Source organism: Convolutriloba macropyga, chromosome 5 (assembly GCF_964194025.1).
Source record: "Convolutriloba macropyga chromosome 5, txConMacr16.3, whole genome shotgun sequence".
Taxonomy (NCBI): domain Eukaryota; kingdom Metazoa; phylum Xenacoelomorpha; order Acoela; family Convolutidae; genus Convolutriloba; species Convolutriloba macropyga.
In genome coordinates, this window is record NC_134472.1 from 59,399,236 (window position 1) to 59,467,152 (window position 67,917).

The 67,917-nt window shown below is 36.0% G+C and overlaps 1 protein-coding gene across 2 annotated transcripts; it reads left to right on the top strand.

Annotated features, from left to right (window-relative positions):
- Window positions 1–22,354: 22,354 nt before the first annotated feature.
- On the top strand, window positions 22,355–58,620 carry LOC142340132 (trypsin-1-like). 2 transcript variants are annotated; one of them, XM_075390597.1, is made up of 6 exons: window positions 22,355–22,764; window positions 22,837–22,926; window positions 39,717–39,807; window positions 43,149–43,309; window positions 47,177–47,289; window positions 58,351–58,620. In XM_075390597.1, the coding sequence occupies exons 1-6, from the start codon at window positions 22,641–22,643 to the stop codon at window positions 58,576–58,578; spliced, it is 807 nt and encodes a 268-aa protein (XP_075246712.1). In that variant the 5' UTR covers window positions 22,355–22,640; the 3' UTR covers window positions 58,579–58,620. The 2 variants fall into 2 exon arrangements, with proteins under 2 accessions (XP_075246712.1, XP_075246711.1); XM_075390596.1 differs by having other exon boundaries at window positions 22,355–22,926.
- The last annotated feature ends 9,297 nt before the right edge of the window (window positions 58,621–67,917 follow it).

Here is a 67,917-nt window from a genome sequence, read left to right on the forward strand (position 1 = left end):
CTCTCTTTAAGAAGTGTGAATAATACAATTTTGTTGTAATCAATAGTATTAGAAGTAAAGGAGGACAAAATTGCAAAAACAAATGGCAAAAAACAATAATTATGAAAAACAGTTACAAAAATCTACAGAGAACCTGATAGCTAGGAACTAAAATCTTTAACAACAACTTCAGATTTAGTAATCGTAAAAATCCGTTAGCATTTTTATTTGCTAAAAAAGAGACAACAAAACTAAAAAGAGGATGATATTCAAACATTGACTCAAACGCTTTAAGACGAGGAAAAAAACCTGAACTAAAAACTTTGGAAACTATTTTGAACGCTGGAAAGTTTTTTTTTGGCAACCAATTTTGCGTGCTTTTTTTGAGTAGCTGGAGGAAAAACCGAATTTAGATTTGCACTGCGTAAGTTTGACCCGTTTTCTTTCTTGTTTTAATTTAGTCTGTATTTTCTCGTGAGTGAGCTTTCCCGATATTTTTGAGCCACGTCAAACTGCGTATAAGCTTAAAAGTTTTGTCTTCTTCCTCTTGAGTTCAATTATTGAAAGGTCATTGATTCGCACCGTGACTACTGCTCATCCGGGCTCCTGATTCTTAGATGTCATGCGCATGCTCCGGAATCCAGTGAAACATGCATCTGACATTTTTGAAAGCATCAAATTTTTTGTTTTTGTAAATTCGATTGTTTTTGGTCCAGCCGGATTTCTAATGAAATTAGATTGACAGTTCTCCTCTATAAACAAACCTTGCCGCCACCGAAGCTGCTCTTCAGGAAAAATACTGCCAAAATTATAAATGTCATCCACTGAAGAATTTTACTTCTCTAAGTGTATACAACTACTGAAGACAAAATGCAACTGATGAATAAGGCAAATCAGGTTTAAGGCATTCCAATTATAGCTCATTCCCCCGAATATTGGTCATATCTCCTATATTCCCCAAATTTACCCAATTTTCATAATAGCAGTAGTTAGCTGTCGTTTCTTTGGGGGGTTGGTGGGCAATAATAAGAGAGATCCAAAATTCGGTTTAAAATTGAAAACAAATTGTTTTAATTCAATATTTGCCGTTTTTCCAAATACTAAACACTGCCACTGAACCGCATGTAAAACTTAGAGCAAGCGACAATCCCCTTATTTGAGATTAAAAAGTTTGAAATTATTAATTTCTGTCTTTAAGAAGTGTGCATAATACAATTTTGTTGTAATCAATATCATTAGAAGAAAAAGAGGACAAAATTGCAAAAACAAATGGCAAAAAACAATAATTATGAAAACCAGTTACAAAAATCTACAGAGAACCTGATAGCTAGGAACTTAAATCTTTAACAACAACTTCAGATTTAGTAATCGTAAAAATCCGTTAGCATTTTTATTTGCTAAAAAAGAGACAACAAAACTAAAAAGAGGATGATATTCAAACATTGACTCAAACGCTTTAAGACGAGGAAAAAAACCTGAACTAAAAACTTTGGAAACTATTTTGAACGCTGGAAAGTTTTTTTTTGGCAACCAATTTTGCGTGCTTTTTTTGAGTAGCTGGAGGAAAAACCGAATTTAGATTTGCACTGCGTAAGTTTGACCCGTTTTCGTTCTTGTTTTAATTTAGTCTGTATTTTCTCGTGAGTGAGCTCTCCCGATATTTTTGGGCCACGTCAAACTGCGTATAAGCTTAAAATTTTTTTCTCTTTTTCCTCTTGAGTCCCAACTATTGAAAGGTCATTGATTTGCACTGTAACTACTGCCCTTCTGGGCTCCTGAATATAGATGTCGTGGGCATGCTCTTGAATGCAGTAGAAATTGCAGCAGATACTTCTGAAAACCATTAATTTTTTTTGTATTTGTAAATGTGATTGTTTTCGGTCCAGCCGGAATTTTTTGAACTTAGATTAACAGTACTCCATTATAAATACTCCTTGCCGCCCTAAAAGCTGCTCCTCAGCAAAATCCTGCCGAAATTATAAAAGTCAATAACTGAACAGTTCTAGTTCTCTAAGAGCATACATCTACTGAAGACAAAATGCAACTTATGGATAAGGCATTTCAGGTTTAAGGCATTCCAATTATCGATAACCCCCAGAAAGTTGATTATATATCCTATATTCACTGACTTTACCCAAAATTCACAATAGCCTTTGGTAGCTGTCATTTTGAGGGAGGAGGCTATGATGAGAGAGATCCAAAAAACTTATTTGAGAGCAAACTATTTTAAATCACATTTTTTTTTACTTTTTTTGAAATATCTTATACAGCTACTGAACCGCATGCAAAACAGATAGCCAGCGACAAACCCTTTAGACAAAAAAAAACTTTTAAAGCAATAATTTCTGTCTTTAAGAACAGTTCATAATACAATTTCGCTATAATCAATAGTAGAAAAAGTAAAAAGGAGGCTAAAAATGAAAAAACTGGCAAAAAGATCAAAAACTATGACAACCAGTCACGACACTCCACAGAGAACCTGATAGCTACGGAACAAAACCTTTGAGGACAACTTCATCCCTTGTTGTAAAAAAAATTCTTTAGCCTTTTTAATTGGTGAAAGGGGACATCAGAATTAAAAAATTGGGCAAAATTCGAATAATTACTCAAATGTTTTAAGATGAAGAAAAGGAAAGAACACGTCAGCTAAAAATTGAACAAAATATTTCGCAACGCCGGAAAGTTTGTGTTCTTTGCAATCAAAATCACGTGCTATATCTTAGTTGCTGTAGGAAAAAACCAATTTTGATTCGCACTGCCTAAGTTTGATCTGTTTTCGTCCTTCTTAGCGACTAAATGTTTTGATATGGGTGTGTATTTTCCCCTGATTGAGCTCTTCGAATTTTATTGGGCTAAGTCTGTCTGCATATAAGCTTAGAAAATTTCTCCTCTTACACTAGAGTTCAATTATTCGAAAAGTCATTGATTAGCACTGTGATTACTGCTAATGGGCTCCTGATTTTTAGATGTGGTGCGCCCGCTCCGGAATATAGTGGAACATGAGCTGACGTTTTTGAAGGCATCAGTTTTTTGTATTTGTAAATGCGAATGTTTTTGGTCCAGCCCAAGATTTATTGAAGTTAGATTAACAGTTCTCCGCTATAAGCATTCCTTGCTGCCACACAAGCTGCCTTTCAGGAAAACACTGCCCAATTATAAAAGTCAATCACTGAAGAGTTTTACTTCTCTAAGTGTATACAACTACTGAAGACAAAATGCAACTGATGAGTAAGACAAATCAGGTGTAAGGCGTTCCCCTTATAGCCAATCCCTCTAGCTTATTGGCCATATATCCTATCTTCCCCGAATTCACCCAAAGTTCATAATAGTGGTCGGTACCTGTCATTTTGTTGGGCGGGGGGTACAATGAAAGAGATCCCCAAACCTGTCTTAGGTTCTGCAAGCATTTTTTTTAAAACAAATCTTCTCTCGTTTTTTTGAATAGTGCTACAGGATTGCAACCGAACCTAAGAGCAAGCGACAACCCCGTAGAGACAAAAAAGTTTGCAATTATTAACCTTTGTCTTTAAAAAGAGTGCATAATAAAATTTTGTTGTAATCAATAGTAGAAAAAGTAAAAAAAGAGGCAAAATTCGAAATTAAAAAATGGCCAAAATCAATAAATATGAACACCAGTCACAAAAATCTTTAACAACAGCTTTAGAATTAATAGTCATAAAAAATTTTAGACTTTTGAATAGCCCAAAAAACTGCAACAGAACAAAAAAAGGCGCAGGATTCAAACATTCACTCAAACGTTTTATGATAAGGAAAACGAAAGAAAGCGTCAGCTAAAATTCCGGAAAAATTTATTTGCAACTCTGGAAAGTTTAATTTCTTTGGCAATCAATGTCGCGCGCTATATTTGAGTGAACTCAAATTCGATTTGCACTGCGGAAGCTTGATCCGTTTTTGTTTGCAGGTAAGTTTTTTTATATGGGTCTGTAATTTTGCCGAATAAGGCTTTTCCGATTTTCTCGGGCAACATCCGTCTGCGTATAAGCTTAGAAAATTTTTTTTTGTCTTGAGTCCCAACTACTGAATGGTCATTGTTTAGCTCTGTGACTACTGCCATTCCGGGCACCTGATTTTTAGATGTCGTGGGCCTGCTCTTAAAAATAGTGGAACATGCAGGTGATACTTCTGAAAGCCATCATTTTGTTTTTGTAAATATAATTGTTTTTGGTCCAACCTGAGTTTTACTGAAATTAGATTATCTTTTCTCCTCTATGAACGCTCTTTGCTGCCACATAGGCTGCTCTTCAAGAAATTACTGCCGAAGTTTAAAAGTCAATCATTGAACAGTTTTAATTCTCTAAGAGTGTACACCTACTGAAGACAAATTGCGACTGATGAATAAGGCAAGTCTGTGTAAGGCATTCCCATTATAGCCCATCTCTCCAGCATTTCGGTCATATATCCTATATTCCCCAAATATAGGCAGAATTCATAATTGCGTTGGGTAGCTGTCATTTCCTTGTGGGGACTATAATGAAAAAGATCCCCAAATCTGTTTTAGTGTATGAAAGCAAGTTGTTTTGAATCAAATTTTCTCCCATTTTTCCATTTGCTGCTACTGAGTCGCATTCGAAACATAGAGCAAGCGACAACCAATTGAGATAAAAAAAATTTGAAAATGTAAACTCTTGTCTTTAAGAAAAATTCATTATAAAATTTTGTTGTAAAAAACATAAGAAAAAGTGAAAATCAGAGCAAAATTGATATTAAAATTTGGCAAAAATCAAGAACTATAAAAACCAATCACAACAAAATACAGAAAATATGATAACTATAAAACAAAGCCTTTAACAACAGTTTCAATTCAAATGTCAAAAAATAAATTTAGCCTTTCTAATTGCTCAAAAACGGACTAAAGAACAAAGAAAGAGGGCAAAATTCAAACAATCAATCAAACGTTTTAAGATGAGGAACATGAAAGAAAATATTAGCTTAAAATTTTGGCACGCTTAAAAATTTGGTTTAGAATTTGAAAACAAATTCTTTCAAAATTAATCAATCCCGTTTTTCCAAATACTAAACACTGCTACTGAGCCGCATACTAAACACTGCTACAAACTTGCATGCTACTGCTACTGAGCAAGCGACAACCCCTTGAGTTAAAAAAAAATGAAACTAATGAAGTTTCAATTATTAATTTCTCTCTTTAAGAAGTGTGCATAATACAATTTTGTTGTAATCAATAGTATTAGAAGTAAAGGAGGACAAAATTGCAAAAACAAATGGCAAAAAACAATAATTATGAAAACCAGTTACAAAAATCTACAGAGAACTTGATAGCTTGGAACTAAAATCTTTAACAACAACTTCAGATTCAGTAATCGTAAAAATCCGTTAGCATTTTTATTTGCTAAAAAAGAGGCAACAAAACTAAAAAAGAGGATTCAAACATTTACTCAAACGCTTTAAGACGAGAAAAATACGTCAACTAAAAACTTAGGAAACTATTTTGAACGCCGGAAAGTTTCTTTGGCAATCAAATTCGCGTGCTATATTTGAATGTCTGGAGGAAAAACCCAAGTTTGACCCGTTTTTGTCCTTGTTATAAAGGTAAACGTTTTAATATAGTTCTGTATTTTCCCCCGAGTGAGCTTTCCGATTTTCTTGGGCTACCTCCGTCTGCGTGTAAGCTTAGAAAAATTCTATTTTTCTCTTGATTCCCAATCTTTGGATTGTCATTGTTTAGCTCTGTGACTACTGACATTCCGCGAACCTGATCTTTAAATGTCGTGGGCGTGCTCTCAAACATAGTGGAAAATGCAGTTGACACTCCTGAAAGCCCTCTTTTATTATAAATATAATTGTTTTTGGTCCGACCTGAGTTTTACTGAAATTAGAATATCTTTTACTCCTCTATAAACACTCCTTGCCGCCACACAAGCTGCTCTTCAGAAAAATCCTTCAGAAAATTAAAATTCAATCATTGAGCAGTTTTAATTCGCTAAGAGTGTACACCTACTGAAGACAAAATGCAACTGATGAATAAGACAAGTCAGGTGTAAGGCATTTCCCTTATAGCCCATCCCTCTAGCTCATAGGCCATATATCATATCTTCCCCGATTTCACCCAAAATTCCTAATAGCGGTCGGTAGCTGTCATTTTTTTGGGCGGGGATCATAATGAACGAGATCCCCAATTCTATTTTAGGGTCTGCAAGCAAATTTTTTTGAACCAAGTCTTCTCTCGTTTTTCCGAATACTGCTACAGGAACGCAATCGAACCTAAGAGCAAGCCACAACCCCTAGAGACATTATTTTGAAGATATCAACTTTTCTCCTTAAAAAGAGTGCATAATATATTTTTGTTGTAATCAATAGTAGAAAAATTAAAAAAGAGTCAAAAATTGAAAAAAAATTGGCAAAAATCAGTAAATATGAAAACCAGTCACTACAATCTACAAAAAGCCTGATAATTACTAACAAAAACCTCTAACGACAGCTTCAAACTTAATAGTGACAAAAAATTTTAAACTTTCGAATTGCCAAAAAAACTACAAAAAAAAACAAAAAAAGAGGGCAGGATTCAAACGTTCACTCAAACGTTTTAAGATGAGGAAAGTGAAAGAAAGCGTCAGCTAAAAAGCCCGGAAAGTATTTCGCAATTCAGGAAAGTTTAGTTTCTTTGGCAATCAAAGTCGCGTGCTATATTTGAGTGTCTGCAGAACAAACTCAAATATGATTCGCACTGTGTAAGCTTGAACCGTTTTTGTTCTTGTTTGCAGGTAAGTTTTTCGATATGGGTCTGTATTTTTCGCAAAATTCAGCTTTTCTGGTTTTCTTGGGCCACGTCCGTCTGCGTACAAGCATAGAGATATTCTATTTTTTGTCTAGAGTCCCAACTACTGAATGGTCATTGTTTAGCTCTGTGACTACTGCCATTCCAGGCACCTGATTTTTAGATGTCGTGAGCCTGCTCTTAAAAATAGTGGAACAGGCAGCTGACACTTCTGAAAGCCATCATTTTGTTTTTGTAAATATAATTGTTTTTGGTCCAACTTGAATTTTACTGAAATTTGATTACCATTTCTCCTCTATAAACACTCCTTGCCGCCACACAAACTGCTCTTCAGTAAATACTGCCGAAATTTAAAAGTCAATCATTGAACAGTTTTAATTCTCTAAGAGTGTACACCTACTGAAAACAAAATGCAACTGATGAATATGGCAAGTCAGGTGTAAGGCATTCCCATTATAGGCAATCCCTCCAGCATTTTGGTCATATATCGTATCTTCCACAAATTTTAGCAAATTTCATAATAGCGGTGGGTAGCTGTCATTTCCTTGGGGAGACTATAGTGAAAATGATCCCCAAATCTTTTTCAGGATCTGAAGGCAAATTATTTTGATTCAATTTTTCTCCCGTTTTTTTCATATACTGCTACTGAATCGCATTCGAAACATAGGACAAGCGACAACGCCTTGAGGTAAGCAAATTTTTTTGAACCAAGTCTTCTCTCGTTTTTCCGAATACTGCTACAGGAACGCAATCGAACCTAAGAGCAAGCCACAACCCCTAGAGACATTATTTTGAAGATATTAACTTTTCTCCTTAAAAAGAGTGCATAATATATTTTTGTTGTAATCAATAGTAGAAAAATTAAAAAAGAGTCAAAAATTGAAAAAAAATTGGCAAAAATCAGTAAATATGAAAACCAGTCACTACAATCTACAAAAAGCCTGATAATTACTAACAAAAACCTCTAACGACAGCTTCAAACTTAATAGTGACAAAAAATTTTAAACTTTCGAATTGCCAAAAAAACTACAAAAAAAACAAAAAAAGAGGGCAGGATTCAAACGTTCACTCAAACGTTTTAAGATGAGGAAAGTGAAAGAAAGCGTCAGCTAAAAAGCCCGGAAAGTATTTCGCAATTCAGGAAAGTTTAGTTTCTTTGGCAATCAAAGTCGCGTGCTATATTTGAGTGTCTGCAGAACAAACTCAAATATGATTCGCACTGTGTAAGCTTGAACCGTTTTTGTTCTTGTTTGCAGGTAAGTTTTTCGATATGGGTCTGTATTTTTCGCAAAATTCAGCTTTTCTGGTTTTCTTGGGCCACGTCCGTCTGCGTACAAGCATAGAGATATTCTATTTTTTGTCTAGAGTCCCAACTACTGAATGGTCATTGTTTAGCTCTGTGACTACTGCCATTCCAGGCACCTGATTTTTAGATGTCGTGAGCCTGCTCTTAAAAATAGTGGAACAGGCAGCTGACACTTCTGAAAGCCATCATTTTGTTTTTGTAAATATAATTGTTTTTGGTCCAACTTGAATTTTACTGAAATTTGATTACCATTTCTCCTCTATAAACACTCCTTGCCGCCACACAAACTGCTCTTCAGTAAATACTGCCGAAATTTAAAAGTCAATCATTGAACAGTTTTAATTCTCTAAGAGTGTACACCTACTGAAAACAAAATGCAACTGATGAATATGGCAAGTCAGGTGTAAGGCATTCCCATTATAGGCAATCCCTCCAGCATTTTGGTCATATATCGTATCTTCCACAAATTTTAGCAAATTTCATAATAGCGGTGGGTAGCTGTCATTTCCTTGGGTAGACTATAGTGAAAATGATCCCCAAATCTTTTTCAGGATCTGAAGGCAAATTATTTTGATTCAATTTTTCTCCCGTTTTTTTCATATACTGCTACTGAATCGCATTCGAAACATAGGACAAGCGACAACGCCTTGAGGTAAAAAAAATTTGAAAATATAAATTTTGCCTTTAGGAAGAATGCATTATACAATTTTGTTGTAAACAATATAAGAAAAAGTGAAAATGAGAGCAAAATTGATAATAAAAATTGGCAAAAATCAAAAACTATAAAAACCAATCACGACAAAATACAGAAAACCTGATAACTAGAAAACAAAGCCTTTAACGACAGCTTCAATTATACGTAATTAAAACACTAGCCTTTCTCATTGCTCGAAAAGAGACTAAAGATCAAAGAAAGAGGGCAATATTCAAACATTCACTCAAACGCAAATTGAAAGAAAGTTTTGGTTTAAAAATCTGGAAAACATTTGGTCCGCTGCAAAGTTTGTTTTCTTTGGCAATGAAAGTCGCGTTCTATATTTGAGTGTCTGGAGGACAAACCCAATTTTGATTTACACCGCTTAAGTTTGACCCGTTTTTGTCTTTCCTAACGAGTAAATATTTTAATTTGGGTCTGTATTTCCCTCTGAGTGAACTCTTCCGGTTTTATTGGGCCAAGTCCGTCTGCATATTAGCTTAGAAAATTTCTCCTATTCATCTTGAGGCCCAGCTATTGAAAGATCGTTTTTTCGCTTTGTGACTACTGCCCTTCCAGTCTGCTGATTTTTAAATGTCGTGGGCCTGGTCTTAAACATAGTGGAACATGCAGCCAAAAACTGAAAGCCATCAATTGTTTTGTATTTGTAACTGTGATTGTTTTCGGTCCAGCCAGAGTTATACTGAAATTAGGTTAACAGTTCTTCTGTATACAAAACCTTTGCCTCCACACAAGCTGCTCTTTGGTAAAATACTCCCAAAATTATAAAAGTCAATCACTTATCAGTTTCATTTCACTAGGTGGATACACTTACTGAAGGCAATGTTGCAGCTGATGGATAAGGCAAGTCAGTTGTCAGGCATTCCCATTATAGCGTACACCACACCATATTGGTCATGTAACCTATACTCCCCGAATTTACCCAAAATTCTTAATGGAGGTGGGTAGCTATCAATTTCTTGGGGGCCATAATAAGAGAGATCCCCAAATCTGTTTTATGGCCTGAAAGCAATTTTTTAAATCAATTTTTTTTACCGTTTTTCCAAATAATTCTATTGAACCGCGTTCAAAACTTAGAGCAAGCGACAACCCCTTGAGATAAAAAAGTTTGATACTATTATTTTGTGTCTTTGAAAGGAATGCATATTTCAATTTCGATGTAATCAATAGTAGAAAATGTAAAAGGAGGCCAAAATTGAAAATAAATACTAGCAGAATTCAATAATTATGAAAACTAGAAACGACAATCTACAGAGATCCTGATAGCTGCGAACCAAAACCTTTAACAACAACTTCAGTGTTAGTAGTCAATAAAATACTTTAGCTTTCTTAATTGCTGACAAAAGGAAAACAGAAATAAATAAAAAGGCAAGATTCAAATATTTACTCAAACACTTTAAGATGAAGAAAATGAAGGAGAAAGCCAGCTAAAAAAATTGAAAAACATTTTGCAACGCCAAGAAGTTTGGTTTCTTTGGCAATCAACGTTGCGTGCTATTTTTTGGGTGTCTGGAGGACAAACCCAATATTGTTTCTCACTGCGTAAGCTTGACACATTTCGTTATTTTTTGAGAGTAAAATTTTTGATATGGTTTTTTTTTCGTGATCGAGTTTTCCCGATGATCTTGGGCCATGTCCGTCTGCGTATAAGTTTAGAAATTTTCTCTTTTTCCTCTTGGGTCCCAATTAGTGAAAGTTCAAGGCTTCACGCTCTATCTACTGCCCTTCCGGGCTCCTGATTTTTAGATGTGGTTGTCCTGCTCTCAAAATTTAGTGGAACATGTAGCCGACACTTCTGAGAGCTATCAGTTTTCTTAAGATTTGTATCCGTCATTTTTTGGTTCAGAAGAAGTTTTACTGAACCTAGCTTAACAGTTCATCTGTATACACAGTCATTGCTGCCACAAAAACTGTTCTTTAGGAAAGTATTGCCCGAATTATAAAAGTCAATGAGTAAAAAGTTTTATTTCTCTAAGAGGATACACCTTTTGAAGACAAAAAGTGCAGCTGATGGATAAGGCAAGTCTGGTTAATGGCAATCCCATTTTAGCCCATCCTCCAGCATGATTGTCATATACCCTATATTCCCCGAATTTACCCAAAATTCATAATAGGGATGGGTAGCTGTCATTTCTTTGGGGGCTATAATGAGAGAGATCCAAATTTCTGTTTTAAGCTTTGAAAGCAAATTATTTTCAGTCAATTTTTCTTCCATTTTTCCAATTACTGCTACTGAACCACATACAAAACTTAGAGCAAGCGACAACATCTTAAGTTAAAAAAAACTTTGAAAATGTTAATTTTTGTCTTTAAGAAGACTGCATAGTACAATTTTGTTGTAATCAATAAAAGAAACGGTAAAAAGGAGGCCAGAATTTAAGAAAAAAAATAGCAAACATCAAAAATTCTGAAAACAAGCAACGACAATCTACAGAGAACTTGATAAATCGTTTCTTTTGTAATCTAAGTCGGGTGCTTTATTTGGATGCCTGAGAACAACCCTATTCTTTGATTTTCACTTCGTATGCTTAACCCATCTTTCGTTCATCTGTTTGCCGGTAAATTTTATGATGTGGTCTGTATTTTGTCCTGAATGAGCTTTTTCAATTTTTTTGGGCCAACTAAAGTGCAAACCCCAGTGATTCTGGAATTTTTATCGTGCAAGATCTGATAAGATGCTGACTAAGAATTTTTATCGTGTAAGATCTGCTCTGATCTTACACGATAAAAATTCCTCTTATCAGAACTTACACGATAAAAGTTCTGTTAAGAGGAAATTTTATCGTGTAGGATCTGATAAGACATCTTATAAGATAAATATTCATCTAATCAGAATTTTTATCGTGTAAGATCTGATAAGACATCTTATAAGATAAACATTCCTCTTATCAGATTTTTTATCGTGTAAGATCTGATAAGACCGAATTTTTATCGTGTAAGATCTGATATGACAAGTTTTAATGATTTGAGTATAACCGTATAACGTAGTCAAGATCCTATGAAAGTAAAAAATAATCGGTCAGCTAACCAATTATGATACAAAAAAATCCTTGTTGATTCTGTTTTGGCGGCAGTTTCATTGTGAGTCTTAACTGGGTACTATGACTAGACTTAGCAGTCCAATATAGTTTTGGTATTTGAACAAAATTTTTCAGCCTAGTTTGATAATCACCGCTTCGGAGAAAGCCCCTGCCACTCAAATAATCTTTTTTACAATATCTTATAAGTAATCAAAGACAGTATAAGATAATTTTCTCTTTGATGCTCTGACACTTAAGTGTTGCATGCTGTAGCTTTTTGGCTATTGCTTGAGAGCAACTCTGAATTGTCTTCAACATGAAGAACATGCCACACTTCAAGAATTTTTGGCGTATAAGATTTTGTATCGTGTAAGATCTTATAAGAGGAATTTTTATCGTGTAAGATCTTATAAGAGGAATTTTCATTGTGTAAGATCTTATAAGAGGAATTTTTATCGTGTAAGATCTTATAAGAGGAATTTTTATCGTGTAAGATCTTATAAGAGGAATTTTTATCGTGTAAGATCTTATAGGAGGAATTATTATCGTGTAAGATCTTATAAGAGGAATTTCTATCGTGTAAGATCTGATAAACGTCTTATCAGATCTGATAAGAAGATGCATCCCCTTACAGGCTATTAGCAAGATGGTTTGTCAGAAATTTGTCAGATCTTACACGATAAAAATTCCAGAATCACTGGGGTAATAACAGTGTATTAGCTGCCTCACTGTGACTATCAACCAAGCTATTGACTTTTAGTGTTCGTGGAGCTGCTTTTGAAGATAGTGGAGCCTGCAGCTGACACTTATTTAAAGCTTTCAATTTTTTTGAGCGGTTGTATCTGTGAGTTTTTCGGGCCAGTCGTAGTTTCATTGTCTTCTCCGTCTGTGAAACTTGAGTGGCAAATAGTATTCGATTTTAGAAAACAGGATTCTCCATCACTTTTTTTCCGTTGTCTTTCTGTTACCGTGATGAGAAGCTCTTGTCATCTCTTCTGAACTTCTATGTGACTCCGATCCAACCACCCTGTTGCCATCTGGAAGGATTTTTTCAAGTGTAACTGTGCCCTCTTCTGATTAAGAAGGAGATAAAATCTGTGTCACCGCAAAGTCCAGAGGGTTGAAGGGGTCACTGTAAATTGACCATCTTAAATCTTAATGCACTCGAGCTTTGATATATTCCAACCATTACTGGAGACTGGAGTACAAATTTTCCAATCGCTAATAAGTTATTTTATTAATGTCCTGATCTGCGGTTTGTTTGATTTGCTTTGCCAAACTGCTTGTGATGAGCTGTCTGCTTCTTGGAACGCGATGTCTCATTTAAAAGACTGCGAGGGCTTCCAGAGTTGACAATTAGTGTTAGTCCACTTCGCAATTTGTATTGGCAATTTTAGGGGTTCAATTTTTCAACACTGTCGTCCTCTATTGCAACCACCAAATTTTCAACAGAACTATTTGTATTTGATTCGCATAATTTGTTATTTGATTCTGTTTGCAAATAAATTACTTATATTTCAGGTGGAGTTTCATCTTCCACTCCATCGACTGATTTTCTCCTGTTGTTTTTCTGACTTTCGTTTTTCTGACGTCGGGTTTTTGGAACACTTTAGCGAATTGGTACTCGAGTTCACAAATATTATCTTGTTTTCGGTAGGTTTTTAGCATATTTTCACAAAGTGATCGAAAAGTTCACAATTATTACATTGTTTATTGATAAAAAAATTTGTTATGACGAGGGGTTCAAGGGAAACCACAATTTTGGCAATTGGATAACGGGGTGCTGGAAAAAGATATTGGAATGAAATTTTTTGAAGGTCAATCTGTAGGGTAACTGACTGAATATTGAGAGCATTTACCGTAATCAAAACCAGTGGATTGTTTTTAATTTGGATTTTTGGATTTCTAGTTTCTTATTAATAGCCAATTCACACGCGTGCAAGGGTTTCACTATCTCCATAAACGCTCTCGTTGTATTTCTGAGTCAAGGCGATTTCTGATATGAATATCCCCGATCAATGACTCCTGCTTGTCATCGGGACCGCAATTTTCTGTCAACTATTTCAATTTACCTTAGAAACATTCTACGGTGTCACCCTTTAATTTTTTGTAATCAAGAAGTAATATCTATCAAATGTGACTTTTTTGGGTGGGAAGCGTATATATTCCTCCTCCAGAAAATTCCAGTGTTCTTCCAATTATTTACTATGGTATGGGGACTATTAAAATTGAATAAATGCGTTCCTTCATTGCCGATACTTCGGTAGTAGTGAGGCTATCTTTTGGACAGCAACTGCCCAAAATTTATCACCACAAATTATTGCGACATCGGTAATTATTTAGGACTTGTTTTGCCAATTCATCTTTGCTGGCGCTTTTCTGGTTTTTTGTTCGCGTTTAGATTGTGTTGAAAATCGCAATTCGCATTCAGGTGGTAGTTGTTATGATTCTGGTTGAGGTCAAGGCAAAATATCCAAGCGATTTTTTCTTGCGCTTGAATAGCAGAATTCTACTGCCTTACCAACTGCACCCTCCTACACAGGGGATCTGCTGTAGGTATACCCAAAATGCATCAATTCTCAAAGTGTTTTGCAAAGTGTTTGCTGGTGCTTGATGGCTGCGCCATATCGTACGTGATTAAAAATGTTTGAAATTGCATCCCGATTAGACAAAAGTGCGCTTTGCTACCGAGACAACCCGGACCTTGCTCACAGTGAGTTTCAGCGCTGTACCATCGACTTTCAATAGTAACCATTACTGAACCAGTCAAATAGAAGTGTAAATACTTCTGCCAGTCTGCCCAGAGTCGATTAAGAAACATCCCAGTCTGTCCCTCTTCTTCGCAGCATAATTTACATTATTGGTGAACACTGAACTGAACGTTTCACATCATCGGACTGTACATACAAAGAACATAGCAAGTTTTGAAAATTTCGAATAGCTGACATCATGCTTGAAACTTTTAATATGGCGATACCCACAAAAGCTATTCTAGCTCCAACTATACCATATATTGGTGCATTTACATCTGTGCGGTGGAAGCGGAGTTCGGAGGTGGAGGCGGGGTCGGAGGCGGAGGTGGAGGTGGAGGCGGAGGCGGAGGCGGAGTTTGATGTGCGAGTCAGAATTAGTTGTGGTGTATTAGTAGTAGTAGTACAAGCTTCGGGCTTCGCCCGTGGCTTGTCAATCCCAGTGTTTGTTTAGCAGTCTATTTCAGTTTATCTTTTTCCAGTGTCTGTATAGTAGACTCAATGCTCATCATATGTTGTGTTTTTCAGATTGATTGAAAATTATTTTTGCCTCTTGTGAATTGTGTACGTGAAAGTGAGTAGTTTGTTGTTTATCATGGAATTGAAGTTGGATAATCATGCGGAAAAGGTGAAAGTGAAGTTGGAAAATGAGTCAGTGAAGTTGGAAAATCATGAGGAAAAGGTGAAAGTGAAGATGGAAAATGAGTCAGTGAAGTTGGAAAATCATGAGGAAAAGGCATCAACCACATTACCCACTATAGCGTGCTCCTTTAAACCTGCTACTTGAATGTTAACATGATCTTGAATTTTAACATGCTTTTCGGTGTTGATTTTCGGCCAGTGAAGTACGTTTTGTTATTCTTGCTACTATTTGAAAAGAAGTTATAAAAATTATTTATAAGATTTATCGAGAAGTGAACAATTTAAGAGAATAAAATTGCGGTACATATGCAATATGAACAAATTAAGCTCAGAGAAACAATTCAACAAGGCGAGAATTTAAAATCGTATGAATAAATAAACAGAGTCCGAAATACTTCTAGAAGTTATAGTTTACACATAATTTGAACCAAGTGTACTAAATAAAAGTAATTAGTTGGGAATTCATATAATCTAGTATATCACAAAGTCAATGAAAAAACATTTTCTTAACTCAAACGATTAATTTAGGCATCTTTAGCATCAATAAGACGTGTCATTAAGTGACTAAGAAATATGACAACAAATTTTGTTAAAAATCATAAATTTCACCAATGTGATAGAATTTCTTGAAAACAATGAAAATCAATGTCATAGAAAATTTTAAAAATCCATTAGACAAACTCAAACAATTTATTAGTTTCATTTGTCTCATTAGCAACCAATAATGCTGTTGTTATTGATAATAGGTGATAAGGCAACAGAAATAATAGAAACGCAAGATAAATTTTCAAGAACATTTTAGGACAAATAGTGTCAAAGTAAAAAAGTATTAACTGCCCATTCGATTAGTTCAATCAATCGCAATCAATCAATTGGTGTCATTAGAACCCAAACGCGTCCTTATAGAAACACTCAAGAAAACAAAACTGTCAAAATTTTATACCAATGGCACTTGATTTCTACAGACTTGATACTTAAGCCAGAATGGCATTTTTAATCATCAGCACTCTAGAGAGACAAAGCATCAACCGCATTAACTACTATAGCATGCTCTTTTAAACATGGTACTTGAATGTTAACCTGCTCTTTTCAACTTCGCCAATGAAGTCAGGTGTTTACCCAGGGTGAAGTCCGCGACTCAAGTCAGGTATTGTGCACACCGACTTGGGTCGAAGACAGGGGAGTTCGGTGCAACCCAACCTAATGGTCTGGAGAAAAATTTGGGTCGCACGTTCCGTTGGCCAATGGCATTTTTGGTCTGTTCGGTCTGGCCAAAACTCAAATTTCGGTCTGTTCGTTCGGGGCAATACCCATAATTTGGTCTGGTCGGTCTTGCCAATACCCATTATTCGCTCTGCTCGTTCTGGCCAATACCCATATTTCGGTCTGTTCCGTGTGGCCAATACCCAATTTTCGGTCTGTTCGGTCTGGCCAATACCCTAATTTGGTAAAGTACTTTACGAGATATAAGCATATTGCTTAATTCTACCTCATTTCTTTTTAGCCATTTTCAAAGACCAAAAAAGCCAAACAACGTTCATCCGGGTTTTAGAGAGCACCTCTAGAATGTTTATAGGAAAAATTCTCGTCCAGCTTGGTGCTCCTGGGTCAAGCAAACCCTCATGACGAGGTTGGAAGAATCTTACTACCTCGTCATGAAGGCTATGATGTTTCGTTTGGTTTGACAAAAAACGACACTCGTCAAAATTTAGTGAAATCGTCAAAAATGTCTGGCCAAAGCCTGTCTTGGGTCGCGGACTTCAACCTGGGTACATGGGGCTCAATTCCATTGCTCCTTCTTCCCATAATTTTAATAATTCATGCCTGAGCTTCTGCACTTTTAAGTACCATATTCAGACACCAAGGATAATCTCCTGCAGAATAGGTGCGTAAAAGGATAATTTTCACATCTAGGGAGCATTATATTTCAGCATTGTTTTATGGTTATTCAAGAAAAATTTCTGAGCAGTCTGCACTTATTTTCTGCCTTTTATCTTAGCATAGCAAGTTACCGCACGCTTTCAATCTGAGCAGCTGAAACTGCCGCATTTCTTCTTTCTGAGCAGCTATAATCACCGCATGTCCTCCATTGCTCCTTCTTCCCATAATTTTAATAATTCATGCCTGAGCTTCTGCACTTTTAAGTACCATATTCAGACACCAAGGATAATCTCCTGCAGAACAGGTGCGTAAAAGGATAATTTTCACATCTAGGGAGCATTATATTTCAGCATTGTTTTATGGTTATTCAAGAAAAATTTCTGAGCAGTCTGCACTTATTTTCTGCCTTTTATCTTAGCATAGCAAATTACCGCACGCTTTCAATCTGAGCAGCTGAAACTGCCGCATTTCTTCCTTCTGAGCAGCTATAATCACCGCATGTCCTCCATTGCTCCTTCTTCCCATAATTTTAATAATTCATGCCTGAGCTTCTGCACTTTTAAGTACCATATTCAGACACCAAGGATAATCTCCTGCAGAACAGGTGCGTAAAAGGATAATTTTCACATCTAGGGAGCATTATATTTCAGCATTGTTTTATGGTTATTCAAGAAAAATTTCTGAGCAGTCTGCACTTATTTTCTGCCTTTTATCTTAGCATAGCAAATTACCGCACGCTTTCAATCTGAGCAGCTGAAACTGCCGCATTTCTTCTTTCTGAGCAGCTATAATCACCGCATGTCCTCTATCTGCTCAGTTTGTTTACACGCCACAATTCTCTCTCTCTCTCTCTCTCTCTCTCTTTCTTTTTCTCTCTTAAAACGCAGGAAAATGATATATACAAGCTAAATTAAAAGTTGAAAGTTGAAATGCAGCTTAGATGTTCAATAAATGCAATGAATTATTTTAAAATGATGTATCTAATTAATAATTGTAATTAATTTAGTTCAAATTCAATTTCTGGCTGAAGTCCAGTTTAGGTTCAGTTTGTTGAAATTCGATACATTCAACTTCATTTGTCACTTCCCTTTGCTATGATCTCTCCCTCCGGCTGCCGTTGAAATCGAGTTATTCGAAATTTGCAAAAACTTTGTGAAACATTCTGTGCAGTGTTGGCCAATAATGTAAATGAGGCTGCGAAGAAGGGATGCTTCCTAATGTAGTCTGGCAGACTGGCAAAATTATTTACACTGCTTTTTGTCTGGTACAGTAATGGTTACAATTGAGAGGCAATGGTACAGCGCTGAAACCCACTGTGACCAAGGTCCGGTGAGCCAAATTACAGTATGCACTTGAGCCTATTTTTGTATGAGTTTAGATGATGATGAACTAATAAATTAACAATGTATATTTTTGAGTTGTCCGTTATGCTATACTGAAAAAATGGAATTTTGATTGAGGTGTGGTTTTCGGGAATGATAGTCTAAAATACTCTGCTTAAAAAATTTACTCCATGCAGAATAAAATTTAAGCTTTGATTTTAAATTTATGATTTTACTCTAACGTTTTTATTTAGGTTTTCAGTTTAAAATACTTTGCTTAAAAATTTACTCAGTGCCGAATAAAATATAAATTTACCTGTATAAAACTGCTTTTTGAGATCCTGTTGATATCAACCCAACAAAATCTGTCTGAAGTTGGTATGTGGCTGTCCTGCAGCCACTTACTTTTTTTTTTAAATGCAGCCTCAATTCGGATCAAGAAGAACATCGAGATGACTGCGAGCATCTTGTATGTCAATAGTTGTATGTCGTTTTATGGTTTTCAGTTGAAGGTTAAAAAGGCAAAACTGATTCTTTCAGATTCTATGTATTCGCAATTTGTTACTTTTTGTTTTTTTTTCGTTTATCTAAAAAACCAGTGGTTAAAGTGATCGATTTTACCCAATCAGTTACCAAATTGATCTCTCGTTTTGACAACTTTAAGCGAAATGCTTTGTTGAATTGAATTGTATTTGTTAAACTCTTGATTGCATTAGTGATTAGTAATAGTGTTGTCGCCTTATTGTGTGAATTGCTATCTCTGATGTTCTCTGTAGGCCCAATGAATCAAGATCGTGATAGAGATGTCACGAATTACTTCCTCTTCACATTAACCACAATAGCGCGCGCTTTTCTGACATTTCAATAAAGAAACTTGAAAATGTTTCGACATTTTCTCATCTTTTTGCTTCCCGGAAATTAGTAGATATCTTTCGATTGTGATGTTTCTATGTATGATCAAAGCCTTTCCCTAGGTCTTTAGTCGCAGTTCATTGTTTATATCATGAGCACCTTTGCGATTCAAAGCACTAGATTCTCTTTGAGACCCAAAGTTTAAAAACATAGGTCATGCGCATTTTTGGTCATATGTTCAGAGGCCAATCACCACAGAAGACACTAATTTCTATCACATTTTAATATATCAACTCTCATGGAACGTTGAGTAAAGACTTTTGAGTTTGTCTATTTGGTTTTTGTTACAGTGGTATCTTCGATAGCCTTTCATTAAGTTATTTGAAGATAACGCTGAGATTGTATTAATTTTAATAATTTATCAATTATTGTATTTTGGTTTTCCAAATTTTCAACTTTGGCGAGCGTTGTCCGTCTTTACCACCGTAGGGGAGGTTAATTTGTAGTTTTCTCCAACAGGATGTAATTGAAAGCGCTTTTTTATTCAGCGCCTGATAACTGCAACAAAAACACACAAAGTGTACTTTACTTAGTAGTCCCTTGAGACAAAAAAATTGCCTTCCAGAATTATTTTACCAATCAGTATTCGCGGAGCACATAATAACAAAGTTTTGTTTTATAGGTCTTGGGACTTGCGATTCGATTGTTGAGAATTCTGAACATGAAAACCAAACAAAGGAGCCATTTTATTCCCTAGTCTATACCTGGATTTATTGAAAAGACTGTCCTCGATCGATTTAAGGCTTGAAAGGACTGCACTTGACAGAATTTTAGTATGAAAGGAATTTGCCTGGACTTGCGTGAGAAGAAAAAATTTGCGTCATGTCCTCGACTTTTGCTGGAACTGAAACAATCGTCTTCGACTTTGGTTCGAAATTGAAACATATCCCGGTATTGGGCTGGAAATTAAAAGTCTGTTGCTTGGCAAGGCCAAAAAAAATTCTGGAATTGGGCTGAACAAAAAAATTTTTCGTTGCAATTTTATTGCAATTTACGTTGCTTATAACGTAGTCAGCACACATGCTCCTTCATCTTTGGAGATTTATAAGAACCGACAATCTATCAAACATCAGCAAACTGTTTGCAAAAAATGATAATTCAGAAAATTGAAGGGAGAATTAGGCAACATTCCGTTATTACTAATGGGAAGAAGACCACTACAATTAAACTACATAGTTTCATTGAATCAAATATTGTGGGAAAATAGTCCAGCTGTGATGACTTCTTTATTCTATGTTTCGCAGAAAAATTTTAAGTCGTTTGGTAGTCGTCCAACTGTTCTTTGATTTGGACTACTCTGTGCAATGCTGTTTATTCCGGCACCGGTGATGTTTCTGTATGTAAAGAAGCAGAAAAATTTATATTGAAAATCGATTTTCCAAATAACAAATTATGAGGTAATTTTTCTTTCTGGGATTGCACAGCGGGAAGATTAACGAGTCAGCAATTTTACAATGAAAAAAATTTGTTCGTTTAGGCGTGTCCAGACAAAACAGTCCTACACAAAACGGTTCCAGACAAAATGGTTCCAAATTCCAAAATATTCCCAGACAAATCAATCCAAGAGAAAATAGTCCAATAAAAGAAGACAAAATAGTACTAGACAAAATGGTCACGAATAAATTTTGAAACAATCGTGAAGATAATCATGAGACAACAATTTTACAATGAAAAAAATTGTTCGTTTAGGCGTGTTCAGACAAAAACAGTCTCAGACAAAACGGTCCCAGAAAACATAGTTCCAAATTCCAGAATATTCCCAGACAAAACAGTACAAGAGAAAATAGTCCAATGAAAGAAGACAAAATATTCCTAGACCAAATGGTCACGAATAAATTTCGAAACAATCGTGAATATAATCTACAAACAACCAACCAACATAATCTATGAGTTAAGCTTCTGAACGAATTGTTTTTAATTGTTATGATTTAAGATTAACTCAAAAATCAGTTTTTTGTTTGTTAATGAGATACAATCATATCAATGACCTTGGAATTTTTTTAGAGGATTTTTTTTTTTATTTTGAGGTGTTATTTAGTTCATTGGTGTGCACATGTTCAACTCTATGTTTAGTTGGGATTATTTTTTCTGGGACTGTTTTGTCATACGGGACACTTTGCAAACATTTGTAAGACAGAACTAACGCTATTTGATTCTTTATTCACAATCCTTCTGTCTTTGATTAAGTTCTCTTTGTTGAAACTTTTTAAATGTTAGCACCAATATGTTTTCATTAAAACAAAATGCTATCGACAAAAAAATCTGTTGCAACAGTTGTTGACCTCGTGTCATTATATTTATATACGGCTGGTTGAAACCTCACTTTTTGCCTCACTTGGATTAATCAAGTCCGTTATCCCAAGAAATGCTGTAGAACGCGTCATTGACATCAGTTGTGTTCTCTGATCAGCATGATCTCAACTTAGGCTCCTTTTTCCCCATTAAAATGTGTGAGCATACTCTCTCGCAGGTGTAAGCTTATTTTTTAAAGAACCAGCATATAATTTTAAAAGATTGACCAGCTGCAACTTGTCAAACAAATGGGAACTCAGAAATAATTGTTTGACTGTGATATTATTGTAAAATTGTCGACTTGTAACGGTAAATTTGTCGAATTTTAATTTCTCAACGGTTTTGTTCATTGACATTGCTTTGTAAAGATTTTGTTGATTGTCACCGTTTTGAAATTTATAAAATAAAAAAGGTATTTTATGATTTATTTTTGTTTAAAAAGTAGCCTATATGTCTGTGTACAATTTTTGCCGAAAACTTGAATCCATTTGTATCATTATTGACGTCATGTATCGTTTTCTTTCCTATGGCTCTAAATTTTCCGTTTAAAAGGTCCCTAAACCAAAAAGACCCTATCTGTATTTAAATGGTTCTGTAAATCATGGGTAGATCTGAAAACGACTCAATTTTACTCCTGACAAATTTAACATAATAATTAGGTTCCATATACAAAGTAGCACTTGTTGATGAAAATTCAAGTTAAACTACTGTTTAACCTCATTTTGCACTCTTGTATCGTTTTTCCATACTAGCTTTATAAATAATAACAGCCTCGGTTTATCGAAGGAACTTTTGCTACCGCACAGTGAAACGAAACTTGATACTTCTTGAAAAGACCAATTTGATTTTCTAAGCGAGGCAAGGTTTCCTGATTTTGAGTTCTCTGCTTTTTTGAGAGAATTTTTAAAGTTTTAGAAAAGGAAGAGACTTTGCAGAAGTATATTTTAATTCTTGAAACAGATGCATAAATAGGTCTTTCATATCTGGTACATGTATAGATCTTTTTGAACAAGGTTCTTACCAAGTTTTCATGAAAAATCTCAAGAATTGTTTCTCTGGGTGAGAGAATGAATTCTCTGTTTTATCTGATTTTAATCGGGATTCTAACGTTTTGTGGAATTAGTGCTGAAGCGAGTGTCGAAATTTCTGTCGGGATTGATAATGTTGAGAGAATTTTTGGCGGTGAACGAAGTAAATTTGTTGCATTTTTTGTCAAAGTGACCTTGTATAAAGTTTATTCTCCCGAAGGTATGATTAATGTAGGAATTTGCGGTGGTACTTTGATATCTAATCATCACGTTATCACTGCAGCCCATTGTCTTTATGATGAAAACCGAGCAGAACATCAGAAAGGTAAAAATAAATTTTCCTTTTAGAATAATAAATATCCCACCCCAATCCCCCAGTGCACTATATGAGCCACGAAATTGCACAACATCTGTGCAATTAAACATTTTCGTTGTGAAAAAACAATGTGTTCAAAATGACATCACAAAATTAGACTTGGTTGTACTATATCATGATGTTCCTCAAGCAAATTAAAATTCATTTTTTATGCCAAAAATTTCAATAAAACCGTACACAAAAATTGTGATTTATTGCAGTTTGAAGATGGTACGCCAATTCTATACCATGCAAAAAATAGCACTGGTAGTTTTTCGCTGTAAATATTTCAAAACGGACCCGTATCTAAAACAAAGCAGGGACCGAACAAATAAATGACGTAAAACGGAGTTAGTGTCTTCAAAAATGACAATTTATAATTATTCTCAATGCGTATTATTTATAAAAGGAACTAGCAATAAGTGCAATTAGTTAAGGTTTGAATTTTGTCAATAAACTAATATACCAGAGTCAACTGATATAAATTATCAGTAAAATTGCGTCAGCTAATCAGATCCTTATACTTGTTTCGTCATCAACTATCTCTACGAAAGAGAATAAATCTTTTCAAATAATTTACATTTTCCCATTTGAATTTTGATTCCGTTATTTCCAATTTTTCATATTTTTGTTCTTTTGATTGAAATGACAAGCAGATAAGTTGGGGCACAAACATTTTTTATCTTAAAACCACACGCGATAATGCTAGGAATCTTTCTTGTGAAACAGAATTTCTTCCACAATTACAAATGAACAGAGTATAGCTAAATAGATTGTTGAATATTCTACAGAAGACAAAAGACCGTTTTTGTAAAAACTCCAAAATGATTGATGAAATGTCTTTCAACGCACTCCACAGCACTTTTACCCGCCACACTCTTTCCCTCTTTTTGGCATCAAATTACTTCAAGACGGTTCAATTATTTCAAATTGTAATCGGAAGCTGAATAAGCGTCCAACTAAAATTAGGAAACAGTTGCGGAAGAGAAAAACCAAGATAGTTTCAGAGAAAGAAACGAGAATTATTCAGACAATCTTTTGTTGTTCCGACCCCACTTGTTGGGGGAGGAACTATATACCTAAATGCGTTTTTTTTTCGGACAATTCTGGCCGATCTATATGTTCGTTGTAGAGAAATGAGAGTGGTATTATTAAAAAGCTCTTCTCGCGTAGAAATCAAAATAACAAGATTTTTTTGAATTTTGAATTTTTCGAGGAGTTATCGAGGTTTAAAGTTTTGTGTGAACACGTGATATTTGACATAATTAAAATTCAAATTTAAATCTTACGCTACGAAACTAAACAATGTGTTCCTAATTGATGAAAGACATTAAAAAGGATAGTTATGGTCTCATAGTGAGTTTTAATATTTTTAGAAAAATCGATTTCCATTTGAGAGTTGTTTTTTAAAAAACTTTTCATACTTTTTTGTTTTTCTTTCAAGTCACTTACAGACTAGTCACTTTTCCTATCAAAGTCCCGTTAAAGACAAAACTCATTTACTGTCAATTGATGCCCAATGAACAAATTATTCGTTTTGAAGGAACCGCTCAAGTCTTTTATGGCTTCGAATCTGAGTTTTTGTGAATTTTAAAGAATTTTCATATTCTTTTTGAGGTTTTAATTTTTTAATGATCACATGATAGTCTTCTTAACTAAAATTGAAACAAGCTCCGTTATGAGCACCAACTAAACCTATCTAGTGCTTTGAGGGGACAGCAAAGGGCTGTTAAGACTTCAGAAACAGTTTTTGGAATTTTTTTTAACATTAATTGAGCTTAAACTTATTTCTGTGTACTTGTGAGTCAATCTTAAGAAAAACAGGACCACATTAATTTCTTATGCAACCAAAATTCTTATTGTTGATGATTTTATCTTCCAACTATTGGTTTTTGACATCGATGTAACGAGCTTTCATTTTTTGAAAAAAATTTTGATAATTTTCATATTTTTGGTTCTATTTGAAATCTTATCCTATTATCCTAATGTTGGCAGTTCCCATTGGCTTAGAGAAGGAGTCCAATTGATCATAGATAAAAATTTTCAGAAAAAAGCTTGGGGTTTTAATGATGGATTCGACTATTTCTTCAAGCACTTTTGTAATGATTTTTTTGTTTTTGCCTTTGTTTGTTGTTGTTTTGGTGGTCATAAGATTTATTCTAATGACTTATTGATGACTGAAAAATTTGTTTGCCTTCCCATCGAGGCATTTGTTTTGAATTCCGTTAAAAGCTATTAATTTCGTGGTTTTATTATATTTCTTCACATTTGTTGTATTTTGTGTCGTCTTGTTATTACAAAAATTCTGTTACAGTTATACAACTAATTGAAACAAAAATTTTTACTGAATATTTTATTTTTTAGGGGCCTCGACACTTTTCTCTCTCAATGTTTTTTTTGAATGTGCTGCTTTTGTTCGTTTATTTTATTCTTCAAGTAGTCGTAATTTTTTTTCCAAAAGCTGAGAACTCTCATACACTTTTAATTGAGGATTGAATCAACCTATTCAATGCAGTAAGTTTGTAGCTAAATGTCTAAAAGTTTCTGATAGCTCTTTTCTAATTTCTTTAAACTTCTCAAATATTGTTGTTCTTTTTGTCAACTTGTAATTTATTCTCATCATTGAGAGGTCCCATCTGCTTCTTTGTAATTCAAATAAAAACGTGTTTACTGATGTTATGGCATAACTGTTGTTTTGTTTGTTGGACAGTATGCTTTTTCATAACTTTTTTGTGAGTGGTCTGTATTTGATTTTTTGTCTTCTTTTAGCAAATTCGCGTAATAATATATCACAAAAAGTCGTCAAATGATGCCCAAGTAAACATATTTAAACCTTCAGTATAGTATTTAACTGAATTAGTACCAATAACAACTAAAAAAAACATAATATTCGGATAACAGCTAATGATTTTAATTACATAAATTTGTTTTTTTTTTCAAATTATTTGTATCCTTTATTCAGTTATTCAGCAACTTTAGTCCATTTTTATGGCTTAGTCTAACCAACGACAGATCCTCTTGGTTTCCTGTTGAGGTCTTGGTATTGTCACTTAAATTTTTTTGTTAAAAACTACCGATTTTTCGCCTCATTTTTTCCTCTTTTGTCAACATGTTACCTAGTTTCATTGAAGAAAAATCCTATCTGCTTAGTAATTATGAACAGGTAAATTTGTTTAGTTAGGGTTTTTTTATTGTTATTTGATGTTGTTACTAAGTGCATTTAAATTCAGATAATAAGTTTTTGCTGTATGTCATCAACATTGATGCCCAGTGGATTATTTTCCATATGTGCACTATTTACCATCTGTGCCCGATACTGATTCGACATGGTTAAGAAAAGTCATGCAAGTATTCAGCCATAACAACATCAGAAATCGTGAAGAACAGACAATTTAACAAAAACTAGAAACTGGAAACTGATTAATTTATACTAAACCAATGTAATCCTTTATTAATTCAATAATCAAATAAATCTCACAAAGTTCCTAAGGCGGCCAACGTAACATTCTGGCGCCCAACGAAAGAATGGACAGCTAAAATTTCCTTCTCGAGTATTTTTTTTCTCGTGATCAGGGTAGAGAAGGAAAGTTTAGACAAAGACCCATCCCAACCAACCCAACCCGAGGCAACCCATCATCGCCCTACCCAACAGAGAGTTTATATCTGGGACTCCCTTGATTACCTTATTCTTATTTCCTTTGACTCTGGTGATTCGCCAGTATTTTCCCCAGCGTTGTTTTTTTCTCGCACCTAGAGAATTTTTCCGGAAGTGTTAACAATTTGCAATAAATTTCAGCCATTTGTTTTATTGCTCCGATACCGCCATTAAAATTTTATTTCGCTATTGGCAAAACCAACGTTTCCTACCGTGTGTTTTGGCATAAACCTCGGTTTGTGTCCGGATTTTACTGTGGTTATTTGGTAGATTTTGAGTTTATCATTCTGGTATTGGTATTTGATGGTATCCGGTAAGGTTCGGTAGGCTTGGTAAGGTTCGGTAAGTATTGGTGAGGTTCGGTAAGGCTTGGTAAAGTTTGGTAGATATTGGTAAGGTTCGGTAAGGCTTGGTAAGGTTCGGTAAGGCTTCGTAAGGTTCGGTAAGGCTTGGTAAGGTTCGGTAAGGCTTGGTAAGGTTTGATCAGACTCGGTAAGGATTGATCAGACTCGGTAAGGTTTGATCAGGTTCGGTAAGGTTTGGTAAGGTTCGGTAGTTTTGGTAAAGTACTGCATCAACGTTTTGGCAGGGTTTAGTACACTTTGGTAGGTAATTGTTAACCGGTAGTTAAATAAACAGGTTTTGGCCTTGAGATTTGGTTAACAATGCTACTAAAAGTGGCTAAATTAAATTCAAAGCTCTAGACCCATTCAACAAAACAGAGTTAATGGTTCTTACTCGAACCGGAAAATCAACAAGCGTTAGACATCAGGTAAATTCTACGAGTTCACAAACACCAGCAATGGGTGAAAACGAAGAATCCCAAGTTGATCCTCATTTGAAACACATTAAAAACCAAAAGCTAATGTTTGAAAGCGAAATTGAATCCTGCATCGAATTTGTTGTTTCAGGAATCGATTCCGGGGAGGACACGGAAACTCTAGAAGAAACATTGAGCGAAATTAAAGAGCTGCAAAAGAAACTCGACAACTCCGTTCAAGAGCTTTTGGACATCTCACCATCAGGAGACGCAGACACGCTCTGTTTTCAACTTAGCAAACCAAAATTCAAGATTCGAAAAACAACCGCTGCCCTCCGCAAACACAAAAAAAACTCAAAGCGCAGAAGTAAGCAATGTTTCATCAGGCAACTTAAGGGTAACATTTGATAGTAGCAGCAGTAACCCAACCATTCTTAACACTAACAGGACCCCTAAAAATTTCTCAGCATCCGCTGGGAACGAAGTGTCAGGTCAACTTTTTTCGTCGGACTCTGCAGCGCCCGCTAGCTCAGTTCAATCCAATTCCATTTCGCCGCCGGCTAATATGGAATCCAATATTGGTTTCTCAACGGCTACTTCATCTGGAAATCCTGTTCACAGTGCCTTGTCTTCGGAACCGTTTCTTGCTATTTCAAACAGTAGTTCAGTCAACCAGGACACATCATTTCATGTTTCGAACAGCAATCCATCATGGAGATGCCTTTCCAATCAACAATTCTCAGATCCGTCGGCGTCCGCTACACTTGGCTCTGCTTCATATCAGAACCCCATCTCCATGTCCACTTGTTTCCAGAAATCTGTACCCAAGTTGCAGGCAACAAAATTTGATGGCAACCCACTCGACTGGATGAAGTGGTTCAGCATTTTTCAAGGCACAATAGATCGATCGCCTTTGTCATTATCAGAAAAGATGATACATCTTCAATCGCTATTAACTGGAGAGGAAAAGCATTTAATAGATGGATACGGCTGCAACGGTAGTCTGTATGTCCCAGCGTTGAATCGTCTTGAGGAACACTTCGGAAACCCAAACCGGATAGTAAATGCCTTTCTTGATAAACTCTCGCAGTTCAAACCACCTAATCTGACTGTCCCTGAAAGTTATACCCAATTTTCAGCCTTTCTCTTGACCCTAGTGGATACATTTCAACAACTTGGATTCAATCACGACATCCATTCTACTACAAATCTCAATCAGGCATTAAACAAACTTCCGACACCAGTCCGCCTGGACTGGAACAAGTATGCCCTCGAAAAGTTTTCACTCCAGCCGTCTCTTAAAGACCTTTCTGATTGGTTATCAATCTACGCAAAGGCTTGTAGAGATTTGCCAGCGCCAATTTCCATAACACGACCCAGCCATGGAAGATCAAACTTTGCCCATAAACCATGGATTCAGAAAACTCAAAGTCCCTTGCCCTCATCTACGAGAACGACAAGCATTGGTCAACAAGGTGGCTCCTTTTCAGACGGTAACAAACAAGGCCCCTCCGACAGTAACTTAAAACGGTAACTTAAAACTTTGCTTCAACTGCTTTGGTAGTCATCATGTTCAACATTGCAATTCAAAAAATGTTTGTCGAACTGGCAATTGTGGCCGAAAGCATCATACTCTGCTCCATGAGAGCTTTGGAGACAATAATCAGAGAGTGAAGCCGCCATCGGCCGTTAAATCCGTTCAATTACATGGAACAGGACAAGTAGCTCTTGTTCCGGTTGAACTTTTCAATGGTGTAAAAACTCTTGATACTTACGCGTATCTAGACAACGGAAGTTGTCAAAGCTTGCTGCTTACATCTGCAGCATCAGAATTGGAGGTTGACATGAACACAGTCGCTAAAATGCCTATCAGTGGCTACCATACAACTAGAGAAATAGACTGTTCTCAAGTTTCTTTCCAAATCAAGCCATACAGATCTCAGAATAGCTCAGTAGTTTCAATCGATGTGCTAGCAGTACCAGATCTCAATATGACACCAGTTAAAACCAGTGAGCTGCACAAACTTTGTAGTAAGTTTGATCACCTTAAACACATCACGTTTCCAAATGTCAAACAAAATCAAGTGTGTATAATCATTGGAATTGATAACCTTGATTTAATCCACTTCAATGAGATAGTTAAAGGCCCGAAAAACACACCTTGGGCTGTCAAGACACCATTAGGTTGGACTTGCGCCGGAAAGACCAACATAATTGCAGATGAGCAAAATTTAGTTCTCAAAACCCAAATTTGTTCCCATGGCCAATTGGACAACGAACTTTTCACTAAAGTTCAGGATTGGATGGAGATCGAAAATTATGGCATTGCATCCAAGGAAAAGCACTGTCCAAGAACGATGAAAAGGCTTTGGAAATTTTACAATCCACAACCAGATTCAAGGATGGTCATTACGAAGTTGGTCTCTTGTGGAAAGAGAACGCAAAATTGCCGAATAACAGATGGCTCGCTGAGAAACAGTTGAAGCAGTTAAAAGCAAAGCTTTCCACAAAGCCAGTATTAAAAGAAAAATATGAAGAGACTTTGCAAAAGGACTTGCAAAACGGATATGTTGTAAAAATTGATCCTTGTACCGACAACACAAAGTCAGTTTCTTATCTACCTCATCATCCGGTCCCAAACGAAAATAAGCCCGGAAAAATTCGACGGGTGACTTACGCATCCAGCATCTTTCAAGGCCAATCTCTCAACTCAAATCTGTTGAAAGGCCAGGACTTGCTCAGCAATCTTGTTGGGATTATTTTGCGTTTCAGAGAAAGTCATATCGCAATATCCGCTGACATTGAGCAAATGTTTATGCAAGTCAAAGTTGCTCCTTCAGACCGTTCATATCTTCGTTTCTTGTGGGATCACAACGGCAAAATAGAAGAATATGAACACACTAGCCACATTTTTGGTGCAACGTCATCACCTTGCATTGCACCGTACGCTCTACGTCGCTCTGCAATAGATAATCAGAAACATTTTCCTGAGGTTTCCCATATTGTTGAACGCAACATCTACATGGACGATTTGTACATTTCCACTGATGACGTTGAAAAAGCTGTAAACATAATGAGCAGCACTAAAGCTTGCCTGTCTCTTGGGGGTTTTAACCTCACCAAGTGGAGTTCTAATTCGGCTGCGTTTTTGCAACAAGTCAGTAGGGATCAATTTTTAAACACAAACGAAGCTTCACCTCAAATGCAAACTGTCCTCGAATTACCGTGGAATGCAAAAACAGACACTTATGTAATCGAGAAGAAACTTTTCAAGAAGTTTCCCTTGGATAACACTATGGTAACCCAAAGAAAACTTCTGCGGTTTGTCGCATCCATTTTTGACCCCCTAGGTTTTATAGCACCACTCACCATCCGAGTTCGTAAAAGTCTACAGGCCGCCTGGAATCGTGGACCAAAATGGGACAAACCATTGGACCTCAATGAATTTGCAGATCTAACTCAGCTGCAAAACGAACTACGGGAATTCCGCGAAATTTCAATACCTCGCTGTTTATTCATTAACAAAGCAATAAAGGAAACAGCTCTCCATACATTCTCAGACGCGTCGGAGTATGCACTCTCAGCAGTTTTGTATCTTACATTAATGACGTTCACATTAATGAAAAAGTTTTCTGGTCCGATAGTACCACAGTTCTTTATTGGCTCAGAACCCCAGAGATACGTCATCGCATATTTGTTGCTAACAGGTTGGCAAAGATACTTGATGTATCAACAGCACATGACTCGAATTACATCACCTCAGCTGACAATCCAGCCAATGATGGCTCAAGAGGCTATGAAGTTAAACAGATGAACTGCAGTTCTCGATGGCTCAACGGTCCTTCCTTTCTACAGTTACCAAAAAGTGACTGGCCGAGTCAGGACATCTTGAAAGCACGAAAATCAAACGTTCTCATCGTTCATGCGTTGCAAACCAATCTGCACTCAGCAATTCAATGTCCCATCGACATTGCACGCTTCAGCAATTGGAATCGTCTGGTTAGAGTTGCAGCATACTGCTTCTTCTTCCTCGATCGCTTGAAAAAAACAGAGCAGTAGCTTATCGCTCGCACATCACACACTGGCTTACAAGTACCTCATCGGCGTTGCTCAAAGTCAGAACTTTGGAAGTGAGATTTTGTCTTTACAAAAAGGCAAGGAGATACTTTCGTCGAGTCCTCTAAAGACACTCTGTCCTTTTGTTAACGGAAAAAATGAACTCCGCGCCAAAGGTCGGCTGTCTAAGGCAATGATCTTAGAAACTGCTCGCCATCCGTTAATTTTAGACGGGGTTAACCCAATCGTTAAGCTCCTCATCAAAAACACTCACGTGGTGAATAGTCACTCTGGTGTTGAACAAACACGTTCCTTTCTAATGGAATACTATTGGATTCTGAAATGCCGAGCTGTCGTTAGACAAACAATACGTCAGTGCATTCCCTGCCAAAGAATGGCTCAAGAAATTAGTCCACCTCAGATGTCAGATCTGCTAAGTGAACGTTTACCGCTACAAAATCACTTTGCGTTTGCCACAACAGGCCTGGACTTCTTAGGTCCTTTTCCTATAAAACAGTGTGGTAAATTTGCTACCCGTTATATCCTTCTATTTTCATGCTTAGTTGTAAGAGCCGTTCATTTGGAAGTTTCTGAAAATCTTTCTACAGATTCTACAATGAGTTGCATCCGCAGATTCTTTAGCCGCCGCGGAAAACCAAAAATATTTTATTCTGACAACGGAAAATCTTTTGTCGGCTCTTGTTCCGAATTGAGAAAAGGAATAGAAGCTCTCAGATCCGCGCGAGAATTTGCATCTAAGCTCCACATCTTAGACGTAGATATCAATTGGAAATTTAACCCCCCTCTGGCTCCGCATTTTGGCGGCAGCTGGGAAAGATTAGTTCAAGTTTTCAAACTCTCCCTCTACAAAGTCATTGGCTCAAGAACGCTAACAGACGAAACGCTGTCGACATTCACTTGGGAAATTGAGTCCAACTTGAATTCGCGACCATTGACGAATGTTTCTAGCGATATAAACGATCCACTCCCTTTAACGCCAAATCAATTCCTTTTGGGTAGACCCTCAACCAATCTCCCTGCAGGAGTCTTCTCTCAATGCAAAGTAGCAGTTACTAAATCTTGGAAAACATCACAAATTCTAGTCCAACATTTTTGGAACCGATTTATTAGAGAGTATCTCCCTAACCAGCAGAAACGCTCTAAATGGCATAAAGTAAATCAGAATTTAAAAGTTTACGACTTAGTCTGGATTTTGGAAGATTTCACACCTCGTGGTCTCTGGCCTCTAACAAAGGTAATTGAAGTGTATCCAGGCTCGGATAAAGTAGTTCGGTCAGTCAAAATAAAGACTGCATACGGTGAAAAGATCCGCCCCGTTCTCAAGCTAAGTAAAAGTTCTGAAGAGTAAAAAACATTCACATTCAACGGACAAATTCACATCATTTTAGCACTCAGCTTCCATAAATTCCTCCTGCAGAAATCTACACTATCGTTAATGTGCAGTCACATCACTTACTTGTCGATCAACATACGATTTAAAAAATCCAGTACGTTAAAAGGTCCTTCACTCTTGAGTGGTTATAGTTAGGTACAGGTAGGTACAAGCCGCAACAGGTAGAAATCTCGTTTTTTTTTGCGCTGTGTTGAAAGTTGCTACACCTCAGCAACCTCCGCTTTAGCCTTTTCCGCTTGTGTCGCAATTTTTGGGTATTACAATTCTTTGCCTTTACCCGCGCCGTCAGTTGGAAACGCCGATTTTGAAAATCATTTGTTTTGTTATCTCTTGTAACCATCTTTTTCTTCCCTCAGTTATTTTATCGGAATTATTTATTGGCTACAAAGTTTTTACCTAACAAAGCATCGTCTTTACGGAAGCCGACTATTCTTTGCAACCCTGCAAATGGGGCCGGCGATGTCATCAACATTGATGCCCAGTGGATTATTTGCCATATGTGCACTATTTACCATCTGTGCCCGATACTGATTCGACATGGTTAAGAAAAGTCATGCAAGTATTCAGCCATAACAACATCAGAAATCGTGAAGAACAGACAATTTAACAAAAACTAGAAACTGGAAACTGATTAATTTATACTAAACCAATGTAATCCTTTATTAATTCAATAATCAAATAAATCTCACAAAGTTCCTAAGGCGGCCAACGTAACACCGTATAAAAGAGTTTTGTGTTTTTTTTCTTGTTTTGATGTTTGTCTATTTTTCTCGAAATCTTATCCATGGTAGACCTCGTGAGCGCTCTAATGAGGCATGGCATTATGTAATTCAATTAGTAGTTTGGGTGTGTAGCGATTTCTTTAAAATCAAAGATCTAATTTTGGTTATCTCTTCATTTGGTTGACAATTAAGTCAAAAATGTAGATGTTGTTCTTATGTTTCGCAATCCAGATCTTAAAAATGATGGCAAAGAAACTCATGTTTCGCTCATATATATTGCTCAGGGGCCTTGGTGTTGAAAATAATCTCTACATATTAATTTTAAGGGGTTAGATAGGGTATAAATGGAAAAGATTAGGTTATATTAACTAAATACAAAAGCTTTTTTTTATCATCGTTTTTGTCTCTTAGTTGTCAAACTTACCCGCAAAAATTTAATAACTAATCTTTATTTCGTCTCTTATAATTAAAAAGTCTTAGCCAAACTGTGTTCTGTGGTATTGATAACTTTTTTATGAATACTACTGGTGTTAAAGTTAAACAGCAGTTTAGGGACGCAGAAAAAGTTGTCTCATTTCAAAATCTATTTTTAGAAACTTTCATAATCCCATTTTTCTTGTATACTCGAAATTAAACAGCAATTAGACCGAGATTGTAACAATCAAAAAAGAAAAGATTGCAAATTGGACTGCTGGCTCCAGGAGCCTTTGAATGGTGCTAATATTCAACTTGGGAAAAAATTGAATCGAAAGACACAGTTGACAATAATTGGATCTGTATTGTTAAGTTTTTCGGGACTGGTCTTGATGCACCGTTTCTACAAAATGTATGCAAGTTCCTAGTTTTCATTCATTTTCGCCCAAAATTTCTTCCCGGGAATAGATGGCAGCGTTAGAATAGGCTATTTTCCCGTTTCAAACTGTGTTAATATTAAGCATAGGTGAGATTAACGGGAATCCTCCTGGTACATCCGGTTAAAGAATCACTGGGGTATTTCTACCATGACCAGACTATTTGATTCATTAAAAAAAACTGTTCAACTCACCAAAAAATCGCTGGCAATATTCTGTTAGCTGCTGGTGGGCTTATCTGCTGGATTGTTTTCTTATTTAGATTGCAATGCATTGTTTTTCAAAATAAGCTTTTCAATCAAACCCAGGTTTAGGTGCGCCACCCTAGACTGCTCTGATCAGACCATTTCCCAGAATTTGCCCTCTGATCAGACCATCGCGCGACCCAAGGCCCTCTGATCAGACCGTAGAGCGACCCAAGAAATGGTGCAACCATAGTGCGACCCAAATGACCTCAGATCAGACGATCGTGCGACCCAAAGCCCTCTGATCAGACCGTAGTGCGACGATAAGACCGTAGTGCGACCCAAAAATTGGTGCCACAATACTGCGACCTTCGAGCGACCCAAATATTTGTGCGAATTTCTGGCGACCAAATTTTGTCCAACCATCGTGCAACTTTGCCCTCTTATCAGACCTTTATGCGACCATTGTCCAGACTTTCTTGCGACCTACGATCAAAGTATAGTGTGACTTTGTCCTCTGATCAGACCGTAGTGCGACCATTGTCCAGACTATCGTGCGACTCATGCGTTTCTCACACAATGTAATTTGAGTTGCACCACGCCACCGGTGTGTGACCTAAATGGTCTGATCAGAGAGGTCTAGGGTCGCGCACCTAAACCTGGGTACAGTTTCATAGGGCACTTAATGTGACAACTCAATTTTTTGTGAGCTCTGTTGAGAAAATTATTGTGCACTCATAAATCCTTGTTTGGACAAAATAACAAAGGGCGGAAATGGTAACTTGAATAGAAATATTGGATTACAATAAGCAAAATTTTGACATAGCCATTCAGACTTAGTTTGTTTACATTTCAATACTGATAACAGCGCTTAGACGTTATCCTAGCATAACTGCTCACTTTCACTACTCGAGGATGATTTAGTGCGAACTAACTTATAAACGGTTGAGTGATTCTGAAACAAGATGATGAACATGTTGATGCCCCCTTTTGGCAGTTTTTGATTTTTTTTGTCTTTGGCGAGTTTTCTCGATTAAATTCTTTGTTTTGGTCAGTTGTAATTTTTGCTATCTTTTCAATCGACCATTATTTTTTTAACCTTAGCTCCTTTTTTGTGTATTTTCAATTTTTTTAAGTACCGAAACAATTTTCCTTGTTCAGATGTTGATTAACAGCTTGTTTATGAGTGTTTTTTCTACAAAGACTTCTTCATAGGGCATTTTAGTGGGAGAGGAACTATATACTCAACTGTTTTTTGTTCAGTCATTTTTTGCTGATCGATGTTTTTATCGTACAGGATTGTGAATGGCACCATTAGAAAGCTTAACAAGCGTAGCACTTCAAATTATTTTTTTTTGACTTTCGCTTTTTCCGAAGAGTTACAGAGGTTTAAAAAATTGTAAACCTTAGCCTAACTTCCGTTGTTTTGTTCGCATTTTTGTTTAAACATAAAAGGGACTTGGCGAATTGTTTGAACCAACTATTTTGGCTATATTTCCGGCACAATTTTTGACAACTCCGTAAAAAGGACATCAAATATGGCGATTTGGTCAATTTTGTCCAGTTTAACCGGTAAGGAAGATATTAAAATGTTTGACACAATCTTCGTTTTCTATCAACACAATCTTTGATATGGGCCTTTTGTACCTCAGGTTCTTCAGACGTTGACTGGAAATAACATTTCTGGGGTCCTTCGCTAGTTTAAACCAACATTTTTTAAAAAATTGCTTAATTTATGTTTGATCTATTATAATTTTTGTTTGCAATAGAAACGGTAACGCAATATTGTAGAACAATTGCAGTTTTTTTATAGCCGGTAACGATAGCATCGCCAATTTTAATCTCATCGTTGATTTTTGCCATGAAGAATGATTTGGATTGTATTTTGGGTCTAACCTTTTTAAATTCTTTTTTTCCTCACAATTAGAGGCAAGTCTGTTTTCAATCAAAAATTCAATTCATACAAGGACCCATATTTGTTCAATTAATTTCCAATGGATAAATATTGTGTTTTTTGAGTACAGCTAATGATTTTTATGGATCCGACAAAGCATTTTTATAATATTTTTATAGATTCCTGAGCTTTACCAGCAATGAATGTTCTTTTGTGTGGTCTCATGACTAAGTTTATTTGATCAAATGACTAAATTGGTCATGAGAAAAATATTAAAGAAACTGAATACTTTCAGTTGATACATAAAAAGTTTCCGGTTAACATAACTCGTTGGTACCCGTTCTTCTCATTTTAGGTATTGTAATTTTTTGTCACATTAGCTATTTCAGTACAATTTGGAATGTTTTATGTTTTAATGGAAAGGCAGCAAGAGCAAGACCAGTTGTGGTCCAGTTGTGGAATTTTACAGTTCAAAAATTTTTTGGATCAGTGGCACGCTGTGTATTTTCAAAAAAACGTTGCTTTTTGTTTCTTTTTATGTTACAGATCAAAATAAGTTCAAATCAAAATTCAACTGATGAACAGTCAAATTGACGTGCAAATGATTAACAATGAACACGCATCACAATGAGCACGCATGCAACATAAAGCATATATTTTTTGCTTCAATAACTTTTGCCCAATACTGTTTTAGAAATATTGAATTCTGCCTCTAATCATTGTTAATTTGTAGTAGTTTGATTTAGTCTCACTAACAATTCCAATTGTGGTACTAACAAAAATTGAAAACAATAAAATTAATTTTTTAAACAATTTTCTATTAGAAGCCTCTCCGTTTTATGCCTTAGGGCTTTAAAAAGTTCGTTTTCAAAATATAATGTTTTTTGAGATTTGCCATTTTCAATCTGATTATTGCCATTTTTTTAGCGTAGTCTCAACAAAGATAGTGGTTGTAATCAAGTCTAAGTTTCAAGTGACCTATAATGTATTCTTCATTGCTTTTAAAAATTAACTTTTGTTTTTGGCGCAGTTCGGTGTGAAGGTCAGATATGTGGTGGTTGGCTGCTCTAACATAAACCTTATCAAAGAATCTTTCCAAAAGAATTGTTGACTCTGGAACGTCGCATTCTGTATAGTATTTTGAAAATTGTTTAATCAAAATAATTAAACTTTAAATTAAATCATCCTGAAACTTTTTTGTACTCTATGAAGCGTTTGCGTTGATTTATCTGTCATTTGGTGGTTATTCATTGAGCTCAAGTTAACTATAGCGCACTCTCTGATGCTCTTTATAAATCAATAGCAGTGAGGAAATTTCAGGAAAAAAGTTGTCATATTTTGGTTTTATCACCGGGTCGAGAAATTTTCCAAAAATTATGTAAGAAATGTGCTGTAATGCGCTTATTTTTCACAATATTCAGCGCAAAAAACCTTACATAATAATGCGCCGAAATTTACTGAAATGCGCTGAAACTTTGTAGGAATTGCGATGAAAATTTTTCAATCGTTTTAAGTTTCCTTTGTTTTTTCATTATAAAGACTAGTGTGATTGAGTTTGCACTTTTGACCTTGAGTCAATTCATGAGTCTTCTGACTATGCTTCTTTTTTTAAAACTTAGATTTTTGTCTACTTATCCGTTGGTCGGATAATTGAGTGCGTCATGTAGGTAGATCTCTTAATCTTACCAGCAATGAATGTTCTTTTGTGTGGTCTCATGACTAAGTTTATTTGATCAAATGACTAAACTGGTCATGAGAAAACTATTAAAGAAACCGAATGCTTTCAGTTGATACATAAAAAGTTTCCGGTAAACATAACTCGGTAAGTACCCGTTCTTCTCATTTTAGGTATTGTAAATTTTTGTCATATTAGCTATGTCAGTACAATTTGGAATGTGTTATGTTTTAATGGAGAAGCAGCAAGAGCAAGACCAAATGTGGTCCAGTTGTGGAATTTTACAGTTCAAGAATTTTTTGGATCAATGGCACGCTGTATATTTTCAAAAAAACTTTTGCTTTTTGTTTCTTGTTATGTTACAGATCAAAATATGTTGAAATCAAAATTCAACTGATGAACAGTCAAATTGACGTGCAAATGATAAACAATGAACACGCATCACAATGAGCGCGCACGCAACATTAAGCATATATTTTTTGCTTCAATAACGTTTGCTCAAAACTGTTTTAGAAATCTTGAATTCTGCCTCTAATCATTGTTAAATTGTAGTATTTTGATTTTGTCTCACTAACATTTCCAATTGTGATACTAACAAAAACTGAAAACAATAAAAAGTTAATTTTTTAAACCATTTTCTATTAGAAGCCTCTCGGTTTTATGCCTTAGGGCTTTAAAAAGTTCGTTTTCAAAATATAATGTTTTTTGAGATTTGCCATTTTCAATCTGATTTCTGCCATTTTTTTTAGCGTAGTCTCAACAAAGATAGTGGTTGTAATCAAGTCTAAGTTTCAAGTGACCTATAATGTATTCTTCATTGCTTTTAAAAATTAACTTTTGTTTTTGGCGCAGTTCGGTGTGAAGGTCAGATATGTGGTGGTTGGCTGCTCTAACATAAACCTTATCAAAGAATCTTTCCAAAAGAATTGTTGACTCTGGAACGTCGCATTCTGTATAGTATTTTGAAAATTGTTTAATCAAAATAATTAAACTTTAAATTAAATCATCCTGAAACTTTTTTGTACTCTATGAAGCGTTTGCGTTGATTTATCTGTCATTTGGTGGTTATTCATTGAGCTCAAGTTAACTATAGCGCACTCTCTGATGCTCTTTATAAATCAATAGCAGTGAGGAAATTTCAGGAAAAAAGTTGTCATATTTTGGTTTTATCACCGGGTCGAGAAATTTTCCAAAAATTATGTAAGAAATGTGCTGTAATGCGCTTATTTTTCAAAATATTCAGCGCAAAAAACCTTACATAATAATGCGCTGAAATGTGCTGAAATGCGCTGAAACTTTGTAAGAATTGCGATGAAAATTTTTCAATCGTTTTAAGTTTCCTTTGTTTTTTCATTATAAAGACTAGTGTGATTGAGTTTGCACTTTTGACCTTGAGTCAATTCATGAGTCTTCCAGCTATGCTTCTTTTTTTAAAACTTAGATTTTTTGTCTACTAATCCGTTGGTCGGATAATTGAGTAATTCATGTAGGTAGATCTCTAAATCTTCAATTTAAATAATGTTCTAAATTTCCGCGAATTGTGTTAAGGTCGAGTAGTGGTAGAGACAGGAAAATTTGAACAGAGTACATCATCCAAACCGAAGAAAGCAGAATCAACGAACTTCATCCTTCATGAAAAGTAAGTCCTGCCAGTAGTACAAACTATGTCTTAGCGATAATCTTGTGAGAGTAGCAGATTAGTTTTATTCGTATGCGAACGAGGTTATAAAGTTTCACACCCAATATCAACTTTAGTGAGAGACGAGGTCTTCTTGAACGAGCTAAAAACACCCACTACCTAACTTTTTTATAACGTGGCCCCAAATACATCAAAAAAACATCCTTGGGTTAGAAATTTGAAAAAAGTTGAAAACATTCAGGTTCTTACGCCCTTAAAGTATTTAAATTGATATATCAATTTAAATACTTTAAGGGCGTAAGAACCTGAATGTTTTCAACTTGTTTCAAACGCTTTTGAAATATCTCACAATGAAGACAAGATGTTGAGAACTAGACCATCGTGCGATTTGAGCTGCTTTGCCGTGGGTTCGTGATAACAGTTACGTATATGCAAACCACAATAAAGGATAAAATTAATATGGCATCTTCCTTTTATGAAATGTCCCCAAATCGTTTTCCGCGCCAATTTTGCGAGTTTTTTTGTATTTTTTTAAAATAAATGTGAGATGGTTTCGAATGAATATCAGAAAAAAGTAATGATTACGAAACTAAATTCGATTCTATTTTGGTATTGGTGCTATCATCATCTTATCGATCTATCAATCAGATTTCAAAAATTAAATTCTCCCAGCCACTGCAACTTGATTATAACATCCACTGACCTCCAACTGATGAACTCGATTTTCCCAGGGCTATATATGATTCTCATGAAAATAACGAAAATCAGGTCCGGGATTCGGAACTATGATCTATTCACATTTCAATCAATTAAAAAATTTTTTAGCTAGTTTAATTTTTTCTGTATAGTTTTGCATAGATAAGTACTATGCACTCGAGCCAATTTTTGAGTGTTTTCGGGTCGAAATTTCATTTAAACTGCAAATTTTGGAGTTCTTTTGACGCATGTTATCAACCAGGGCATTGGCATCCAGAGCACCGAGTGGCGGACATAAATTAAAATGGCAGAATGCTGAATCTTGTACTGCATGAATGATGTGGTTTGTGACGACATGTTGCGCAGAGACGAAGGAGAACAAAATCAACACAGATGGTACCCTAGTCAACCTAAGGGTAACGGATCTCTTTGTGCATATGCGAGCAACTAGCAGTTTTCAAACTAGGAGCTTAGTGAGTCCTAAAAATTAAACATTGTTTAAAGACATCAGTAATGCTTTTCGAAAAAATTTTTCTTCAAATGAGAGTAGTACGAAGAACAGAGTGATTCCATCTAAATTATGGACTGTGCTTGATAAACTTAAGTTGGATGGTAAAGTGAAACATCTTGAAGCTAATCAATGAACGATTCTGGGATCACTTACATGCAATAATGAGTGGAACCGAAGCATGTGCCCACAAAACTGACTAGGCCACGAAAAATTGGGCAGTCTAAAAGGAATAAAGGTCACTCGGAAAAAATTTTTCACCAAGCACGGCGTGAACAATACCACAACTGAACAAGCACCTACTGTGAAGGTTTACAACGCTAATGTAAAATTAATATCAGGATCATAGTTAATGTTCCGCAAAGCCAGAATCTGTCATTAATATCAGGATCATAACTAATCTTCCGCAGAGCCAGAAACATAGAAGGTCATAACTTATTGACATAGCAGTAGAGTTCGTTGGGTAAGTTTTTCCTTTGTTTTCTGAACATTTATTGAAATAAGATTTAATTTCTTGATATTCATTGAAAACCGTGGCATCTTCCCTCCTTTTACACAAGCACGGTGTGATCAAACCCCAACCAAATAATTCACTGATACAAAGCTCAGGTGAAAGTTTCTAAAGTTCAGATGCTGTTAACTCCACGATCACAGCGAATGTTCTTCAAAGCCAGGAAAATACCTCTACTTCATCAAGACAATGTCACAGAGATGCTGTAATCTGGAACAGATGGTCAAACAGGTTTTTCTACAGCCTGCTCAGTGAGGATTAGCCACGGATGCGTAACCATTGGTGTGGCACAGAAAGAAGACGGAGATGTTGAGTGTAATTGGGAGTACATATCAATGGCAAACTCATGCACGAAGACTACGCAATACCCGAAACTCATGCACGAAGACTAATACCGCAATACCCGGGCAAGAAGGCGATATTCCATGATCTTCATGGGGCATGTTATTTTTGCGAAACCGACGCATCAGACAGTTAATTTCAATTTGATTTTGACGAAGAGCCCATGGACAGAATCACAGTTAACATATCTCAAAGTCTATTCAAAATGTGCCGACTAACTCAAAGACCGAAGAACACTTCTTCAGTTTTCCAGAATTTCGTCGAATCAATCTTAAAAAGTCATCTGTTGTTGTAATATTTCCAGTTGACGTATTGGTTTTTGAAGCTAACAAAGAGCAATTCAACAAAAGAAAATTTTTTCCAAGAGTCGACTACCTGAGAAAAATTTTGCTAATAATTAGAAAAAAAACCTAACTTAAAACATGCCAATACATTTAGTTTTTTGGGATACTCATTTTCTAAGGACGGATATCACCAGATCTCAAACACTTTGAAAAATTTAAATGTGCTATGTTACCAACTAACAACAAGCAATTCGAATCATTTTTTGGTTTAGAAAATTTCTACGAAAGAATGATTCCTGTTTTTGCAACTAAATGCCCGCTCAATAATGGCCGCTCAATACCATGAGAAATGCCAATTTCTCTTGGAAAAATGCAACAAAAAGCCTGTGAAAGCATAAAACGTGAAAAACGTGCTAACCCCCTCTGTACAACATTACAGTTTGCAAAAAGAGATCACAGTTACTACTGACGCCTCGGAAAAAGCAGTTAATGGGTTTCGCTTGCAAAAAGGACAACCAGTGCAAGTTTATCCAACACAAAAACAACTTTAGTTTCTCTTTATTATTTATTTTGGTATTCCCCAGAGATTTTTGATAACGAAACGATGTTCTTTTTCACATTGTGTAAGTTCTGTAATATAAACTTATAATCTAAAGTTTAAGATATAACTATTATTAAAATAATAAAGGTAATCATTTATTAATTAGCATAAATCAACTGGGAACGGAGGAGTCTATTTTGCTACCGCTCTAATGTTAGCATAGAAAAGTGCAAATATAGTGTAATTTTAATCTTTACACATCTCTTTTCCTCTGTATATAGGTGTAGAATAGGATTTATATCATAATAACTTCTATATGGAGGTGGATTGAGGGCGAAACTCGGCCTAGGAATAGAGTTAACTGACAATATTAAACGCACTTAAAGCTGCAGGCCTAAATAAAATTTTAGTATTTTTCTGTAATAGGGATGCCAAATTTTATTTCACAATTACTTTTAGATTCAACATGAGCAGTTGCGAAAATGGCTATGACATTGCCCTGATAAAACTGAGAAATCCGTGGCATAAGGATATTCCTCCCCAGTCACTGGATTATCCAAATATTCTTCACTTGTGTCAACCGAAGGAGAAAAGCGGCAACGACAGATATCAAGTTTATGGTACATCATTTAGTATAAATCTCATTAGACAGTTTGTGAATAGCATCTTGTGGTACGCAATTTTAATGCAATATTGTCAGAGAATGTGACTCCGTTAGTTTTGTAGGTATCGTGTTGACTGTGCAATGCCCTACAAAAATCAAAGCCTTAAAATTTTTTTTCTTACAAGTGGGTTCGGGGCATGCTCTACTGACAATGAAGCCAAGTCTGGGTATATCATATAATATCAGTATGTTCTCCGCGCTTATTCAAGCTATGTTGGTTCATTTCAAATTGAAGTCGGCAATTGCTACCTTTCATCACAGAATCATTATTAGCGCTTTAGAGAACACTGAAACAGAACTTTTTAAATTTTCCTTACCTATGCTAGAGAGAAAACTGGTTCCTTCGTTTCACTTTTTAGAAAAACCTGTGTACTGCTGGGTTTTAATTGTGCGTTTTGGTGACAGATATCTGAAAATCAATAACAGCTACCCCAAAAATTAAAGAAAAATTGAAATTTGGAGAAATTTGATAGGATACTCAAATAAGCAATCAAGAAATTTATAAAACAAAACAAGCTCATTAATGTGCGTTCGCACATGATGTTCCGACCCGAGCTCATCTACACTTTTGACTGAATTGTCAACCAAATGAAGGCATAATAAAAATAGATGTTTGAGTTTAAAAAAAAACGTTTAAAAACCTAACTACTTATTGAATTACAAAATGTCATGCCTCATTACAGCGCTGACGAGATCTTTCATCGAAAAAACCACGAAAAAACAAACAACAAAATAAGTAAAAACAAAAATTTCACGGCAAAAACTAAGTATCTAAATTTGAACGCACCTAGTAAGAACGCCAAAATGCAATCGTATAGAACCTCAACTGCACAAATTTACTTGTCCAAACTATACAGCAGATAGAAATTTTCTCTAATGAGATTAAGTAACAAAATCGACAAAAGGAAATGATAAAGCGAAATTGAAAAACCAATCAACTTTTTTAAATTCAAATAATTTCTAAAGTCTTAAAAATCATTGGCTTTCAACGAAATAATTCTTAATAAATTTACTAAACATTAATTATGAAAACAATAGGAGCTGTTGTTGGTTAGATAAAGTCATATGTCAGTTTAAGTCATAGACATTTGCATTTTTCGAATGCCAAAAACTAAATTAGACCGCTCAATGACAAGAATAAGCTACAAGTTGACGGAAAAAAACAACAAAAACTGAAAAGTTAAAAAATCATTGAAAATGTATAATATCATAAACTTTGAGACTATTCGCTTTAAAATGACTTCCTCGAGTAACATCAATCAATGAATACTCAATTACAAGCCTTTGAAACCTGTCAGTTTTTTATGCCTACCTAATCATTAAAAAAAGATAGGCAAAAGCCGCTAATTCAAGAAAAAAATTGAGCCAGAAAAGTGTCAAAGCCATTAAAAAATAACTTTTTGGTAATGGCTTTTCTATGAACCACTTATTTTGAACAACATGAGATTCTTTTTTTTCAAAATCATTTCAAAATATCATTAAATACAAACGAATAAATTAAAACCATGAAATATCTGGGAAAACCGTTAGTATCAACGCTATTAAACTCAATTGCTTTCAGTGAAAGGCAATGAAAGCGCTCGATGGGAGCATAAGAGTTATGCATCGATGGGACGACAAAAATATTTGTCCCTGACAAGTCATCGATTTGATAAGACGTTAAAATAATTCATTGACTAAGAAACTAACAACAACAAATACAGGCAAAAACCCAAAAATTCATTAGGAAAAAACGAGAATAAAGTGTCGAAGCCATTTAAACCATAAGCTTTTTTTTGAAAACTTTATCTCTTATCCATTGAAAATCTTTTATAAGCCAGTTGGAACTAACACTAATATGATAATGTGATGAGATTTCAGAAGAACCACAAACAAAAAAGGAGTTTCGGTAATTACAGAGGCGTTCGTACAGTTCACGAAGTTTACGATTGGTAAACGTTCAAAAAATTTTTTAACGTTCTGAACTGCCATTAAATTCAATTGCTTTCACCAGAACTCAACAAAGAAGCTCAATTATGACTTGATAGAGAAACAAAAATGTTTTCCTTGCATTGGTAATCAAAAAGATATCACAATAAGTCTTATGAATATGGAACAAAAACAAATACACAAATACAGAAACCAATAATTTGTTAGAAAAAGCAAGAAGAGAGTCTCGCAGCCATTTAAACCACATCCTGTTATCTTAAAATGTTATATATGCTCCGTTTAACCTCTTCTCAAAACCAATGGGAGCTATAGATATTAGGATAATGTGAGAAGGTTTCAACAGGAGCAAAAAATACAAAATTATCCAAAAATTAATTTTTTTTTGAAATCTTGGGGCATCGAAGCCATGAAACCAGGAGTTTGAAAAAACCGTTGACACACAAATTTAGCCTACTGTAGAAAAAAGGACGGGGTTCTAGTCATTACTGAGAATTTCTTACATATCATGAAAAAAGTTTAAATTTTTGAAAAGTTTTTTGAAAGTTTTAACAGACAATAAGTTCAATAGCTTTCAACAGAAGTCAATAAAAACACCCAGTTATGACTAGATAGAAGGTCAAAGATGTTTGTTAAGCATGGGTAATCAAAAAGATATCACAATAAGTCTTATGACTATGAAAACAACAACAAATACAGGCAAAACCAAAAAATCACTATAAAAGTGAGAGAAGAAAGTGTCGAAGCCATTTAAACCATTTGTTTTTTCCTGAAAACTTTATCTATGATCCATTGAACGTCTTATCTAAACCAGCGGGAACTATCCAAATTAGATTATTGTGATGAAATTTCAAAAGGATTCAAAAATACAGAAAAATCCAAAAATTTAAAATTGTTTTTTGAAATCTTGTGGCATCGAAGTCAAAGAACCAATAAATAGAAGATAAACATATTGATTTTGGTTGCAGTAGAAAGGAAGGGGATCCTGTCAGTAATGAGACTGACTTACAGTTTACAAAAATAAGTTTATGATCGGTTAATATTTAAAAAAGAATTCGAAAAATTTTATATAAAGTCTTAACAGCCATTAGCTGTCAAAGCAATCAAAGCACTGAATAGCTTCACTAATGCTCATTACAAAATGCCATTTATAGTCAACGGTTCTATGCCATAGGGCACCAAAAATTCAGTAAATCCTCAAAAAGAAAATCAAAACTTATTAAAAATTACAAAATCTCAGAGTAGAGGCCATAAAAAACATGTGCGATTCCTTGAAAACGTGTTCTTTGTTCATTAGGCGTCAATCTACTGTAAATCAGGTTTATCAATAACCAAACATCGATATGAAAAGTGACCAGTCTCTAGGTGACCTAAAATATGAAGTTTTCTAAAAAAAAACAGCTCTCAATTGGATTTCGATTTTTTTTTATAGTAAACTTTCCTATGAGACCAGAACTAGTCTTTTTATCACTATTTGTGTATGAGAAATACAAAAATGATCCTTTTGTGGCGTGAAATGTAATTTTGAATGAAAAATGTTTGAAGAAAAGATCATAATTTGAAGAAAAGTTACACTAAAAGTGAACGAAATCATACCAAATATGACGTGTTTGCTCAAAACTTCAATCCTCGATAAGTCCTCGAAAAATACGAAATTAATAAAATCTTTTTAATTTCAAAATCTAGGCTGGACGAGCTTTTTAATGTTACCACTCACATTTCTCTACGATGAATATATCGATGGGCCAGAATTGACTGAACAAAGAAACCCATTTGAGTATATAGTTCCTTCCCCAAGTGGGGTCGGAACAAAAAATATTTCTAACATAGTGAGAAGGAAGGCAAAATATATTAGCTAGATCACTGAATGATATAATGAGGTCGCAATGTGTTTCAGGCATTGGATCAACCAGTGGTGGTACTGAACACAAATACGACAAGTTTGTAAGAACTGCTGAGCTAGAAGAGGACACAACCGCAGAGAAAAATTGTGGACAAATGGCATTCGATGTTAGTCCCACTTAGAAAAAAATATATGATTGTGTGTAAACTGCATTGATAACCCAACATAGTTATAGAAGTTGAGAACCATATAGCAGCACTGCCACTAATCTAGTGCTCTGCTCAACTCTCCTATAGTTATTTTATGTAACTCCGCCACTGCCGGTTCCAAGCCCGGAATGAAAAAGGAGGAGAGTAAAAACAGATCATACTGGAAAATCTCAAAAAGTCGGGTTTTAACTGGACTATGAGACTTTTCCGACACCACAGCTATATTTTGTTCAAAAAATGCTTCTGATCAGACCGTAGTGCGACTCAAGCGTTTCCCAGACCATATATTTTGGATCGCACCACGCCACCGGTGTGCGACCCAAATGGTCGGATCAGAGGGGTCTATGGTTGCGTATCTAAAACTGGGCCAAATTGGTTTCAATTGTTATTATATAAACAGATTGTAATAACAAAATACTAATCAAGGGTTAGATGGTAAGAAAATGAACTTTTGATATGTACAAGAGTTAAAATTGCCAATGTTCAGCCATTCAAACGAAAAAGCTGGCCATGACTCGAATAAGCTTGTATTGACGCCAACTGCAGCGAAGTAGTTCGACAAAGGGTGTTTATTTTTCGACGCTGCGAGACTATGGAGTTTTGGCTAGAATCAAAAGTGAAAAGATTCCGAACTAGGCGACTGTGATCAGATAGGCGACATGGTAGAATTATAAACTGTGTGGTCCCCAAAAATTGGCCATGAACAAATGCTGAGAAAAGATGCAGCCCTGATTCGAAAAAGATTTTTTTAAAAAATCTAAATTGGAATTTTCAAAAAAAATTGATAGTGTAACCAGTAAATTTATAACCAAATTTAAACACAACAGTAATTGTTTACTTTCATTAAAATTTTCATCAAAGTAAATTGTGTGAAATATTATCGAATTGTTCAAAATTGTAAAATTTAAAACAAACTTGATCCGAGACAAAGGAAAAAACACTCGACTATCACGCAGACACACGTACAAAACAATCCAGATGGTGCAAAATTTCGCGACAATGACATGACAATTGTTGGAGCTGAGCTTAAGGAATAACAAGCTTGCGTAGTTGGGGAAAATAGAAACAAAACACTTTCTCTTGTCCTAGTCATTTAATAGTTATAGTTATAGTTCTAGTTCTAGTTACAGTTTGTCACGTGAGAAAAAAGAGAAAAAGGGGGAAATAACAAAAGCAACACAGAGAACTCAACGTAGTAGCCGCAGAAAACGGCTGAAAGTATAACTCAAAAAAATATTGCAAAAACAAATTGTTTTGAGCAGTAAATAACGTGTTACTGTTTCTTGAACTAGAAATATTCCTGAGCAGTAAATTGTTACTGTGTCTTGTATTCAAAATATTATTCTTGAGCAGTAAATTCTATTACTGTGTCTTGCATCAACGAATTATTGGAGCTGAAATTCAACCGTTACAACCCCAACTTCTGGTATCCTCAACTTGTGAGTACAAACAGCAAAAGCCAACTTAAGTTTAAATTTAAATATTTTTGCACAAACAGGTCTTAGACATATATCTTTGTCTTCGATTTATTTTTTCTATCGGATTGAACTGGTATACATAAAGAGATCCCGTATTGTGTGATCTGTAGCAATCCAGTTCAAATTGATAATTGAAAAAACTAAGATTAGCCAATAGTTACGAACTGAATAGTTTATGCAACGGTAAGTACAGCAGAGCGGATATACAGTTACAAAAGCAAACTGCATCAGCGAAGTATCCAGACAGATTTTGTAACCACTCAGAACGAACTGGGCGGTGTAAAACTTTCTTTGTGAAACACAAGGAGAGCAGCCGTTACATTTGGTCCGCCGACCCGGACAGTGGAATAAACTGCTGTCTAACCCAACAGTCAAAGTGACGAAGTAATCGACGAACGAGAACAAAACTCAACGAGTAATTCAACAACGCAAAGCCAATTAGGCAAAGCGAATAGGAACGTTGAAAAGCAAACTCAATTAAAGCAAACAAACAAAGGAGCTGTAGAGATTCAAGCTGCAGTCCCGAAGTACACAAGAAGTGACTCCGTCACAGAGTCAAAACGTTTTGGATCGACAGATCAACAACTTGCGAAACAACTGGATTGAGAAACAGGAAGAAGGTTTTCAGCTCATTGAGAATCGAGATCGACCAAGCAAGCTCAAGACTCTTTATCAGCAGATACTGCAATTGGACGACAGCATTCAAAAACTCGTGAATAAGAAAGCTGTGACTCTCCGAGACCCAGATATTTCTTTAAAACGCAAACTTGAGAAAGAAAAATACTTTCAATATTTGAACGCAGAGTGGTTACCGTATATCCACGGAGAGACAAACATGTCAAGCCAGCAAAGCCAGTCAACTCTTCATGCCAATGAAGAGCAACCGCCTGCGAATATTGTGCATCAGTTAGAACAAAACATTGGAATTCCAGAGTTTAACCAAAACCATGGTAACACAAGCAATGCAACGACGAATACGGTTACACGGACAATCAACCAGGATACAGAAAACGCTTCGGAAACATCTTCAGTGAAACGCCAGGTTGAAGAACGAATAAAAGAAATCGAAATTGAATTTGAAAGAAAGTTGCAAATCGAACGAGCACAATTTGGTCGAAAGAGGTTGGATCTAGAAATGCAAATGAAAGAACTAAAGATGCAACATCTTCGGGAAAAAGAGCGAGACCTAGAGCGCCAATTGCAAAAAACAGCGTTGGAGAAAGATGACTTCCATTATCAATCGACTAAGGCGCGTGACAAGTCACCTTTCAATTGGACCCCAAAAGGGAGAGATGTCTCGGAGTGGGCGAATTCGATGAACGACACGCGAACGCCAATTCGACCAAACGCTCGCTTTGACGTCAGCCCTGAACGGAATACGCAGAGGCATTACCCATGGTACCCAAACTCTTGCGAACGCTCAGTAAGTGTTGAAGGGCGGGATATATCGCTGATAGCTGGAAGGTACTACAACACTGGACATTCAAGCAGTAGTTTACCAAAATTGAGGTTGAACAATTTTGACGGAAACCCACTGGAGTGGCCTGAGTGGTCTAGCATGTTCATAGCAACAGTAGATAAACGCACGATTCCCGACTCAGAAAAAATGAGCCATTTGAAGACTCTGCTAACAGGCAAAGCAAAATCTGCAATCTCGGGAATGGGCTATTCTGGACAGTTTTATAGTGCTGCCTGGAACATTTTAGAAAGAAAATTTGGAAGACCGCATGTAATTATAGATGCGCAGCTCGAGAGCCTACGAAAAGCTAATCAAGTGAAACCTCATGATTCAATCAGCCTGATTAATTTTTCTGTTATTGTATCTAACTTCGTGAACGTGCTCAAAGAGTACAAACATATTGGTGATTTGCAATCAAATTCGACATTGTACATGGCAGTTGATAAGCTACCTCAAGTTCTTAAAGAAAAATGGTGGTTCTACGTCGATGACAAAGACGAGGACTGGCCTGATCTAATCTTGTTTGAAAAATGGCTATCACGAATGGCATTCGTGCATGAAGGGTTTTCATCTTTTAAAGGGGAACAGAAAGAAGACCGACACAACACAAATAGAGAAAAACGATTCTCGAAGACATCGAACTTCAGTGCAAGTTCAAACCTGCAAGAAACCAAGCAAATGCAAAACAACAACTGCCCACTAGCGGATGGCACTCATAAAATATGGAACTGTCCAATATTTAAGAATATGAATGTCACCAATCGCTATGCAGCAGTGAGAAAAGAACGTTTATGTTATTGATGTCTGGGGAAAGGGCATGCAATCAAAGATTTTAAAGTCCACCCGTGCGGTATAAATGGATGTACCAAAAGGCACAATAGACTGCTACACTCAGAAAACCAAATGGACGAGGGTAGTCATGCAGTTAACGTGAGCGCAGCAACAATCAACCAGAGTAACCAAGTTACTAGTTTTCTTCAAATAGTTCCGGTATCGGTTCAGAGTGGGGGTAACAGGTTGACTACCTACGCTTTCCTCGATAGTGGTTCAACAGTATCGTTCATCGATCAAAGCGTTAAGGATCAACTACAAGCCAAAGGCACGGACGTTACCTTAAACATAGCTGGCATACATGGGACGCAAGATTTGAGGACAGAGAAGGTTCCTATCACGATAAAGGGACTACATTCAAAGGTGCATTAAATTGAAGCGTTTGCACACCCAGCAATCTCGTTGGGAAACACAACATATGACTACGAGGAACTGAAGAACAAATTCAGACACCTGAATGTTCTCACTAACAGAAAAATCAACCTGATGGAAGTAGGCATCATACTTGGACAAGATGCCTACGAAATTCAACGTCCATTGGACTATAAGATTGGAACACAAAGTGAGCCTTTCGCCGTCTTAACAGAATTAGGATGGGTAGTCAGTGGTCCCATGACAGGCAAGAAAAGTCAAAATGTATGTCATTTTGCCTTCACAGAAGATGTGAAAGTGGCAAAAAATAACCAATCATGGTGGGACATAGAAACCTATGCTTCCAAAATAAATGTTGTAAGTCAATCAAAGAAAGAGCAGCAAGCTCAGAAATTTCTAGAGAGCACGACAATGTTTACAGGCGAGCGGTACGAAGTGGGCATGCTCTGGAGTGAACCAGAACCCAATCTCCCAAACAACTACGGCTCAGCCCTTGGTCAGCTCTACTCACTGGAACGAAGGCTCCAACGAGACCCAAATTTAAAAGAATTGTATCAACAGTCAATTGATACAGATATTGAAAAGGGATTTGTGAAGATCCTTGGTAAATCGGAAGTCAAAGGCACTTTCGGAAAGGAATGGTATTTGCCACACCATCCAGTACTAAACCCCAATAAACCGGGTAAAGTTCGCCGTGTTTGCAACGCTGCAGCAAAATACAAGGATGTATGCCTAAATGACAAGCTGTTAGCCGGACCCGATCTACTACACGGATTGATCGGAACAATATTCAGATTTCGAGAAGGACCAATTGCCTTAACCGCAGATATTGAATCAATGTTTCTTCAAGTGCAAGTTCCTGATCGGGATAAAGGCTGCTTGAGATTCCTGTGGCGCCCAACAATGAACGAACCTGTGCAAATTTACGAGTATCAGCGTCATGTTTTCGGAGGAAAGAGTTCACCAACATGTGCCAACAACGCTCTGAAGCGAGTAGCGATCGATAACGAGGACGAGTTCCCAATTGCAGCAAAAACAATCCAAAACAACTTCTACATGGACGATTTCATCAAGTCAGTCGAAACACCTGAAGAAGCAATCAAGGTTTTCAAACAACTGCAACCTCTTCTCTCAAAACATGGATTTGAACTGAAGAAGTGGATCACCAACAGCGACGTGGTAACCAACGCAATCCCAGAGGACTTAAGATCAATCAGCAAAACAAAGCAGGTTGAAGTAGAACCCAGCCAGGAAGGGTCATCAGTGCTTGGGCTTCAGTGGACGATTACCAATGATAGTCTACAGGTTTGTAGAGGTACAAGCAAAGAGGTTGAGACCCCAATCACCCAAAGGAAGATCTTATCTCTAGTTTCTTCAGTGTTTGATCCTCTTGGACTGTTTGCACCATTCAGTGTCCATATGAGACGACTCCTGAAGAGCATCTGGACCAAAAATGGACAACATTGGGACAACTCAGTAGAACCTAACGAAGAAGAAGAGTTTCTGAAGTGGCAGGCACATCTTCCAGAAGTAGCAGAAACCAGCATTGATAGAAGATACTTCAGCACAGCCAAGGACAAATGGGAACTTCATGTTCTTGCCGACGCATCTGAAGACACAATGTGCGCTGTGGCATACCTACGTTCAAAACCCAAAGAATACTCAGCAGACTTAGCATTTGTAATCGGAAAGTGCCGAGTCGCACCGATGCGACACCTTTCCATACCACGCTTGGAACTACAAGCAGCAGTGATGGCGGTGAGACTTAAAGAACAAATAGTGAAGGAACACGAATCGAAGATTCAGAGTTGCAACTTTTGGTCAGACTCCACTACTGTTCTGCAATGGATTCATAGCTCCCACCGTAAGCAACAGGTGTTTGTTGCAAACAGAGTGGCTGAGATTTTGGATACAACTAATGTTTCACAGTGGAATCATGTGAGTGGTAGTAACAATCCAGCTGACATCGGGACACAAGCGATCAATGTTGACGAACTTAAGGATTCATAGATCAGCAAGGACTTATTCGTGCTCAAGGCAGAATAGGTAAAAGTCATCTGAACTTCGAAACCAAGCATCCAATACTGTTACATTGGAAGCACCATGTAGTTGAATTACTCTTGCAAAATGAACATAAGAATAATCATCACGAAGGTACTGAACATGTCAGAAACATAGTTCAGCAGAAATTCTGGATCCTAGGCATACAAAATGCTTTGAGATCGATCAAAAACAAATGCATTAGATGTCGAAAGGGAAAAGCCCAAACAAAGGCACCAGTAATGGCAGATCTACCTGAAGAACGATTAGTCGCATCAACGGTATTCTCGAATGTGGGCGTAGGCTATTTCGGACCATTCACAGTAAAGATTGGTCAAAGAAACGAAAAGCGTTGGTGCTGTCTATTCACATGCCTTACTGTACGAGCGGTACACATAGAGATTGCACCAAAATTAGACACTGATTGTTGTCTGAACGCAATTATGCGATTCATTGCACGAAGAGGCAAACCGGTCAAAATGATTAGCGATAACGGGACAAACTTCGTTGGAGCTGAAAAAGAACTGGCAGTGTATATAGCAGCATGGAACAAGGTGCGAATTGAAGAACATCTGATTCAACAAGGTATCAGATGGAAGTTCAACCCACCTGCATCACCACACTTTGGAGGAGTGTGGGAAAGACTGGTTAGGAGTTGCAAGAAGGCAATGTACAAAGTGCTGGGCAATCGATCAGTCACGGAGGACGTTCTGTCAACCACGATGTGTCTTGTTGAACAGACGCTGAATGCTAGACCGCTGACACAAGTCAGTTCTGATGCTACCGATTTAGAAGCTATTACTCCAAACCATTTCCTACTTGGCAACAAGAACCTTTGTTTACCGTATCTATCAGGTGCAGAGCAATTTGTTGATCATAGAAAGCTCTTCCGACAAACACAAGCTTACGCAGACCTCATCTGGGACAGATTCCGTAAAGAATACTTGCCAACGTTGAATAGTCGAAAGAAATGGCCGACCACAACGGACAGAAGTCTTCAGCAGGGTGATCTTGTGTGGTTAGTGGAAGACAGTGAAAAACGTGGATATTACGATCTGGGTCGATAATCGAAACCTTTGAAGGTTCCGACGGAGTGATTCGATCAGCGACAATCCGAACGAAAGATGGATACTACAGGAGACCAGTAGTGTAGCTCGCTCCAGTGCTATCAATGGACGAAGATGTTTTCACGAAGGAAAACAGGGCCGGCGATGTTGGAGCTGAGCTTAAGGAATAACAAGCTTGCGTAGTTGGGGAAAATAGAAACAAAACACTTTCTCTTGTCTTAGTCATTTAATAGTTATAGTTATAGTTCTAGTTCTAGTTACAGTTTGTCACGTGATAAAAAAGAGAAAAAGGGGGAAATAACAAAAGCAACACAGAGAACTCAACGTAGTAGCCGCAGAAAACGGCTGAAAGTATGACTCAAAAAAATATTGCAAAAACAAATTCTCTTGAGCAGTAAATAACGTGTTACTGTGTCTTGAACTAGAAATATTCCTGAGCAGTAAATTGTTACTGTGTCTTGTATTCAAAATATTATTCTTGAGCAGTAAATTCTATTACTGTGTCTTGCATCAACGAATTATTGGAGCTGAAATTCAACCGTTACAACCCCAACTTCTGATATCCTCAACTTGTGAGTACAAACAGCAAAAGCCAACTTAAGTTTAAATTTAAATATTTTTGCACAAACAGGTCTTAGACATATATCTTTGTCTTCGATTTATTTATTCTATCGGATTGAACTGTTATACATAAGAGATCCCGTATTGTGTGATCTGTAGCAATCCAGTTCAAATTGATAGTTGAAAAAACTAAGATTAGCCAATAGTTACGAACTGAATAGTTAATGCAACGGTAAGTACAGCAGAGCAGATATACAGTTACAAAAGCAAACTGCATCAGCGATGTATCCAGACAGATTTTGTAACCACTCAGAACGAACTGGGCGGTGTAAAACTTTCTTTGTGAAACACAAGGAGAGCAGCCGTTACAACAATATTTCAATGCGGGCTATGTTTTCCCATTTTTACTTTATCTTTAAATGTCATATCTGCCACAAGAGTCATTATAAATACTAACCAAGCAAATTGCACACAAAATAGCCAAAACAACTGATATAAGTTCAAACAAACGAGCACAATTATTCTTTCACATATAAATTGAACACAAAGTTTAAATGATGAAAAAAAGTTCGATAAAAAACAACAAGGCTTGATTCCTAGATACAAAATTACAGCACATATTTCGTCCCATGAGAAAAAAAAAATCAAATTTGGTTTACCAGCTTCTCGTTACATTTTGTAGTGCTGTTGCATTGTTTAAGCTCATGCTAATAAATAAGCTGATCTATCCTTCTCAGTAAGGTCAGCGAATTGAAAAGAAAAGTTTTGTAAAAAACATAATTTGGTTAAAAAAATTGGCTTCATGCTTTGATGCAAGCGATTATAAGGCTTTCAATCGAATTAAGGCGCTTTTGTGTATTTATTGTTCAAAAAAGCCCAACAAATGTATGACATAGACGGTGTTGCTAACGCCTTTGGTGGCAAAATCCAAACAATAATTCTTAATTAATGTTTCGATCATCTCGCCCCGATTGTTTTTATACTGTATTTTTTTTCATTACTGTGCTACATCTCTCAGCCGAGAACTGTCCAGATACCACAATTATCAACTTATTTGCAAAAAACTGCTCAAAAAGAAAATAAAAGCTAAAAGGTGATTTGAAATGATTTACTTCGATATGCTTACCTTCAAAAAAACTACAAACAAGCAATCATGTACTGTTTTAGGTTCATGAGTTGCGTCTCAAGTAAAAGTTACCAATTGAGGAAATCAAGTTTGGGACTGGCTCACTACCCTTTAGCTAGTTTTTTAGTGGAGATTACTTAAACTATTAGCGGAAAATGGAAAATGGCTACGAGATCCGTCAGAACAAGTGACGCAGTTCGTTCAATATTGTTCACTTCTGTCCATAGTTAAAATAAATTTCTTGCAATGAGAATTATTGTTTGCCAAAAAGAAAATGTATTGTCTCCCAATGCAGCCCCCAAAAGCCCCAAATTGGCAGAAGTATGCTGCATCAAGAACTTCGAAACTAACTTAGACTGAAATTCAAAGCGAATTTTCTCTGAAACAAAATAAAATGATCTGAACCAAGTGATTCTAAGAAGATTAATTGAAAACAATTCAATAAATCAGCTCATAATTTTTCTATCGATTAAATATGTTTTCTCAATTTGTGCTAGTCATTCTGTTAAAGTCATGAGTCAGTGAGAACATTCCAGGTAAAATTGATCAAATATCAACTGTAACGAGCTGTAAAATGCGGTCGACATGTGTAGCCTTTATATGAGCGAGATAAAAGAGATGATAAGGTTAGACTGCATTGCTGAGCATTATGGCTGAGGGTATCAACAAAACTGCATCAATTTTTTTGGGAGATTGCACAGTGATTGCCAGAGAAAAAATTGTAAAACATTCTAAACCTTTAAGACACACCAACCTTAAAGCGTGACCGAAAACTAGTGTACCGTACGGTTAATGCGGCTCAAAATTATTTGCATACGTTAACTAGAGATATTACCAAAATCAAATATGTCATCTTGAAATATCTGTTCGAGAAAACTCTGAATATAATCTTGATTTGTATAAGATAAATAATTATTTTTAGGCCACTTTTTGATGGCTTGACTTAAATTTTTGATAGAGGGAATTGTCAAAATAAAACTGTTCAGGTGATAGGTGGAGTCTGCATTGATTCTCTGAAAAAACAAATAGACAACTGAGAAGTGAAGAAAGTCACATCAATTTTGCATCTTAAACAACAGAAAAACATGTTTCTGTAAGAAATTTTATAGAAGTTTTCAATTTTGAGCAAATCAATTAGTTTCAGAGTTAATATCAGAGTTTATATTACAAGATTTTTGTAAATGTGTTCTCGGACTGGCATTATGTATATATGAGTCGGACTCTTTTGATCATGATAGCGCTCAAACAATAGACTGCATCATCGTTCGAGTTTATTGGCTTTTTTTATAATACAGATATTTCAGTTATGTTTTCCATAAGAAATATAACGTATCGGAAGCTGTAGAAAGAGCAGATGTATCAAAATATTGAAATTTTATTGCCGGCCAATCAGAATGAGAACATTAAGAACTGTTTTCTTATTGGCCAGGAATAAAACTTTAATATTTCTGAAAAGCTCTCTAAAAGCACTCAAAAAATTTTTTTATAAAGTAGCATGTAATCTCCACTTAAATAATCTTAGAAAATTTGCTAAGCCGCGAAAAAATATTTATTTTTGTAAGCTGAACTCATGTTCACTTGTGATAGACTCAAGTTCCACGGGCCACTGAGGCATGGCCATGGCCCTCAAAGCATGGCCAAATGCAGTAGATCACTATTTAAATATCAGGAAAGTGAAATTTATATTAATTGAGTGAAATGAAATCACAGCGCTAAAATCAGATTCATTGAAAATTCTATACTTTGTTACGTGTATTTACTGATTACGTCATCGTTGAATCAGTGGTATTAATTTCTTTTCATGTTAATTAATGCTAATCGAAAAAAAGCGTCCTATCCGAAGCACTGACGAACTCAAGGAGAATAATGAACAAAATATTTTATAAGTGTAGCTGAATACAGCGAAAAATTGTTCAAAAATTAATAATCAAAATGTTATGAAACATGCATTTACCAAAGATATTTAAATACTCTAACTTCTTTTATTTTTTATTCTTTATTGAATTAGATTTCGCCCGTTTACCATGACTCATGTCCTTCGAATCGATAGAACTCTTTTTTGGTGCATCGAAGCTTGTTTTTTAGAATCAAGACAAAATCTGTTTGAAGAGTCCTGGTGCTACCACTGCAAGTAGTACTTCAAATGTAGCTGACGCATGTCTTGGTGACAGCGGAGGACCAGCTGCTAATGAACTACACCGGTGTCTCTATGGGGTAGCATCTTATGGTAATAGCCGCTCATTCGGGATTGGTTATGGGGCAATCTACTCTCGAATTTCGTATCATACAGATTGGATACTAAAAAACATGTAAACCTTTCGGTGAAAAACAAAACATTTGAAAGCAATGCTTGAAATATATAAGATTGTTGCGCTGTCGAAATTGTTTTAATATCAGGAAAAGAGTAGTGTAGCATGCAAAGGATCCGAATCTTCGTATTTAACATTTTTAGCAACTTCAGAGAGTGAATAAGGCAAGTTTTAGTGCGAGAAATAGCACACTGGTTATCGTATTTCCAAAAATCTGTTCCACGGTGGGTTAAAAAATGATCCAATTATGGCTGTAGTAATAATCAAGAATAGAAACTTTCGAGTTGAGAGCTGTTTCACTCTGGGAACACTATTCAAACAGGCTACTGGTCATCAAGCGCAGGGACATTATGATAATCTCATCTGCCGCACAGGCCAGATTATAGCCAGATATAATACCAACTCAGAAGGAGACGACCGAACAAAAACCACAAAAATATTTTGAGATAGCTTTGACAATGTAAGTTACAAACATAGAAACATAGCTGCATATAAACAGAATGAACCGCTGAATTGAAGCAATGCCTACAGGTAGATATACAAAAAACGGTCAATTTAGGTTGGAGAAAATAAATTGAAAATTGTGAAAAAAGTGGCAAAAGTTATAAGAAAGTTGAATTCTCAAAATTTTTTCTTGGAGATTATCCGCAGTGAAAAGTATTGTATCTTAAAACAATTCAAACTGAAAATGACTTCAATCTAATGCTTAAAAAAGTGATCTTTTCGCAATTCAATTTTATACCTCGAAGCAGTGATAACTAGACAACCAAATTTTGTTCAGTGAGCTAACCAAATTCTATAGTTTTGTAGAAGAGAGAATGAAAAGATCAATTTTTTTGATGTGAGAAACATGAGAAGTGATTTTTCGATCCGCGCGCACATCAGATATTTTAATTACGCAGATAAATTGGAAGAGAACCCTCTAACATTCTGATCTGAATGTAATTGCCTCTTTAAAACATATTCAAAAAAGTTTTCAAAAAATGAGATTTTTTTCAAAATCTTATATTGTCATGGAATGTCATACCAGTGTTGAGCAGTAGTTTAGTGCGACTTTATTAGGGAAAATTTCAATTAGGAGTACTTTATCAGAACTGTGACTCCCAATTTGAATTAACCTAATCATGAGGAGAATTTACGGTCCCTCGATCTTCGGATGATAATTATAAACTTTGGCAGGCATTTTCTAAAAAAATTGCAGAAGTTGTGATTTATTTGCTACAATTGTATTAGTCTGCAGCCCCATCAAAAAATTTATATCAACCTTAATTTTAGGTGGTTTTTACAGACTAAAAAATCATAATTGGGCAAGAATTTGCTGTAATATGAAAAATTGGAGAAATTTTATTTACAAGTGTACTACTCTATAGCTTGTGTCATCCTATCTCAGCGATTAATTTTGAAATATCTAAGTATCATAAAAACTTTTTTATTTTTTCTGGTGCAAAATTATTTAAAAAGCAAGCGTTGTCAGCGAAATCCTTCTCAAAATTTGTTTACCGAAGTGTTGAAGCAGAACCTGCATTGTTCATCACAACGAGTAAGATGGGGTCCGTTTTGTGCTTAACAATATGTCTCTTCGAATTAATTTCCAATTTAGATGGCTTTAAGTTTGTATGAAGTTCGCCAAATTACGATTTGGCGGAAAAATGAAGAACATGGAAACCTCTGAAAACTGTTTATTTGTTTCATATCCAGTTCTCCATGACAAGAAAATTTTAAAATTTAGGCTTCATTGCTCTCAAAATGGTTTTTAAACGAAGTTTAACAAATAAGCTGATTGACCTATAAGCAGAGTAATTGAAAACTATACGAACAGTTCAAACAATTAATACCAATTTAAAAAACTACAGATAATAGTGTTTTTAACAAACTTTAAAGAAAATTTTTAGCGTTAGATCTTTGAAGACCAATGATTTCTATCGGAAAATTGATATAGTGAGAAAAAGACAATCAAATGAAATCATGGTTTACATAGTAAGGGCCATAATAGACAGCCAAACGAATCAAAAATAGTCGTGGCCAATTTTGAAACTAAACATTTGGTCAAAATTATTGATTCCTGTGACCACCCGCAAAGCAAATCAACACTGAATCAGTCTAGAGACATTCTGTTTTACGGAGATGGTCAGTGTTTTGTTCATGTCACAGTTTGCACTGGTCAGTTTTTTTTGAGTTAAATTAAATTTGCTGCATGACTAACATTATGTTCAGCTTAACTCCCGCCAACAAGGTTTGCTTTATATGCGAATCAAACTTCCGACTGGGTACTTGCAATATTTAATTTTTGCAGCAAGTCGTAACCACTAAGCTGAGTTGGCTTTGTGGTAATTGCCTTCAAACTAGCTTTTTGTATAAATAGTGTGTATACTACTATAGTAACTACCAAAAATATGCCATAAAAGAATGAAATCATTCTGCTCAGAGTTAATTTTCGGGGTATGAAGAATTTTCAGACTATACAGGATATGTTTAGCTTGGGTGAACTCTATTACCTGAATATTATCATAATGAAGAAAAATTGCATATAAAGAAACTTAAAATATTCTGCACATGCAATGTTTCAGAACTGAATATCGTTTTTAATATTGAAAGGTACTGGTTCAGCGTTGAAATGAACTTAGATTCAAGTCCGGGCAATTCTACTGTATAATTTCATCATTAATTCAGTGTCGTCCTCAAAGGAAGGTTTTAACCAGAATACTTGAAGCCCGCAAAATTGATTCCGAACTTTGAGAAGTTTTATAAAATTTGACAAAATCATTCCATTTAATTAATTTGATTCTAATTAAATGTCGTATGCTACAACGCCTAAGCTTTGAATCAAATAGAAAAAGTAAACACTGGTATCTCAGTTTCTGCTGATGATTTGGTCAATATAACTAGTCCGCGGTTATCTTCGGATTATAACCAAACTTTGCGTAAGGTCATTCTCATTCTGAAGCTCAGTAATGAACTGTCTGCAGTCAAGTAGGAAACTAAAGAAGCACAAGAACGCGCTAAAAAAACTATTTCCGGACCAACCATTCAAGATTAATACTGAATTCTTACAATTGTAATTTAAAATTCAGATGATTATTTTATGTGTTGATGAGACTAAAGTATGGCAAGATCTCGCATGAAATGATGGTTATTTTGCAGGAGCAGTCGCCCGTATATAAATGTTCCGCACGATCTTTATGTAATCAGATCTTTCTTGATAAAATTTGTTCTCATAAGATCTTTTTGAGTAAAAATTTATTTTATCGGATCTAAGATGAAACAATTTCATCCTATCAAATCCTTAAGGATAGAATTTCGTCTTATCAGGTGTAAACCGATAACACTTCGTCTTATCAGATCATCTTGATTCATGGGAACAATTTTGCATAGGATCTTACACAAAAGAACTTTGTCTTATCAGATGTTAAATTATGAAATTTCGTCTTATCAGATTTTCTTCGGTGGAAGAATTTTCTCATCGGATCTTACACATTAGAACTTTGTCTCATCAGATGTTAACTGAAAAAATTTGGTCTTATGAGATCTAACATGATAAAAGTTTGTCTATTTTATCTCAAAAATTAAAAAGTTGATCAAATCAGATATCTTACCGGATAAATTGCCGTCGTCAATTAGCTGACATTGCTCCAACACTATAAAATGTAACAGCAAAAATACGAAAGAATTGATCTTTGATTGGAAGAACACGGACCCAAGAGCCATGCTTTTACCCGATGAACAACTATGTAATATGGCACGTGTTCTGTAATTAGGGGGCGCATAACGTGTTGGGGGCAAAAATGGAAAAGATCCAAGGAATGTGCTGAAAAAGTTGATAGTTTAATTTCAGGTGCCGACTGTGCTGATTAGAACAAACGTTTTTTACACTTGTCAAATCATTTCTTGGAAAAATTGGCAACATTTTTTTTGCACGTGCAACTTGATCTCAGCACATCTGAAATTAATGAAGTGACCGCTTTCAGAATCTTCCTTATTTTTTTCAGCAGTCACAAACTTGGTATTTTTATGTAGCATAATGCTATGTAAGAAATTGGCAAGTGCGCGGGGAGGAGGTAAAAGATCAAAAACCACTAAGCCAGCTGGGGGGAAGAGGTCAGAAAAGATTCAAAACTTTTTGAAATTGAAAAACCATTAGCTTGAATTTTTTTATTTTTATCCCCTGAAATGATAATATTTTAGTGGCTGACAGCAACTTTACATGAGTTTCAGTTGAAATATCGGCTTTTCTGCTGTTTTTTAGTCAGAATTTTTTTTGTGATAAAAAGGAATATCAGGGTAACTGCCACACTCTTTAATTAAACATCAATTTTAAACCAATTTTGTGTAATTTTTTTGTGGAACAACATGCGCATTGTTCAAAAAATTGTGGATTTGAGGATAAAATATTTCAAAGGTATCATGTTTTGAAACTCAGTTAGGTGAAAATCAAATATCTGACCTTTTTCTAACACTATCAAATCAAATCTAATCTAACACAATCAAATCAAAACTAATCAAATCAAATCTAAGACTATCAAATCAAATCTAATCAGATCTTTCATGATAAAATTTGTTCTCATTATAGAATCTGATATTTAGGGTGGAGGTTTTACCCCATTCGCAATTCCACAGTTGTTCTTAGAATCTATCTTTAGAGAAAACTACTGGACTGGATAGTAACTTCTCAAACCTACTACTCTTAACTAGACTGAAGGGTTATACCAGGCCCTCCGTTCAAACCCTAAAGTAAGTATTTTCAGGCGCTAGAGAATTGTAGTCAATTGCCAATAATAATGATAATATTAGACTATGTTTGTAATGCCTCACTATGTTATAGGATAATTTAGCCTCTAAGAAATGTTTTACCAAATGAAATAAATTGGTGACTCTAAGATTGAGAATTATACCAGGTCCTCAATTTACTTTCTAATTAATCGATCAACCAATATACTTCAAACAAAATAGTAGATGAGGTGAAAAGCTCGTCGGTGTTCACTCCACAACCCAACCAGACGAGTATTAACCAACTTGATAGAACGTTAAGACATTGCCCATCAGGTACTTCAGGTTACTGCAGCCCGTTTTAATTGAATATTTGGTTCACCATTCCATACTACATGGGTTAACTTAACTTGCCAAGTCTTCTACAAGCAGGTAGGCCTACCCTCAGAGTCGCTTCACTATGCGGTCTCCTAGAAGGAGCTTGGCCGATTAATACTCTCAGAAATCAATCGTCTTAAAGTTGTCCGGGATTCGATGTTGTCCTCCAGTTCGTTAACCTAACTTTACCTAACTATTGATTGCTTGATCACTGCTTTACTAGTCACCAAACTAATTTATATCCAATAAATTGAAGCTAGATTGAGTACAATTTCAGATCCTTAGAAAGGTATTGTGAAGTTACTAAAGTTGTACAATTACGCTGTTGATTAAGAGAAAACCGAAAGAAACAATTAAGTTTTACCCAGTCTTAATTAATACAGGCTATGGTTCCTTCAGAACAACTAATTACAAATGCCTATCAGTGCCAAGTATCGAAGCGATTAGCAAATACCCACTACCTACTAGATACCAGTTTAAGCTCTACTAAGTTATAAGAAAACGTCTAAAAAGAGAAAGTAGTGGAACATTTGCAAAGTTAAGTAACAAAAAGTATAGTAGCCACAGTATACTAGTTCAAACAATTATTATAATTTTCAGTACCACGACAGAGATCTGTTAACTCACTCGTCTAATAAAATTCACTTCGCAATTCGAATTATCACGACAATATAATTATTTTCAGACTGATTTTGGTTACAAAAAATGTCTAAAGTTGAGCCGTATATATACTACTTATCTACGTTTGGTTATGATAGTTTAGTCCTATTTTTACCAAATGTTACGAATCTTTGTGTAAAAAATACCTTTTTGGGAAAAGTTTTCAGAAGGTCATTCATGACTTTGATAACTTAGGCCCCTAATTTGGGTTTCTGGTCCAATATTACGTGGGTGAGAATTTTGGTGTTCAATCTATGATATAATCTTTATCAGAGTCAATATTTACTGATTCAACGGTTCTCATCAGTTTGAATTTCTTCAACATTATTATCTTTGTACAATTTCAAATTTCGAATTCGCTTTTGTGTTGGGAATAATTCAAGGTCAGTATTGTTTTGGTTTTTTTTTCCGAAAAACGCTTAAGTTTATTTTTCTATTCCTACCTTCCACCCATCCGGACTAAACTATTCTCCTGGATAGTACAAATTAATATAACGTAAAAATATATAAGAGCACCATCACCAAATGTTGGTACGACAGTTTTTTTAATCAGCTTTTGTCTCCTCACTTCGCATTCTTTCAACTAATTCAGTCTCACTTCAAACTGCATGTCAGTTCCGATATCTCGTTGATCATCGTTGAACAAATTGTGAATATGTTTTGTAGTGTTTTTGGACTTGTAACACTTCTTCGCTGCCCAGACAGCCAAAAGAACAAATGCAAGGCACCATAAGGAGAAACCAAGCAGACAAGCCAGCTCTTTAAATGTAAGCAGTGTTGACCCATGGCAAAAGGATTTGAAGTTGTTTTCATCAGAAAGTTGTTGGTGGATTGTGTCTACCAACTCACTAATTAATTCAGGCGTGACATCAAGCATAGGGACGTCCTTGAGTGGCGATCTGATCTTATGCAACATCAAAATTCCGACTCTCTTCTGTAGGAGTGACCGCTGGAATGCTCGGGATGTTGAAAGCGGTATCCAGTAGTTCGGGAGTTGTGATTGATGTTATTAGTCCACTGTGTTGAAGACAATATGCCGGATCGGGCAACATGACCAGTCCATTCTTCGGGTGAACCAGTTTTCTATCGCAGGGGGATGTACTAGACATTTTTTACAGGCTGGTACACGGTTTGAAAACTTTCTGCCCCCACTGTACGTTATGTTATAAGGAAATTGTTGATCGTCTGCCGCGTTGAGGAGGTACATAGAGTTCCCAAGGTAGATTGCTGTCGGTAAAATTGGCAATTCGGTTACTTCTCGCGTGCAAGTCTTCAAAGCATCTACCTCGTGATTGCATAGGAAGAAGTGAAGTCAAGCAGAATTGATCTTGCGCGCTCACCAACGCTACTGGCATGGTCCAAATTATCAGCAATTGTGTCCCCAAACAAGACAGATATTCCTCACTCTTCATTTCCGCGTAGCTTTCTTCTCGCCATGATATGATCAAATAGTTCCTTTCTAATTTTAGAGTTGCGGCCGTCGTTGTGTTCTTGATTGGTTGTGGCAGAGGGATTGCTTTGTAGGCATCGTGAATTGGTTCACAACTGTATACTGGCACCTCCATTGTGATTAACAGTCTGTGTGGATTGGAAAAAACATTTCTCACTAAGGGCAGGCTGTAAAGTAGACTTGAGTGGTCGTACGGAATAGAACACTTTTTATCTCCCAGCTTCAGAGTTGTAATTTTTTTCCGTAAATCCTCGTAGGGTACTAGTGCGGCTGGCAGTATTCCCTTGGATAGCACTCCATTGCTTGTAATAAACATGTTTCTCTGTTGAGTCAAAAATAGTGTTTATACTTGCAACTCGCTGTACATAGCATTGAGAGTCCACGATAAGTTGTTAATTGCACTTTGGGCGCGAAAGGCATGCATAAAAACATCAGACCTTCGATGATCACAGGCTTGGGCTTGTTGTATTTCTTCCATTGTTTTTTGAAGCACCTCCAGGTTTGTTTGCAGAATCTCAAAGTTATCCTCTGAGTAGTTTAGCGCTTTTCGTGTGTCTTCATGAAGCTTCAAACTACTGCTGGCCATGAACTGATTAGACTCTCTTTCTTCGTTGTGCAGGTGAACAATTCTTGATTCCAAATAGTGCAATCGTCCTTCCAATTGTTCCATCTAAAAATTGTTCCAACTGTTCAACAGACTAAAAATTGAGAGTAGTCTAAAGCCTGCTTTCTCCAGTAAGGGTTCTAAAGTTATTGCAGTCGCAGCTCCTATTGCAAACAGCAGTGGTGATCGTCTCTGTCGCTGAAGAGTGATAGTCTGTTTTACAAAAGATGCTACTTCTTTGACAAGCTTTGTCCTCTCTTTCTCTGCTCTTTCGTATTCTATCTGAATAGATGAGATTCCGTTAAAGTTGAACTGTAATAGTGCGTTTATTTCTGGTTGTTGCAAAACTCGGAGATCTTCCACGTTTTCTGTTCCAATTGCTGAAGTATTGAAGAGAATTTAGAAATTGATCAGAGATCCACGTTCAACAGCTTTGGAAGTGGGACTGCGATATCCACAGTCAGATATGAGTCGGCCAATGAAACTGGAGTTTGAGGTTGAAAGAGAACATTTGCAGTAGTTCGTTCACTCTCCGCTGTTTGCTGTCGTACCGCAAGTATTAATATAAATATCTCAAATTTGTACATCTAAAGATTATTATTGTTAATTACTGCGCTAAACCTAGATAGCATTTTTTCTGTATTAGAGAGAGTGCTACATTCTCCAATAATTCCCCCCAAATTCGCTAAAATTTATTTGAGCTAATTAGCTCTTTTCATAATGCCGGTGATATATTAACTTGCGATATAGTTTTTTTGGTGCTATTTGAATATGTTTTACGATCGTCCCCATCTTTAATGATAATTTTGGCTCATCTTTTGATCTTTACAATTTTTTTAGGCAATGCTATATAGAGAAACTTAATCAATTTCCTTTTTTTAAAATTTTTTAAACATATATATATATATATATATATATATAATACATTTATATATATAATATATATATATATATATATATATATATATACATATATATATTTATATATATATATATATATATATATATATATATATATATATATATATTCTTCTTTTTTTTTTCGTCGTCGATTCCGAATCGTTTTCGATACTTCACTGCGCGTCTTTCTCGTGTTTTAGAGATGGAGTTTACTGTTTCGTCAGTTTTAGTTCCCAAAAGTTCTGCAAATAAATTGGGTTTGCACATTTCCTTCTTGGCGCTTGCAGGTGTTGACCGTGTTTCACTGTTTACTTCCTCAAGACAATTTTTGGCTTGTGTGGTCGTTGGGGCAGTGGTGTAAAGTCAGTATCTTTAGCTGGGGTTACAAAAGGGGTCTGTTTCTCTTGGGTTTTTTCTTGTTCCGGAGTGATCGGTTCTGCTGGTATGTTAGTCTTAGTGGGCCCTTTAGTTGAATGTTCTCGCTCTGCAAAGAGACCGTAGAAAAATTCTTCATCCTCGTCCATCCATTTGAAGGGACTCTCTTGTTTGGGTCGTCTTGATGTAATTTCGGGGGTGAACGTTTTATTGTTCTCTTCAATGTGAACTTCCTGGTTATACGTATTTTGGCGGCTGGACCATTTCTCCTG

What these genes read in the sequence shown, in the direction of transcription:
- LOC142340132 (XM_075390596.1), top strand. Translation starts at nt 22,641, where the DNA reads ATGAATTCTCTGTTTTATCTGATTTTAATCGGGATTCTAACGTTTTGT. An exon ending in CGACAGATATCAAGTTTATG is followed by an intron (nt 43,310 to 47,176) that starts GTACATCATTTA and finishes AATGTGTTTCAG; the next exon opens with GCATTGGATCAACCAGTGGT. An exon ending in GTGGACAAATGGCATTCGAT is followed by an intron (nt 47,290 to 58,350) that starts GTTAGTCCCACT and finishes CTTGTTTTTTAG; the next exon opens with AATCAAGACAAAATCTGTTT.